The sequence below is a fragment of the Carcharhinus amblyrhynchos genome, chromosome 10, assembly GCF_965287045.1.
Source record: "Carcharhinus amblyrhynchos chromosome 10, sCarAmb.v2.hapA, whole genome shotgun sequence".
NCBI classification, from domain to species: Eukaryota; Metazoa; Chordata; class Chondrichthyes; order Carcharhiniformes; family Carcharhinidae; genus Carcharhinus; species Carcharhinus amblyrhynchos.
The window spans coordinates 54,375,867-54,447,955 of NC_137333.1; the positions used below are offsets into that span (position 1 = coordinate 54,375,867).

General features: G+C 42.7%; 2 protein-coding genes across 2 annotated transcripts in view; one reads left to right on the top strand and one right to left on the bottom strand.

The window, feature by feature from the left end:
• The window catches only part of ddias (DNA damage-induced apoptosis suppressor), a 19,493-nt gene extending 12,603 nt beyond the window's left edge, over positions 1-6,890 (bottom strand). The window contains exons 1-2 of the mRNA XM_080197084.1: positions 6,809-6,890; positions 2,925-3,045 (exon numbers count right to left, since the gene is read on the bottom strand). Coding sequence (XP_080053210.1) covers positions 2,925-3,037 — 113 coding nt within the window. The 5' untranslated portion in view covers positions 3,038-3,045; positions 6,809-6,890. The remainder of the gene's footprint in view (positions 1-2,924; positions 3,046-6,808) is intronic.
• Positions 6,891-22,033: 15,143 nt separating this feature from the next.
• On the top strand, positions 22,034-55,598 carry prcp (prolylcarboxypeptidase (angiotensinase C)). Its single transcript, XM_080197085.1, has 9 exons — positions 22,034-22,204; positions 30,335-30,475; positions 33,826-33,927; positions 37,825-38,006; positions 39,771-39,928; positions 48,969-49,138; positions 50,163-50,327; positions 52,977-53,164; positions 54,733-55,598. The coding sequence occupies exons 1-9, from the start codon at positions 22,058-22,060 to the stop codon at positions 54,944-54,946; spliced, it is 1,467 nt and encodes a 488-aa protein (XP_080053211.1). The 5' UTR covers positions 22,034-22,057; the 3' UTR covers positions 54,947-55,598.
• The last annotated feature ends 16,491 nt before the right edge of the window (positions 55,599-72,089 follow it).

Sequence of the window (72,089 nt, forward strand, 5' to 3'; positions counted from 1 at the left end):
AACCCTTGACATTCAATGGCATTACCATCACTGAAAATCCCTCATCAATATCCTGGGGGTTACCATTGACCAGAAATTGAACTGGACTAGCTATGTGTTAGTGCGAGTGGGCGAAACGACCACTACGGACTCAGGGTGTAGTTCAATAACGGCACAGCTTTATTTTCTTTTACGTCGACGGAGGTGCAGTCAGGACATACAATCGGACTGTCCCGAAAGCACTCTAAAGGTCCGTCATAACGGGCTATAGTTATACCTGATGTAGCATGCGATTCAAATGCTAATACTGTATTTGCAGTATTCGACTTTAGCCATCCTGTTTCGATGTTTTCGAGTGTTAGGATGATTGTTTTAAGTGTGTGTTAATTGTTTTTGTCTGATTGGTTATTAATGGTCTAGAATCTCTGGGGTTTGAACAATGGGTGTGTGATTGATCTCAAAGATTGGGGGGGCCAGGGACGTTTCCTTAGCTATGCTAATTTTTAGGTGTCTCCATAGGTTGTTTGACTGGTTTAGAAGTGCTGATTTAGTGGGCTGGGGATGTGTTTTTTAATTTAGTTCTTGTAGGTGCCATCCTGTCCAGCTTCCCTTGTGTGCTAGCCCTCATTTGCATTCTAAAAGCATGCTCTTGCCTGCTAATCTGTGTCTGTTACTTTGTGATTTTTAGTGGAGAGGCTGAGTGTAATTTTAGCCTGCTTCCATGTGCCCAATTTCATAAAATTTGTTGTCCGATAACACACGCAAATGCTGTGGCTACAAGAGCAGGTCAAAGGCTAGGAATCCTGTGGTGAGTAACTCACAACCTGACTCCCCAAAGCACAAGTCAGGAGTATAATGGAATACTTTCCGCTCGCCTGAACAAGTGCAGCTCCAACAACACTCAAGAAGCTCAATGCCATCCGACACAAAAGCAGCTTGCTTAATTGCTACCCCTTCCACAAGCATTCAACCTCCCCACCGCCGATGTCATGGCAGCCATGTGTATCATCCATAGGATGCACAGCAGGAACTCACCAAGGTTCTTTAGGCAGTGGGGAAACCCACACCTCAAGGACTGCTGTGGTTCAAGAAGGCAGCTATCCTTCACTTGAAGAGCAACTAGAAATGGGCAATAAATGCTGAACTAGCCAGTGACATCCAGTAAAATTAATAAGAATATATATAGCTGGGCCAGTTCCGTTCTGATCAATGGTAACCCCCAGGATGTTTATGTTGGGAGATTTAGCAATGGTAATATTATTGAATGTCATGAGGAGGTGGTTAGATTCTACCTAGTTGGAGACGATCAATGTCTTGCACTTGTGTGGCATTGATGCCATTTGTCATTTATTATTCCAAGCCCAAATTGTGTCTATGTCTTGCTGAGGTGGGCATGGACTGATTTAGTATCTGAACACATGTAATCATTAGTGAACATTCCCACTTCTGAACATACGTTCGAAGCAAGGTCATCAATAAAGCAGCAGAAGATGGTTGGGCTTAGGGCACCAAACTAGAAACTCCTACCAGTGATATCTTTCAGCTGACACGATTGGCCTAAAACAATCACAACCATTTTCCTTTTTGCTAGGTATGACTCCAACCAATGGAGAATTTTTCCTTCTTCAGAATCAATTATTTCAATGTCTCTCGGTCAGCATTTCTTCCTCCACATCTGTAAACTTAAGCTCAACCAAAATTCTATTGCAATTATCCTAGTTCATACGAAGTCACGTTCACCCATCACCCAAGGTGACTGCCACCCTCCACTGACTCTGGGGTTCTGCAGAACCTTGAATTTGACATTCTCATTCTAGTGTTCAAATGCCTCCATGGCCTTGCCCATCCCTAGCTCTGTAATCTTCTCCAGCCCCGCAGCTCTCTGTACACTCTGTTTCTCCAGTTCCCTTTGTCCCTTATTGGTGGCCATGCCTTTAGTTGTCCTGGTCCCAAGTTCTGAATTTCTTCATTATCTTCTCTGCTCCTGCCTCGTTCTCCTCCTTAAATCCCATCTCCTTGCAAGATTCTGTCGTACGTCTTAATATCACCTCTTTGTGACTTGATGGCCAATTTTCCTGCACTACAACAGTGTTGGCTATAAAATGTTTTGGGGCACTATATAAATGCAAGCCTTTCTTTTTTTTGGCTAATAACACTTCTGTGAAAATCATTAGAGTGTTTTACTATATTACTATTTTAAAGTTTTGTCTTTAAATGTTGTTGATTGTTGATTGATAATAGAGGGTTCAGACACCAAAATAAATTTATTTTTTTGAATTATGTCCTTCGATCTTTCACATTCACTTGAACAGGCATTTTTGTTGGCATAATATCTCATCAAAAGGGTGCCATTAAAACAAACAGCATTCCCTTAGTACCACACTGGAATACTGGCCTATATTGCGTGCTGGTCATTGATGGGGACTTGAACCAACTGGACATGATTTATATCCCCCATTGTTTCTAGTGATTTATTGGGTTAGTTTATGAAATATAAATTCTATTCCTAGGTCATTATAGATTCTCTGGGATGCTACATAAAATGGAAAGTAACAACTATGTATTGTGCTGATGTGTCAATTTTTCACAATTATAAACATGGGGTTAATCCTAGGATTTTTCATTCAGTAAACTCCCAATCTTAATCTGATTGCCAAAATGAGAAATTTCTTACAGGGAAGAATTTCCCCAGAGTTGTCAGGGCGATTCTTTCAATATTTCCAAATGTAATTTTCAAATATATTTTAGTCGGGTATAACAGAGGACCATAAACCAAATTGTGTCAATCATCAAAGCTTCAAAATACTGTTAGGTGTCAAAATTGTAATTTAAAATGCATCGACAGAGATTTAAATAGAGAAAGACAAATATGAAAAAATACATAAAATTCAACAATGAAATGTAATATTTTCATCTGAAAACACTTTGTCACCTTAACTTCATACCTGCCAACATTTATAAGTAACCGAGATCCACATTTGTGACAAGCTGGATATAGAAAACAAGTGTCATGAAGACATAATATTGAGGCAAGTACAAAGGATCTCTTCTCATTCATGAGGTTTCCTAGGAAGAAGATACAACAGACAAACAAATAGTTAATAATGCATTTATAATTAGTAATGTGTTTTTATTAGATTAAGTCAAAATAGCAAAATGCTTCAGTCAATACGCTCAGATAAGGAATGGACAATAATTAATGGAGTGGGGCAATTGATAATAGACTGATAACTATTTGAACTTGTCTTCTGTACAAAACTGTTTGAGCCACAAAGCCTTGGCCACGGATTTCAGTTTCAAACACCACGTGATCAACGCTGTTTTCCTGCAATGATGAATGAAACTGCAGAAGGAACCACAATATGATTACCTCAGCTACTATCCATTTGAAATAAAACTGCTTTTCCTTAAATAAATAATAGGAAATTAAAATGTGGCATAAAGGAACAAAGCACAAGTAAAACAGAGTTTCACTTACAAGTACCTTACATTGGGTGACTCAAAGCATTTCGCAATCTACAATGTATTTCAGAAATATACACATTGTTACCTTGAGGTTAATTTGCATACTTCAAAGTCCCACAAACAGGAATAAGATAAATGGCCAGTTAAATACTCTTTGGTTGTTTGAAACTCTGAAAATTCCACTCAGCCTAAACCAGTGTTCAAAACTGACAGGAAGTTCTGGAATCTACACAAGCACACTTAAATTTGGAATTTCAAAAGTTGGTTTTACTGATTTTATGCTTCTTCATTCTGATGAACTCCCCACGCTGTAATTAATTAGAAATCACTGAACTGATAAGAACTTTCCCTTTTATGCTATCAAGTATTGGAAAGACTGAAGCCATTGCTTTCAGTCCCTGCAACAGACTCTGTTCTGTAGCTACTGACCCCACCCCTCTCCCTGACAACATTCTGAGATTAAGCCAGTCTGTTTGCGACCTTGGCATTATTTTGATCCCAAAATAAGCTTCTGACCTCATGTTCGTCTATCACTATTTCCACGCCTGTATTATCACTTGACTTTGTCCCCATCTCAGATAATCTGTTTAAAGTTTTTAAAGTTTATCTATTAGTGTCATAAGTAGACTTACAACAACACTGCAATGAGGTTACTGTGAAAATCCCCTAGTTGCCATGCTTCGGCGCCTGTTCAGGTACACGGAGGGAGAATTTAGTATGGCCATTGCACCTTTCAGACTGTGGGAGAAAACTGGAGCACCTGGAGGAAACCCACGTAGACATAGGGAGAACATCCAGGCTCTGTGTAGACAATGACCTAAACTGGGAATTTAATCCAGGTCCCTGGCACTGAGGCAGCAGTATAGTGTGCCACACGCTACCCCAATCTACTGCATGCATGTTACCTCTCCACTTGACTATTCCAACAGACTTCTGGCGGGCTTCCAACATTCCAACCTCTGTAAACGTGAGGTCATCTAAAACTCTGGAGTAAACATTAAGTTGAACAATTTCAGACCAAAATTTCAGCACTAATTTTATTTCCTTTTCTTCTTCTGGGTTTTTTCTTTTTCTGTTAACACCACACCATCTCAAGGCACATCTTTTGTTTCCTTTCTTGCCCCAAATCCATTCCCTTTTCCCCTGGAAGACTAATTATTCTGTAATTCCATCTGTCCTGTCTTCCATCCAAATCACAGGCCTTCCCTGTCCCACTCACTCCTTGTTGAAAAATCTATTAGATTTCTAACTATTCCCCATTCAGATGAAAGCTCACTGACCTGAGACGTTCGTACTTTTTCTGAACAGTCACGGAAACAACAATATGATGACATCAACAAGTTCCATCCCACCATCATGAACTACTCACCGGAATTGGTTGCATTCGGCTGCAGGAAAGAATGTCCTGAGGTATGGTATACTGGGGAGACTATGCAGATGCTATACATCTCCATCAAGGACGGTCACCTCAACACTTCACTGTACTGTAAGCCCACAGATAGCCTCACGATGCACCACTTCTCCAGCTTCCACCCAAAACACGTTAAAGAAGCCATCCCCAATGGACAAGCCCTCTACATACGCTCAGATGAAGAAGATCACAACAGACACTGAAAGATGCCGTCATAAAAACAGGATATGGCGCTCGACTCATCGATCGACAGTCCCGATGCACCACAGCGAAAACTGCACCTCCTCAGAAGACAAACAAGGGGCACAGTGGACAGAGTACCCTTTGTCATCCAGTACCTCTCTGGAGTGGAGAAGCCACAACATCTTCTCCAGGGTCTTCAACATGTCACTGATGAAGGCAAACATCTCGCCAAGGCCATCCCCACACCCTCACTTCTTGCCTTCAAACAACCGCACAACACAAACAGACCACTGTCTGCAGCAAACTACCCAGCCTTCAGGAGAACAGCGATCACAACACCACACAACCCTGCTACAACAACCTCTGCAAGACGTGCCAGATCATCGACACGGATGCCATCATCTCACATGAGAACACCATCCACCAGGTACACGGTACATACTCTTGCAATTCAGCCAATGTTGTTCACCTGATTCACTGCAGGAAAGGATGTCCTGAGGTATGATACACTGGGGAGACCATGCAGACGCTACAACAAAGGATGAATGGACACTGCTCAACAATCACCAGGCAAGAGTGTTCTCTTCCTGTTGCGAACACTTCAGCAGTCACAGGCATTCATAGAACATTACCGCGCAGTACAGGCCCTCCGGCCCTCGATGTTGCGCCGACCAGTGGAACCAATCTAATGACCCTCTAACCTAAACTATTCCAATATTATCCATATGCCTATCCAATGACCATTTGAATGCCCTTAAAGTTGACCAGTCCACTACTGCTGCAGGTAGGGCATTCCACACCCTTACTACCCTGAGTGAAGAACTTACCTCTGACATCCATCCTATATTTATCACCTCTCAATTTAAAGCTTTGACCCCTCGTGTTAACCATCACCATCCAAGGAAAAAGGCTCTCACTGTCCACCCTATCTAATCCTCTGACCATCTTGTATGCCTCAATTAGGTCAACTCTTAACCTTCTTCTAACAAAAACAACCTCAAGTCCCTCAGCCTTTCCTCACAAGACCTTCCCACCATACCAGGCAACATCCTGGTAAATCTCCTCTGCACCCTTTCCAATGCTTCCACATCTTTCTCATAATGCGGCGACCAGAACTGCACGCAATACTCCAAGTGTGGCTGCTCCAGAGTTTTGTACAGTTGCAACATTCAGCCTCTGAGCTTTGGGTAAGCGTTTACCAAGGTGGCCTTCGCAACATATGACAACGCAGAGTTGCTGAGCAGAGACTGATACCCAAGTTTCACACATATGAGAACGGCCTCAACTGGGATCCTGGGTTCATGTCACACTATCTGTAACCCCCACGAATTGCCTGGACTTGAAAAATCTCACCAACTGTGCTGGCTGGAGATAATACACATCTTTTTAACCTGTGCTTAACACTCTCTCCATTTACATTGTCTGTATCTTTAAGACTTGATTACCTGTCAAGACTCACATTCCAACCATTATTTTGTAAATTAAGTTTGTATCTTTATATGCCCTGTTTGTGAACAGTACTGCTACCCAACTGATGAAGGATGAGTGCTCTGAAAGCTTGTGCTACCAAATAAACCTGTTGGACTTTAACCTGGTGTTGTGAGACTTCTTACTGAAATGTTAACGCAATTTCTGTCTCTAACACAGATCCTGCCATAACCTGCTGAGTATTTTCTTTTTTTTATTTCAGTATGTTCTGGTAAAATTATAGTTGCTGATGTACAACCACCATGAGAGCGAGAATGTGGTTGAACACCAATTGGCACTCACTTTTATATCGCTTTGGCCGCCAGCTTTTAATGACTTTAATTCCTGAAAGTCCCGCCGGAAGTGGTCCACCCAATGGGATTGTCCTCGTGTCCGCCGCCTTTTAGGTTCCCGGAAGCTAACAGTCCGGGCGCATTCCGTTCCAGCCACACTCCCCCCTTTCACTTTACCGGAGAGTGGACAGAAATGGCGAACTGGGGGCTGAAGAAATCTCTCTGGCGGACCGGGTGATCGGTCAGTGCCCACATCGTCAGAGCTGGTCCCAGAGGATGTTGGCGGGATGTTTTGGGGAGTGGTCTTGGGGCCGATCGAGGGGGAGGCTATGAAGTGGGAGTGAGTGTCCCAGGCCTTCGTTGGAGATGCAGAGTTTGTCTCTGGGCACTCACTCTGACTGACACTGGTGTGGGCAATGAGCTGGCACTCCGGATTAGCACACTCTAATTTAATGTGAGTGATTTAACAGTGGGGCGCAGTAGACATTAATTAATGAGGTGATCAGGGATACACAGGACTAGTCATGTAAAATATCCAGATGGTTGTAACTCTGGGAGGTGAGACTTCATTTGAATAAATGGCACAGAAGAGAAAAAGATGGGGACATGTCTCAACGGAGGAATAAGATCCTGTCACATTCTTGCACTCACTACTTAGCGTTCACTTATTGAGGAGCACCATCCAACAGAGGAAGTTGATTAGTTAACCGTGTAACTAAATAGCAGAAGTTGCACTTAGTTGTGCATGAACAGCTCAGAACTCAACACAAAATTTATCCCTATTGTTAAAGGTAAATTATTGAAGAAAGACCGGAGAAGATGGGGCTTTTCAGTCAACCAGAGAGCATTTCTTTTCATTTGATCATGAGATGTGGCAACGTTGGCAAGGCTTTCATTTGCCTTTCCCTAGTTTTGCTTGAGAAAGGAGGGGGGGTGCGGTGTGTGAAGAGGGTACTGGATTTGTGTAGTGTAACTACACCCACAGTGTTGTTTGGTAGTGAGTTCCAGGATTTTGACCCAGCAACGGTGAAGAAACAATGATATATTTTCAATTCAGGATGGCGTGTGAATTGGAGAGGAACTTGCAGATGGTAGTTTTTGTGTGCATCGGCTGCTGTTGTCCTGGGTGATAGATTTGGAATGGGCTGCTGAAGAAGGCCTGACAAATTGCAGATTGTACACGCTGCATTGAGTGTATTGGTGGAGGAAGATGTGATTGTTTGAGGTGGTGGATGGGTGCTCATCAAGTGGGGAGCAGTGTCTTGGATGGTATTGAACTTGAGTATTGTTGATGGTGGAAAAGCTTTGAGGATTCAAGAAGTGCATTAGTTATTGCAGAATCCCCAGCGCCTGACTTGCTCTTGTAGCCAAAGTGTTTCAAGTCCCTCATCTGCTTTAGTTTCTGGTGACCCCCAGTATATTGATAGTAAGTGATCAAGCTTGGTAATTCCATAGAAAGCCAAAAGGACAGTGGTTAGATCCTCATTTAGTAAAGATGGCATGAATATTAGTTGCTACTTATCAACCACACCTGAATGTTGTCTGGGTCTTTCTGCATGTGGGCACAGATTACTCCATTATCTGAGGAATAGTAAGTGGAACTAAACACTGTGCAGTCACCAATGTGCATCACCACTTCTGACCTTAAGATGGAAGGGAGGTCATTGATGAAGCAGCTGAAGATGGTCAGGCCTCGAACACCACCAGACGTTAATTGTATATTCATTTGGTTTAATTGTAGGCAGATTGTGAGCATTGAGTCTCGGCTTTTTTGGCTAAGATGGGGTGCAAAGCTTTATCTTGTCAGCTTGGGTCTTGTTTGTTTCTCTTGTGGGGATCTTGAATTGGGTTCAGTTGAATTTTGAATTTGGTTTTTGGAGCAAGCAAGGAATGGATTTGAGTTTGCCTGGTCCACTCTGAGCATTGGCTTTGTAATTTTAAGAATGGAGTAAAATTTAAAAAATGACTGGATCCTTTTGGCTAAGATCATGCATTGGATCTAGTCCAAGATCAGGTGCAATGCCTTTTCTTGTCAGCTTGGATCTTACATCGGTTGACGATGGGAGAGCCGTTAATGTCATCTGTATGGATTTCAGTAAGGCGTTTGACAAAGTCCCTCATGGTAGGCTGGTAGAAAAGGTTAAGGCGCATGGGATATGAGGTCAGGTAGCTAGGTGGATTGAGAACTGGCTGGGTAATAGGAGACAGAGGGTAGTTGTGGAGGGGACCTTGTCGGGCTGGAGGCCAGTGACCAGTGGTGTGCTGCAGGGCTCAGTACTGGGACCTCTCCTCTTTGTAGTATACATAAATGACTTGGAAGAGAGCGTAGGTGGTGTGATCAGCAAGTTTGCTGATGACACCAAGATGGCAGGGTTGGCGGGTACTGAAGTGGATTGTCAGGTGATACAACAGGATATAGATAGGTTGGTGCATTGGGCAGATAGGTGGCAGATGGAATTTAATCCTGACAAATGCGAGGTGATGCATTTTGGAAGGAATAATGCAGAGAGGAGCTATGTGATTAAAGGTAGACAGATTAGGAGTATAGAAATACAGAGGGACCTGGGAGTGCAGGTTCACAAACCCATGAAGGTTGCGACACAAGTGGAGAAGGTTGTTAGGAAGGCTTATGGAACGCTAGCCTTTATAGGAAGGGGTATAGAGTATAAAAGCTGCCGTCTAATGCTTCAGTTGTATAGAACGTTGGTTAGACCGCATTTGGAGTACTGCGTCCAGTTCAGGTCACCTTACTACCGGAAGGACGTGGAGTCTCTGGAAAGGGTGCAGAGGAGGTTTACCAGGATGTTGCCTGGCATGGAGGGGCTGGGTTACGAGGAAAGGTTGGAGAAACTGGGACTATTCTCCTTGGAAAGACGGAGATTGAGGGGGGACATGATAGAGGTATATAAGATACTGAAGGGAATAGACAGAGTCAATAGTGAGAGACTGCTCCCTAGACTGGGTACAAATACGAGAGGACATGATTTAAGGGTGAGGGGGGAGAGGTATAATTTGGATGTGAGAGGAAGGTTCTTTACGCAGAGAGTTGTGGGGGTATGGAACGCGCTACCGAGTAAGGTGGTGGAGGCAGGAACGCTGGACTCGTTTAAGGTTCAGTTAGATAGACACATGAGTGAAACGAGGATGGAGGGTTATGGTAGGGGCTATTAAATAAGGGTTAGAACCTCGGGAGACACCGGAAAAGCAGACTTGTGAGATTAACGTTTTTGTCTTTTTATTCCGCAGGTGGAGGTCCACCTCGTTGTCAAACGAGGGGCATGCACACGGTGGGTCGTGCGTGGGCTGCTCTTGGAGGTTCCGGGAGTGGCCTAGTACTTTGTGTCGGTGTGTGTGCTTGATCCTGGACCGGTAGACGGGCGCCGCAACAGCTTGGTGACTAGCACTGCTAGCTGTGCAGATACATGGATTTGGGCCTGTGTCTGTGGGAGTTTGTGCATTCTCCCTGTGGTTGCGTGGGTTTCCTCCGGGCGCTCCGGTTTCCTCCCACACCCCAAAGATGTGCTCTTAGGCTGATTGGTTTTACCAAATTGACACTATTCTCCCCTGAATCTGGCTAAGTAGGGGTTCCATTTGTAGACACGCAGGGTAGAATAGGTGTAGGGTGATGCGGCGGCGTGGGCTCGTTGGGCTGAAGGGCCTGTTTTCCATGCTGGGTTGTTCTTTGTTCTTCTTTGTAACTCTCTCATGGGGAGCATGAATTGGATTCAATTTGAATTTTGAATTGGTTTTTGGAGCAAGCAGGGAGCCGGATTAAGGGCTTGCCACGTCCAGTCTGTGCATTGACTTTGTAATTTTAAGAATGGAGTAAAAATTTTAAAAAGATTGGATCTGTGGCAGGTGGTGAGGGACCCAACAAGACGGAAAAACCTGTCTGACCTTGTTCTCACCAATCTACCTGTTGCAGGTGCATCTGTCCAAGACTAAGTTGGTAAGAGTATCCATTGCACAGTCCTTGTGGAGACGAAGTCTCATCTTCACAATGAAGATACTTTCCATTGCCTTGTGTAGTACTACCACCATGCTAAATGGATAGATTTTGAACAGATGGAGCAACTCAAAACTGGGCTTCCATGAGACACTTTGGGCCATCAGCAGCAACAGATTGTACACGCCCACAATCTGTAACCTCAAGGTCTGCCATATCCCCCTGCTTTACCATTACCATGAAGCTGGGGGATCAACTCTGCTTCAATGAAGAGTGTAGCATGAGGCATAGCTGCAAATAAGATCTCATCCTGTTGAAGCCTCAGCACAGGAGTACTTGCATGCCAGCCATGGAAGGAGCATGTGATAAAGCTAACCAATTGTAAAACCAACGGAGCAAATCTAAGCTCTGCAGTCCTGCCACATCCAGTTGCGAATGATGGTGGCCAATTAAACAACTAACTGGAGGAGGAGGGTCAACAGATGTCCCCATTCTCAATGGTGGGGAACCCAGCGCATTAGTGAAAAAGACACAACTAAAACATTTGCAACCATATTCAACCTCCTCTAAAGATTCCCAGCATCTCAGATGTCAGTCTTGAGCCAATTCAATTCACTCCACATGATACCCAGAAATGACTAAAAGCACTGAATACTGTAAAGGCTGTGGGTCCTGACAATATTCCAGCAATAGAATTGAAGACTTGTGCCCTACGGCTTGCTATAACCCTACCCAAGTTCTTTCATCATAGTTAGAATACTGGCATCTACCTGGCAATGTGGACAATTACCTAGACATGTCTTGCCCACAAAAAAGTAGGACAAATACAAACCAGACAATTACTACCCCAACAAGTGATAACCTGCTCATTGACATGTGTGTTTGTGCACACTGTGTCTGTGTGTTTGTGGAACAGAGGAGACGGAGACTGCAAGATTATGAAGACCATGTGTTGTGCTCTGGAAAATTGTTTAGGTCATGCACACTAATAAGCCCCCTTCCTCATTGCCTAGCCCAGGACAATGATGAGGTTTTCTGTAATACCATCCTTTTGCTGTCTCTTTCCTTAAGAGACAATTGACTTGACCTTTGGTTTCTTTGAATAACAGAAGTGGGAGGAAGTCACTCCCCCTCCCTCCCTAATTTGTGGGGTTTGGGGGGGTCTTTATGCATATGAAGGATGAAGGCTGTTATCAGGCCTCAGACTTGGGGAAAGTGTAGTTCACAAAGCTTCAGTGGCAATGCCATCTTTGCTGATGGCTGGGGCCTGTGTGGAGCTATGTAGGAGTGGCTGGCTCTGCTTCAGACAATGTTCCTGCAGCCCCATCAATATTCACTTTAATCACTAAAAAGCACAGGCTGAAGAGCTACACAAATCCCACTATGATAATCAAGGCAAGCCTTGAAGTTATGGCCATGGTTGTCAGCCCTGTGGCCATTGCCGTGGACTTGATGTATGGGAACAGCATGTTCTTTTTGAAGATAGAGCAGGCAATGCACCTGGCCCTTGAGGGGGTTATAGTAGATGGAACCTTCCTGCTAGTGGACCCCCAATGTGATTAGTCACTTCAGCATTCCACCCTTTTATTCTGCGTAATTTCCTCCTTGCCCACCTAAGCCAGCTGCAGGAGGGAAGTCAGGGATAATGCTGATCCTCCTTGGCCTCAGGGAGATCAATCTCCTTCTCCTTGCAATCTATGTGGAGGAGGACTTAGAGAGTGTGTTCATTGTTCAGCACCAGGGATCCATCCTCTGGATGTTGGGTAGTCTGCAGCCCCTCACTTGTTAGGAGGTGGGGACACAAGAAAACTGATTCCCTCCTGGACCACCAGAACATCTCAGGCAGCTGAAGCTGCTACTCCTTCCCGATTCTCATTTCGGAACCCTTGGGCATGCAATCAACAGCGGCAGCCAATGTCACTGTGCCTGCCAGTGTGGATGGAGAAGAATTGCCATGGTGGAAGAAAGGCATGGTTAGTGCCTCGAGTGCATGAATTACCCCAAAGCCAGCCCCCTGAATAGCGTGGGGATAGACCACAAGTAACCCTGCAAGCATCCTTGTTCCTGCAAGTGATCCACTTGCAATAGTGTGACTGTATTTGAGTCTGAAACCATGCCCGCTTGGGTGGAACTTATATACTCCATGGCTGGGCTTGGCTGAGGGAGCAAGAGAAAAAAATGTATGGGACCTGAGGCCTTGTCAAACATGGATGTCATCTGTCCACTTCTCTCTAAGAAAGAGAAGTCAGAAGCAAGGGAGAACCCCAAAAATGATTGTCCATCCATGGAAGAGGTGATGCAGCCCCACCCCATCTTCCCTCCCCTTATGTCCCATCACGATAGGCTGTCAGTTTGAGTCCTTTATCCCTTGAGAGAGGGTCCCATCGGTACCTCCTGGGGATGGAAATCCTCAGCCTCATGAAAGGCCAGAGGATTCACTCAGTTTGACCCAGTGACTTTTCATCATGTAATCTGGAGGCTGAGGTAGGTGAGGTTGATGAAGCTGAGCCTGCCTGTGCACTTGGTATCATCCAATATCTGCTCGAGCTGGTGGAGAATTTGAATAGGAAGGCTCCACAGTGGGTCACTGTGTGGGATGTGGGTCAGTTATTGATGGTGATAATCAGGAGGAGAATGCGACTTTATGGAGGATGCCAGCCCATCATCAGTGAGGAGGTGATATCCCTCATGTCCCCTACCAACTCTCCCTCAGCACCTTTGTGGAACTCTGGGCATTTGTCACTGCTCAGGTCTCCATGGCAAATTCTAGCTAACCCTCAACTGATTGTTGGAGCTGGTGCGGCTTGTCTGATCCATCTCCTGTGCTGCCAAGACTGGGAGCATGAGGAAGGACATGAACTGACTTGAGCTTTTCCTGTTCAAGATGCAGTGCTGAGGAACTGGAGGATCACAAGCAGCTCCACCTGCAGTAGGACATCAGTTAGTCGCGTTATACTCTTGTCATGGTGACAGCCGTAACATAGAGCCACACCTTAGATTTCTCAACTTCTTGCTCCTTAATGATGTATGTGGTGCTTCCCACAGGAAACTCACATTATTCTGGGAGAAAAGGCTATGTGGCTTCTGGAATGGCAAGAAGGGGTCTGCATGAGCCACTTTGCCTCCAATTCAGGCAAGTTTCCGCTATCTTGCTGGGCTCCCATTTTTAGCTGTAGATAATGGGGGTCAAGATTATTTGCTCAGATACTTGCATCATATCACCAAAATACTACAGATGTTGGAAATCTGAGATAAAACAGAAAATGATGGAAAAACTCAGCAAGTTGGCAATATCTGTGGAGAGAGAAGCAGTTAAAAATTGGAATCTGTATGATTCTCTGAAGGAGAGCTGTGATCAACTTGAAACATTTTGTTTCTGTCTCCACATATACTGTCAGACCTGAGTTTTTCCAGCATTTCTGTTTTTATTCCACCATCTCTTGTTTGGCTGGGGGAAGTGCTGGCTTGCCAAGTGAATGTGTACAGTTTCCAGCTCAGCATGCAACAAGTACGTTTGATAAATTGTCAGCTCACCTTGGCTATTGATGCTGGTGCCCACACACCCTCAGTTTGGTGGGGGAGGCGGATTTCACCTGTAGCTCTGAGGTGAGGATGCAGTCTGGTGAAATTTACACCAGCCTTTTCACTATTCAGAGGTCTGGAAGGGAGGAGTTTAGAATTGACTGTCTTTATATTTCTTGGGCATACATATGCATTCTGCTGAAGCTGGTGTTGTATTCAGACCACTGCCCGGTATTGGGGGTGTGGGTTCAGCTCCATGCACAGCCTGGGTACGCATACTGGCATTTTAAGAACTTGCTGCTGCATGATGACCAGTTCCGGGGCTCATTCTGTTTGTTCTGGGCTGATTGGAGAGGGCTTCTCTTTTCTGAACCAAAGGCAGGATGTGGGTAAGGCTTATGTCTTCTGTCAGAAGTACATGACCACCCTCACCTCAGTTCTAAAAGGTTTACCCCTTATCCTCAAACTATGACCCCCTAGTTCTGGCCTCCCCACCATTGGGAAAATTCTTTCTGAATCTACTCTGCTAGAATTTTTTAAGTTTCTATGAGATTCCCTCTCTTCTAAACTCCAGTGACTGTAACCCTAACTGACTTAGTCTCTCCTCATGTGGCAGACCTGCCATCCCAGGAATCAGCCTGGTAAATCTTCGCTGTACTCCTCTATAGCAAGAATATCTTTCATCATGTAAGTGTCAGGCCTCCTCCTGCTGCATTGCCGCAATTATGACATGTGGCTCCAGTTCATGAATCTGAGATGTTTCTATGCATTCTTCTGGGAACAGCCTGCCCTTTACCAGGAAATAATCAGCGTCTGGAACATGATCAGTTCCAGCACAGTTCTCTCCTGTCAGGAGAGACAGCTATCATCCAGGAGCCTCTGCTCAGGAATCCACATCTTCATCAGTATGGTTTAATGTGGCTGAAGGAGGACACGTGTCCATTGCTAAGGTGACTAGAGTTGGGGATGTTCTGGTTGGAAGGGAACCAGGCTGGATGTTGCCAGAAGAGCTGGCATGATGCACTTCCTTAGTTGGCATCAAGTCATAAGAACATAAGAAATAGGAGCAGGAGTAGGCCATCTAGCCCTTTGAGCCTGCCCCCTCCATTCAATAAGATCATGGCTGATCTGAAGTGGCTCAGTTCCACTTTCCCGCTTTCTCCCCATAACCCTTAATTCCCTTGTCTGCCAAAAACCTATCTACCTGTGTCTTAAATATATTTAGCGAGGTAGCCTCCACCACTTCAACGGGCAGAGAATTCCAGAGATTCACCACCCTTTGAGTGAAGAAGTTCCTCCTCAACTCCAATCTAAACTGCTCCCCCCCCTTATCTTGAGGCTGTGTCCTCTAGTACTGCTGTCCTTTCTGAGCGGGAAGAATCTCTCTACCTCTACCCTATCTATCCCTTTCATTATCTTATACGTCTCCATAAGATCCCCCTTCATCCTTCTAAACTCCAACGAGTACAGACCCAGTCTATTTAGTCTCTCTTCATAGTCTAACCCCCTCATCTCCAGTATCAGCCTAGTGAACCTCCTCTGCACTCCCTCCAAGGCCAAAATATCCTTGTGCAAATGCGGCGACCAAAACTGCACACAGTACTCCAGCTACGGCCTCACCAATGCCCTGTACAGTTGCAGCAAGACCTCCCTGCTTTTATATTCTATCCCCCTCGCTATAAAGGCCAGCATTCCATTCGCCTTCTTGATCACCTGCTGCACCTGCAGACTGGATTTTTGCGACTCATGCACAAGGATCCCCAGGTCCCTCTGCACTGTAGCATGCTGCAGCTTTTCGCCCTTTAAATAGTAATCCCTCCTACTATTATTCCTGCCAAAAGTGGATAACCTCACACTTGCTAACATTGTACTCCATCTGCCAGGTCCTCGCCCACTCGCTCAGCCTATCTAGATCCCTCTGCAGACTTTCCACACCCTCTGCACAATTTGCTTTTCCACTCATCTTTGTGTCATCAGCAAATTTTGTCACCCTACACTCAGCCCCCTCCTCCAGATCATCTATATAAATGGTAAATAGCTGAGGCCCCAGCACCGATCCCTGGGGCACTCCGCTCCAGTTACCAACCGCCAATCAGAATAGCACCCATTGATACCAACTCTCTGCCTCCTATTAGATAACCAATCCTCTATCCACACTAACACCTTACCCCCAACTCCATGCCCCCTAACCTTCTGAAGCAACCTTTTGTGCGGCACCTTATCAAACACCTTTTGAAAATCGAGAAACACTGCATCCACCGGTTCCCCTCTGTCTACCACACTAGTCACATCCTCATAGAATTCCAATAAATTCGTCAAACACGACTTCCCCTTAACAAATCCGTGCTGCGTCTGCTCTATCAAACAATTCTTCTCTAGGTGCCTCGCTATTTCTTCTTTGATGATGGATTCAAGCATTTTTCCAACAACAGACGTTAAACCAACCGGCCTATAATTCCCTGCCTTTTGCCTGCTACCTTTTTTAAACAGCAGCGTAACATTAGCCATTTTCCAATCTTCCGGCACTTCCCCGGAATCCAGCGAAGTTTGGTAAATAATCACTAAGGCATCCACTATCACCTCTGCCATTTCCTTCAGAACCCTGGGATGCATTCCATCCGGTCCTGGGGACTTATAGTCATAGAAGCATAGGTTCCCCACAGTGCAGAAGAAAGCCATTTTGCCCATCGAGTCTGCACTGACTCTCTGGTGGAGTATCGTACATAGACCCACTTATTTACCCTGCTAATCCCCTAACCTACATATCTTGGGACATTAAAAAGCAATTTATCATGTCCAGTCCACCTAGCTTGCACATTTTTGGACTGTGGGAGGAAACTAGAGCGCCCAGAGAAAACGCAAATAGACATGCCTTGGTGTTCCATCCTACCATCTGGAGAAGACATTGTTCCCTTTTGGGAGACCTTTTGTGCAACAACATCTCATCGAGTTATACAGCTAAATCCCTTTGGTCATCAGGGATTTAGTATGGAGGATGTTCCCATTTAATATTTGATTATAACATTGATTTCTGGACTCCCAGCCCATCTGTAATTGTGTGCCAGAGAAGTTCTATGTTTCCCATCTATGTGAGATGTATGTATTTGCAGATCAGAGAACTGCTTTGTGAGTCTGCCTTTGGGCCTGGTCAACATGGCTAACATCAGACCCAGGCAGTGGGCAGTTGAAGAGGTTGTTTTGCCTGTTGGCCTATCCCTATTTTGGGCTACATGTAGCCATCACTGAGCAAGAACAGCATATTTTCGTACCAAAAGGATGTTTGTGACTTAACTGGTAGTTTCATTCTCACCTTTACTGATGCTATCTTTTTATTGTAGATTTATTTATGTCGTAGAACTTAAATTTCCCAGCTGCCTTGCTTGAATTTGAACTCACGTCTCTGAATCTGTAGGTGAAGCCTCTGGATTATCAGCCCAGTAACAAAAATAATATACTATTGGATCTTGGGCATTTGACTCATGAAGTGTGTGTCTGATTTTAGAAAGTGTAATCCAAAATCTAATCCTGCTGCAGCTGCACTCTCCTGTTACTCTGTGTTTTCCCATGCTTCAGATAGTCATTGAAACGTTCCTTTAAAACCATTATTGCCTCTTCCTTCGACCTCTCATTGAACTGACAAAAGCCTGTTGCTGACTGAGGTGGCGATCACATCCTATAGTAACTACATGTAATATAAGTCGGGTTCATAGAGATCTGAAATGGTTTCAGTTGTCTGAACGAAAGTGCTTTCCAGGTTGCTTCTCTTAATTAAAATTAGTTTTAATCTGATTTTTCATCTCTCCCAAGAGATTAAACGACCTTTGTGGGTTAGAAAGTACCTGCATCACTTTATGGGACAAGTTAGATGGATCAAATCAAATCTAATTCCGTTGTATAAAAAAAGTACTGCAGGTGCTGGAAATATGAAAGGAAAATGCTGGTGATATTCTGACCCAACAGCATCTCAGAGTTATAGAGGTTTACAGCGTGGAAACAGGCCCTTTGGCCCAACTTGTCCATGCTATCCTTTTTTAAAACCCCTAAGCTAGTCCCAATTGCCCATATTCCTCTATACCCATCTTACCCATGTAACTGTCTAAATGCTTTTTAAAAGATAAAATTGTACCCACCTCTACTACTACTTCTAGCAGCTTGTTCCAGACACTCACCACACTGGACATTTTTGTATTTCTTCCCTCTCACTTTAAACCTATACCCTCTAGTTTTAGACTCCCCTACATCTGTGGTGAGAGAAGCCAAGATAATGTTTCAGCTTTTGTTAGAAGAGAAGTTTGGGCTGTAACAGAGGCAGGGAAAAGGGGAGGGGGAAAGAACAACAAAAAAAGTCTGTGATAGATGGAGGGCAGCAGAGATTAAATGTGCACCATTTTCTGTATGTTGGGGGATGAAGGCAAATATAGACAATTAAATTCTTCATCATCTCCAATGTGCCAGCTTAGCCTTTGGTTGACTAAGGAAAAAAGGGCATTCGAGGACCAAGATCTCAAAACCTGCGTCTAACATCATTGTTTACCAGGCAACAATGATCCTCCCTATCCTATATGCTTTGGCATCAGGCACCTTAAAGCACTGGAAAAGTACCACCATGGTGTCTTTGCAGGATCCTGCAAAGCTCATGGCAAGAAATGAGGCCCAACAGCAGCATATCTCCCAAGGTAATAAGTTCAACTTTAGGATGCTAATCATACAAAACCAACTCCATTGAACCAGACATATTATCTATGTGCTTGATACTAGGCTCCCAAACCAACTATTCTCAGTTGTGGCAGTCCTCAAAGCATCCCTGAGGAGATCAAACATGTCCACTGACTCATGGGAGTCCCAGGTTTGTGACCAGCCAATATGGAGACATTTATTCAGAAAGGCACCAACTATATCCAGCAGCATCGTCATGTGCATGGAGCTGTGAAGTCGAGTCATCAGAGCACACAACTTCCAAATATTTACCCGACCCTACAAGCAGCACCTGGCAAGCATGTGATAAGAGTTTGCAGATCATGTATTGGACCGATCAGCTACTTCAGAAACCATCAAACCTGACTGGAAGCAAGCTGACCTTGATCCCGAGACACTGCCTAAAAAAGAGGACACAGTAGGAAGTCTCATAACACCAGGTTAAACGTTCAACAGGTTTATTTGGAATCACAAGCTTTGGGACTGCTGTTCCTTCATCAGGTGATTCCTGGAAACATTGCAATAATTTGAGATCCCAGAGTTTTAAATGCACTCATTAGTGCTGAATGGCATGTGAACCTAGAACATAATTATGACATCCAAATTTATAAACCCCCCTTTATAAAAATTTATGGTTACTTGGGCATATAATGTTTCTTACTCTCTCTTTTTGTTTTGAATGCTTTTTGCTTTAACTTAGATGTGACTCATTGCTGACTCCTATGGTTTTTTTTGTATTGAAAGGAAGCAGCTAAGAGAAATTTTGTATCTGTGAAGATGCTTCATGGATGGAAAAGCTCATTCAGCTGAATGCCTGATTGTGATTCTTTAGGCACTTCAGTACATACACTTTCCTCCCACACCATCTGCCACCTGAAAAAGCTGAAAATGCGTGACATTTTGGGGGTGGGGGACTGAAATCTGGACAATACATAAAGCAAGAATGGGCTTGTATTTACATAGCACTTTTCTTCCTTTCAGGATGTTTCAAAATGCTTCATAGGTAAAGATTTTTTAAAAATTGTCATCAACATTGTGGTACAGACAAATGCAGAAATAATTTATGTACAACACTGTTTCATAAACAGACCAGATATTTCTTTATAAGTGATATTGGTTGACAGATAATATTACCCAGGACAGCAAGGATAATTCACAGTTCCTCTTCAAAAATAAGTTGAGAATCTGTTATGGCAGTGCTGCACAATAGAAATCATCTGCAATCTTCCTGTTAACTACTATCCTCTGACTGGTTTGTCTTCTTCCTGTTGCATTCTTTTTCCTGTCTGTTACACACATACAAACCAATCACATTTTGCTATTTACACACCATCTGCTTCCTATCACAGTCCTACTCCACCTCAATTAAGTTGCAATTCTGCTCCTGGTGTCAGCTGTACTCATTTCTCATTTTTCTATCAGTTGCATGCGCCTGATGTTTAGACAATGCTTCCTTCATCTTTGATGACTCACTCCACTGGCTACTGTCACTTACACTTCATTTCATTTTACATTTACATTTCATTTCACACTTACATTTCTCTTTCAAATAACTACCCCCCCCCGACCTAAACCCCATCACTTAGATTCTGTCCCCCCAGTGAGACTCACCACCACCTCATCAGTCAAACTTCACCCCCCCAAAAAAGAAAGTCAGACTCCTCTTCCCTCCCAGCAGATTCTGACCCCACTCAGAACCATCTCCTCCATCAGTCAGATTCCTCCTCCTGTATATCAGACACCTCCCCACCCCCTATCAGATTTCTCCCCCATCAGTCAGGCTCCTTTCCCTCCTCCCCTCATCAGTCAGGCTCCCTACCTCCATCAATCAGGCTCCACTCTACCAGGTCATCAGCCAGGGAAGCAATGGCCTAGTGGTATTATCAGTAGACAATTAATCCAGAAACTCAGCAAATGTCTGGGGGCCCAGGTTCCAATCGTACCATGGCAGCTGGTGGAATTTGAATTCAGTGAAAAATATCTGGAATTAAGAATCTACTGATGATAATGAAACCATTGCCAATTGTTGGAAAAACCCACCTGGTTAATTATTGTTCTTTAGTAAAGGAAATCTAGCCTGCGTGTGATCATGATGTGGAAATGGCAGCACTGAATTAGGGTAAGCACTGTAAGGAGTCTCACAACACCATTAAAGTCCAACAGGTTTATTTGGTAGCTCAAGCCGCAAGCTTTTGGAACACTGCCCCTTCATCAGGTGAGTGACTGTAGAGCAACAGCAATGAGATTGACACTCAACTACCTCATACTCCACTCCTAACAGTGTGGCCCTGTTTTTCATCAGGCTCCTCCCCTGTTAGGCAGGGGGTTGAGCTATGAGGAGAGGCTGAATAAACTGGGCTTGTACTCGTTAGAGTTTAGAAGAATGAGGGGAGATCTCATTGAGACGTATAAGATGATGAATGGGATGGATAGGATAGAGGTGGAGAGACTCTTCCCGCTCAAAAAAGACAGTAGGACTAGGGGGCACAGCCTCAAGATAAAGGGGAGGCGGTTTAGAACGGAGTTGAGGAGGAACTTCTTCACTCAAAGGGTGGTGAATCTCTGGAATTCTCTGCCCGTTGAAGTGGTGGAGGCTGCCTCGCTAAATATTTTTAAGAAGCGGGTTGATGGGTTCTTGATAAGAGAGGGGATTAAGGGTTATGGGGAGAGGGCGGGAAAGTGGAACTGAGCCACAACAGATCAGCCATGATCTTATTGAATGGCGGGGCAGGCTCGAAGGGCTAGATGGCCTACTCCTGCTCCTATTTCTTATGTTCTTATGTTCTATGCAAGGCTCCTCCCCTTTTCAGACAGGTCCTGCCCCTCTAGCAGACTCCTCACCTTTCAGCCAGCCCCTGCCCCTGTGCTATGCCCCTCCCTTTTTCATCAGCCCTGCCCCTGTACCAGGCTCCTCCCTTTTTCATCAGCCCTGCCCCTGTACCAGGCTCCTCCCTTTTCGGTCGGACCTCACCTAACCCTGTACTAGGCTCCTCCCCTTTCAGTCAGGCACCGCCCTGTACTAGGCTCCTCCCCTTTCAGTCAGGCCCCGCCCCTGTGCCAGGCTCCTCCCTTCTCGGTCACCACTTTTATTAGCTGATGGCGGTCGGGATGGGGTTACCGTTAACAGCGGTCACCATAGCGACTGTGGTCTTGGCCCTGCTCACCGGGACCTCGGCGTTGCCCGGTGCTGTGGCTGGTCAGACGGAGCAATTTGATTATCAGACTCGGTATTTCCAGCAGAAGGTGAGTGTATGATGCCGAGTGTCTCTGAGTTGACTGAGAGTGAATGTGCAACAGGAACAGAGCAAGCGGGGAAACCCAGCGTTTATTCCGGTTCTCTGTCCAAGCAGAAGCTGCTAGAACTGCTGGGATGTTCCAGCTTTCTGTTCTTGTTTCAGACTCCAGTAGCCGCAGCATATCGCTGATACAGCGAAAATGTAGATGGCCAGAGCCAGCCAGTCAAGTTTGAAATCTCATCAAATTGATATGGGAGGAATATCTCAAATTGGGTCATCCTCGTTTCTGAAAGTTGCGCAACCTACTGGTTTCACATGACCGACTTCATCTGGGGAGAGAGACTAACCAGGATTCAGGAAGCTGTCTTCTAATTTCAAATTAATAAGTGCTGCTTTTAGTCTTGTCACCGAGTCTGTTTCTCTTTGTGCAATGCCCTCCTTTTATATTTAAACTACGAATGAGGAATAACCTATTAACCGTTTAAAATTTAGCAGTGGGAATTTGCTGCAATCAAGTTGTTTATAAAGGTTGCATCGACAAATTGTAAATTCGGCAATTGTGAAAACTGCAGGGGAAAAGCCAGTATTTAGTATTAAAATGTTTATCCGATCATGGACTTCCCGTAGTCACAAGGAAACAACACAGTGAGGATGATTTTTTTTCCTCCTTATCTCCTAATCAGGGTTTGCTGCTTCGTCACAGTAGCCAAATTTAGATTTGTAATCTCAGGAAAGTTCAACCGGATTATAAATTTGGGCGGCACGGTAGTACAGTGGTTAGCACTGCTGCTTCACACTTCCAGGGTTCGATTCCTGGCTCGAGTCACTGTCTATGTGGAGTTTGCACATTCTCCTTGTGTCTGTGTGGGTTTCCTCCGGGTGCTCCGGTTTCCTCCCACACTCCAAAGATGTGCAGGTTAGGTTGATTGGCCATGTTAAGTAGTTGCCCCTTAGTGTCCTGGGATGCATAGGTTAGAGGGATTAGTGGATATAAAATGTAGGGATATGGGGGTAGGGCCTGGATGGGATTGTGTTTGGTGCAGACTTGATGCGCCGAAGGGCCTCTTTCTGCACTGTAGGGTTCTATGATAAAGTTTATTTGTTAGTCACAAGTAGGTTTATGTTCACACTGCATCCAAGTTACTGTGAAAATCACCTAGATCATCCCCTGGATTATTTTTGTCCAGTGACATTTTATATTAAATTGAAATTAACCCACTCCAGTGTTCTCTATTGTAATGAGAGCTATGTAGGTAACACGTTTAGGGAGCTGGTTACATCGCAGGTTTGGAGCGGGCAGGTAGAGAGGGTGCCTGCCAAGTGTTCCAAGAAAAATTGAGAAGTAAATTGGTTGAGGTGAACTAGGAAAATGTATTAAAAGGTGTGACGGTGTATTACAATGGATAGTCTTTAAAGTATTATATAATTAACAGCAATTAAACATTTCTTCGAGGAATAAAAACTCAAAGTCAGCCAATTGTGGTTAACAGATGAAGTTAAGAATTCTGTAGGAATAAAAATGATCCATAGAGTTGCCAGAACTAGTAGTAAATCTGATGTTTAGGAGAATTTTAGAATACAACAAAGAAAGATCAAGAAATTGATAAAGGGAGAATAGAATGTGAATGTAAACTAGTGTCAAACGCAAAAATAGACTGTAGGAGTTTCTATATGTATCTAAAAAGGAAACGTGTGGCTAAGACAAATAAGAACATAAGACATAGGAGCAGGAGTAGGCCATCTAGCCCTTCGAGCCTGCCCTGCCATTCAATAAGATCATGGCTGATCTGAAGTGGATCAGTTCCACTTTCCCGCTTTCTCCCCATAACCCTTAATTTCCCTGTCTATCAGAAACCTATCTACCCGTGACTTAAATATATTTAGTGAGGTAGCCTCCACTACTTCAACGGGCAGAGAATTCCAGAGATTCACCACCCTTTGAGTGAAGAAGTTCCTCCTCAACTCTGATCTAAACTGCCCCCTCCTTGAGGCTATGTCCTCTAGTCCTGCTATCCTTTCTAAGCAGGAAGAATCTCTCTACCTCTACCCTATCCATCCCCGTCATTATCTCTTATGTCTCTATAAGACCCCCCCCCCCCGCCCCCCCCAAATCCTTCTAAACTCTGAGTACAGACCCAGTCTATTTAGTCTCTCTTCATAGGCCAACCCCCTCATCTCCGGTATCAGCCTAGTGAACCTCCTCTGCACTCCCTCCGAGGCCAATATATCCTTCCGCAAGTGCAGCAACCAAAACTGCACACAGTACTCCAACTGTGGGCTCACCAGTACCCTGTACAGTTGCAGCAAGATCTCCTACTTTTATATTCTATCCCCCTCGCTGTAATGTGGATCCGTTACAGGCAGAGTTAAGAAAATTCATAATGGGGAATAAAGAAATGGCAGAGAAGCTAAATGATTACTTTGTGTGTGTCCTCACCTGAGGAAAATACAAGACATCTCCCAGAATTAGGGATCTGAAGGACTATGGAGAATGTGGATTTGAAGGAAATTATTATTAGTGAGAAAGTTTATTGGAGAAATCAATGGGACTGAAGAATTACAAGCCCCGGGACCTGATATTCTATAAACCAGAGTGTTAAAATAAGTAGGCAACAAATTAGTGGATGAATGGTGATTATCTGCCAAAATCTTGATGATTCTGGATAGATTCTTGCAGATTGGAATGCAGAAAATGTCACCCAACTATTTAAGAAGGGCAGGAAACAGAAAACTGGGAGCTACGGATCTATTAGCTTTAGATAAGTTATAGGGAAAATACTAGAATATATTCCAAATGATGTGATGAATGGATATTTGGATAACAGTGATCTTTTTGGGCATAATCAACATGGATTTATGAATGGGAAATCGTAGTTGACAAACTTGTTGATGTTTTTGAAGATGTTTGATAGATGCAGCAGACTTGGATTTTCAGAAGGCCCCCACTGGAGATTAATTAGCAAAATAAAATCACTTGGGGTAGGTGTACCATGCTGACATAGATTAAGGATTGGTTAATGAGTAGAAAAACAAGAATAGGACTGAACAGGTCATTTCCATGTTGGCAGGCTGTGACTAGTGGGTTTTGGCAAGAATCACTAAAGGCAGGGGCTTTAGCTGTTCACGATATATATCAATGATGAAACAGTGCCTGGTGACACAGTGGGTTAGCACTGCTACTTCACAGTGCCAGAGACATGGGCTTGATTCTGGCCTTGGGTGATGGTCTGTGTGCAATTTGCACCTTCTTCCTTTGTCTGTGTGGGTTTCCTCCGGGTGCTCTGGTTTCCTCCCACAGTCCAAAGATGTTCAGGCTAAGTGGATTGGCTATGCTAAATTCCCCTTAGTGTCAGGAGGATGAGTAGGATAAACATGTGGGATTATGGAGATGAGGCTTGGGTGGGATTATTATCAGTGCAGGCTTGATAGACTGAAGGCCTCCTGCACTGTAGGGATTCTATGATTCTACATTGCCCCTTAGTGTCAAAAGATATAGGTTAGGGAAGTAGCAGGATAAATGAGGGGTTACGTGGATAGGTCAGGGGTGAGCCTGGGTGAGATGCTCTGTCGGAGAGTCTGTGCAGACTGAATGGGTTGAATGGCCTCCTTCTGCACTGTAGGATTCTATGATTTGGATATGGGGGCCAAACAATATTTCCAAGTTTGGGTCGCAAAGATAGGTGCAAATGATTTTGTGAGGAAGATGCAAAGCAGCTTAAATAAGATTTGGGCAGTCTTATGAAAGTGGCAAGGAACTTGGGAGACAGACTGTTGAAAAATGTGAGGTTATCCATTTTAGTGGGGCAACAGATACAAAGAGTATTTCTTAAATATCAAGAGATTAGAATATGTGGAGTATAAACTTGCTATCCTCATCAGTAACTTGATGTTTACAGCATCTGATGTAAGCTTTCAATCAGGATGCTAATGGTTTGTTACCCTTCATTGCAATAGGATTTGAGTACAAGATAGCAACATTTTGCTCCAAATGTATGGACTGCACCTTAAGTATTGTGTGTTGTTTTGACCCCTTACCTCATGAAGGATATTGTTACAGAGGGAGTGCAACAAGGGTTCACCAGACTTGTTTTTGGGATGGCAGGTCTACCATATGAAGAGAGATTGCAGAAACCGGGCCTGTATTCGCTAGACTTGTTTTGAAGAATGAGAAATTGAAACCTATCAAATAATTAAAGAAATAGACAGGTTAGATGCAGGTAAGATGTTTCCCTTGATTAAGAATCTAGAACCAGTGGAGTCAAGAAGAGGAGGAAACCGTTTGGGACCAGGATGAGGAGAAATATTTTTACTCAGAAGGTTGTGAATCTTTGGAATTTTCTATCCTGGGGACTGTGGAAGTTCAGTCAATGACTACGTTTAATCAGAGATTGACAGATTTCTAAACACTAAGAAAGTTATGAGATATGCGTATAGTGTGGCGAAAAAAAATATTGAAGTGGATGATCAGCTATGATTGAATGGCAGAGCAGGCTCGATGGGCTAAGTGGCCTACTCCTGCTCCTATCTTCCTAAGTCTGTTAATGAACCTAAAATTTTTGACAGTACATTAGCCTCTGGCTGACTTTGTAATAAGTAGGATGTGGATTTCATCCTTAAACTTCTCCATCTAATGAGTTCCAGATGTAAGTTGTATTCCTAGCATGTGACTTCATTTTCCAAGTTGTGGTTTTAGATTTTTTAAAAAAAATTATTATGCTACTGCAGCATTTGCTCATCAGTATCTGAGCTAATACACTTCAAGTTTGATATAAGCTTTGGCTGTGCGTTAATAGTTAATTTATTCTGTAAAGCCCTGAAAGGGTCTGTGGGGAAGACGAATGACAAACTAATTAGTTGATTCTCCCAGCTTGAGCAGTGCACCGGGCTGGGAGAATTAACCCTGTTATCTTTTGCTGGCCATATATTCACAATCTGCTTCAATTTCTGCTGCAGTCTTTCTCACCATGACATTGGAATAGTGTAGGTTAGATGGGCTTTAGATTGGTTTCACAAGTTGGCGCAACATTGCGGGCTGAAGGGCCTGCACTGCGCTGTAATATTCTATGTTCTGTTTGGGGGTCAACATCACAGATGACAGTCTCTCACCATGACACGTCTTAACCACTTTAACCAGAATATCACAAGTAGGGATAAAATATTATCATGTGAATATTTGTGAAAAAAATCTAATTTACAATCCATCAGACATAGTATCCTTGTTAGACCTTGTTAAATAGCAAGAAAATCTGAACTATGGATTTCTTGGATTTCATAGAAAAATACCACATTAATAATCTGGTACCAAGCAATTAAATTCCTGAATTCTTTTCTAAGATGCCATCCGTTAATCTGAAAGAACACCAACAAACCAGTCAAGTCAGTGAAAGACGTTTTCCTTTGCTCAGTCAGAAGCATTTACAAGGTAAAACACATGCACGCACTACACAATCTGAAAAAGGAAGCTCACTACAATATCATTATAAAATTGGTATGTATTTGTAAGGTTTTTGGGTAGTTTCCCTGACAAGGCCTGTGTTACTTTCTGGATCCTAGGCTTGACATAATTTCACTTGGGGATATTCAGTTGCTGTGAACTAATTCTATATGTGAGAATAATTACGACTTTGGCTGACTTAACCTGATTTTAAAGCAAAGGAGTATTGGGTGTGAAGTACAATGAGAGGTAATCTGGTTTAGAATGGTGATTAAAATTTTGCCCTCAAGGAGGGACCATGTAATGTGGGAGTTCTTGTTTTGCAAGGATCTAGAATGACCATAATAGATTGTGTTGTGTAATCATGTAGTTATACTGGAAATTCAAGTAGAAAATGTATGTATGAACCAAACAATAAGGGGATAGAATTTTCTTCAGAGAATTTTAAGTGTTGAATTTGCATGAATGACTCCAGTTTTCATGCAAATTCACACTGTTTACTTTTCGTGGGTGTTCTGAGAAGAATCTCCCTTATTCTGTGCACTACCAGCACGAATATCGTTAAATTTCAGGGGCTGGGACTGATCCCCAATGTAGATGCCAGCAGCATAGCGCTAAGCTGGCTACTGCATGTACGACTATCTGTATGTGCCAAGATTGGTGCATGCGCGGTGACCCCACACTGGCCTCCTGATTGCTGGCCGACGGACCTCTCCCTCTCCTGCCCTGATTACTGGCCTACCTGCTTTCCCCACCGATCTCTATACTGCACAATGGGCAGTGCCAAGGTGCATACTGGACATTGGCACTTTGCCCCTTGGGCAGTGCTGGGGCACAGGTTGGCACTGCCCAACCCTCAAAGTCCCATTTGTCTCTCCCCCCCCCCCCCCCCCAATTCACGTCAATGAGGTCGGGCCACTAGCTCCCCGGAAGTGGGGAGTGACTGCAATCCCCACTGGAGTGAAATACTCTGACCAAGTGGGAGATGCTAGCAGACCTGGAGACTTCAGTTCTGGGCCATTTAATCGTATTTATGACAATGACAAGAGGCCATTTGACCCACAAAGCTATGGAGATTCCAGTTTTTCAACTGAAATAACTTAGCTGTGGAGGGGTGATATGTTGAATTCGCATGAAAATTGGAGTAAATCCTGCTGGTTTTTTTTCAGCAGGTGTTTCAAAAAAGAATCTCCAACACTAAGCACTGCAGAATACACTAACGTGATTTATGTTAAAGAGCTGTGGGCAGGCCCTATCCCTGCTGGAGAGGCTGGCAGCGGTCCATTGTGCATGCGCTAATATGTCTTAGAGGAGATTGGAGCAAGTACAATGACCCACGACCCCCACAACACCGGCCCCCTCATCCCCCTGCTCCCAATCGCTGGCCTCCCGGACATGTCTGGGCAGCCTCAACCAGCAGACTACCCCCACCTCGAAGACCAGCCACCTTCCCCACTGCCACTGATTGCCCCATCCTGGATGGGCAGGGCCAAGATGCCTGCTGGGCATTGCCACTTTGCCCCTTGGATTGTGCAGGGGTGCCAGTTTGGCACTGCCAAGGTGCCCTCTTGGCTTTGGCAGTTTGCCCCTTGGACAGTGCCAGGAGGCAGGCTGGCACTGCCAAGGTGCCAGTGTCTAGAGGCATCCCCTGGCAGCTGATCCTTTGGGGGGGGGGCCTCAGTTGCCCTGGCCTTCACTCCAGTGGAATTGGGCCAAAGTTTGGAGCTGGTGAAATACTCCTGTGTGGGGGGGTGGGTGGGAAGTGTGGAGATTTCAGTCCTTGATCTGCTAATTACATTTAAATTATATTAGATTAAGGACTGCATTCGTTAGGCAGCTCTGCGCTAATTTCCGATGCAAAGCTGACCGCTGGGAAATGTGTTCAGGTCTGGATGCAGATCGAGCGAATGTGGTGCCGCTTGAATCTCTCGGCCTGCTGCACTAAAAAAACCAGTGCAGCAAGATGGCAGAATTGTCCCCTTAATCTTTACCTCTGTATCATTTATTCTTTTCATTAGTTGTACGCTTTCCTACGGAGTGCCTTTGCCTTGCTTACCTCAACAATTACTTCCAATAAAGGGTTCAGTGTTCAATTTAGAGAAAAATTCTGATAACTTCTCATCACACTTGTGATAATGCTGAGTTTGTGTTATCACAGATGTTCTGTATGTATTTTTTTTACTTTGGGATATATGTGATATATTTCTTTCATTAATTGGCAGTATTATAAAGGTGGGTGACTTAATGGAACTGTCAGAAACTGCACTCTGAATCTATTATTTATTTATTATTAGTGTCACAAGAAGACTTGCATTTAGCATTGCAATGAAGCTATTGTGAAAATCCCCTAGTCCCCACGTTCCGGCACCTATTAGGGTACACTGAGGGAAAATTTAGCATGGCCAATGTATCTAATCAATATGTCGTTCGGACTGTCAGAAGAACCCAGAGCACATGGAGGAAACCCACGCAGGTGTGGGGAGAACATGCAGACTCCGTGCAGACAGCGACTCAAACTGGGAATTGAACCTGGGTCTCTGGTGCAGTGAGGCAGCAATGCTAACTACTGCACCACATTCCTGCCCATACAAGTGTTTAATACCCTTTGTGCGCTTTTTGATTTACATTTGCATACAAACAAAGAGATACATAAGTTATCTAAATTATAGCTTTAACAAAATATGAAAGTTATATTTTTCACAGATTGATCATTTTGGATTTGCTGAAAATACTACATTCAACCAAAGGTACTTGATAGCAGACAAATATTGGAACCACAATGGAGGCCCCATTCTTTTTTATACAGGAAATGAGGGAGATATCACATGGTTCTGTAATAATACGGTAAGACCAATTTACTTCAAGTTTTCTTTCTCATCTGTTTCTCTTTTGAAGTCATTGACTTTTGTTGCCATGGTTGTGTTCCCCTTCCTCTGCTTGCCCACCCCTCAGTACGACCATCTTAAGTTGTGAGTTGGAAGTGTACAAATCTGGGGAAGGGGTCGTGGGCAGGGGTAAGATGAGGCAGAATCTTAGCTGTATCCAATTCTGTCCTCACCAGAAATTAATTTTCATACTATCCAGGAGAGATTACAAGATAGCAATCAGGAAGACGACTACTTTTCGTCTTACTATAGATTTGACAATATTATGTAATGTAATTGGAACATTAAAATGTTAAGGTATTGCTGCATTGGCAGTGCTGAGATATTACTTAATTTTCCCAACCTAAAATAACTAGGGTGACACAGTGGTTAAGCACTGCTGCCTTACAGTGCCAGGAAACTAGGTTCGATTCCCGGCTTAGGTCACTGTCGGTGCAGAGTCTGCACGTTCTCCCAGTGTCTGAGTGGGTTTCCTCCAGGTGCTCCGATTTCTTCCAAAGACAAGCTGGTTGAGTGCATTCGCCATGTTAAGCTCTTAGTGTACCTGAACAAGGTGTTGGAGTGTGGCAACTATGGGATTTTCATTTCATTTTCATTTCATTGCAAATAACTTCATTGCCGTATTCATGTAAGTCTACTTGGGACACAAATAAATAAAGTTTAAAACTGACAATTTTACACATTGGATTCTCATGTAATGAACTTGGAGGGGTGATATGTTGGCACGCTGTAAATATTGAAAAATTGGATGGGTTCATTGATAGGAATGCACACCGATTATCTGATACTGACTGAGCTCAGGTGATGCAGTGGTCCAGACTCAGTACTTTGTGCTTTTGTGTATGCAAAATGATGCTGTGAATAGATTTTATCACTCTGAAAGAATTTGCAGATCATAGAATGTTAATCATTTGAATATAATAACACACTGGGAAGGTGACAGTAGCTTCCAAAGTATTTTAATATAGAATTCAGAGCTAATTTACTATTAAGCTGTGTTAACAAAAACACTCAACTTTATACTGTTGAGCATTCTAAACTTTTATTTTTAAAAAGGTTAAAATGTTTTTTTTAAAAAAAAACCATTGACACAATAATTGAATTGTTTGTGTGAAGGAACCTTCTTAGAATATTAAATTATCCATGTTTGCTTGTGAAATTGCTGAACTAAGCTGTGATTTCTCTTTTTTTTCCTGCTTTCAGTTTTTAGTTTCCTGCAATTGTTCTCCTCTGCTTCCTCCTAGGCTTTTACTTCCTCATCTGGATTTTAACCTTCCTTTCTTATGTTATCCATCTGGTTTTCTAGTTGCTCTACTTTGTGTTTTCGCTGTTGCTTTTGTTATATTTGATCAGTTTTTTTTGCTTTCCTTGTTAATTTCTCAATGGCCAGAAAGATCGCAGATGTGTAATGGCATAGTGCAAAGTTAAGGGTGAGCAGAAAAAGGATTAAGCTTTGCTTAAAAGTTTTCCATATTGCCCCTGATCCCAGTTGGCAATCAATTCCAGCAGCAACATTAAGAATCTGTGCTGTGTTTCTAAATTGCAAATTTTCAACTCTAATTAGAAATCCAAAGCAATCTTTTCCTGCTTTTTGTCTGTTGCATATTCCTGTCACTTTTCTGTCTTCTAAATCTAACCAATATGACTTATGAGATGTAATGCAATATTAATTTTCAGTTTCATGTTAGCACTCCTGTCAAGTATTGCCATTCGCTTTCCTTTCTCCTTCTCCAGATAAGCTTTGTAAGTTTATTTTCCACTCCTCTCATGTCATTAGCCAAACTTCTGGTTATTCCTTTGAAGTTTATTTTCTCCCTACTTCTCAGCACTTCCAATTCACCCATTCTGTTCCTTGTATTCATATAATCCTTATTTCATCCTAATTAACTTTTCTTTAGCTAGTGGTCATTTGCATGCTCCTTTCCCACCTTAAATTTAGTGTCAACCTGATTTCTGCATAGTTTCTTCATTCTCTGCACAATTAGGATTTACAATGAAATCCAAAAGTTACTGTTTCTTAAAGATTTTTGTGACTGTTTGGTGCCATTTTAGTTGGATGAGCTATCCCATTTCATTTTATACAGTGCCTTTTTTTTTTTGAACAGTTTTCCTCCTGCTATTGCTGCATGTCTTAGTTGATGGGTGTTAGGTTTTTTATGGTTTTGAGTGTATGCTTTATACTGAAAATTACCATAGTGATAAGCAGCTTTCTTAAAGACCCTGCCTGTAAAAATGTTGGTTTTTGAAACATGTATGTAGTTTTCAGCTTAGTTAGTTTTAAATGTTGCAACACCACATTTTTGGACAATAAGCATATCTTCAGGTTTCTGTATTGATCCATTAAGTCAGTTATTCATTTTCAGGGAGAAGTGGGGATTAACCTTGTGTTTCTATTCCTCCATGACCTTGTTCTTTATTCTTTCTAGTCTGATTCAGTTTTGTGATCAGCCCTCGTGTTGTCTCTTTTTCTCAGATTCCAGTCTTATACACTTAGACCTATTCCCCTCACCATCTTCCACCCATATTGATTGATAGCTATGCCTTCACTAGATCCCACACTCTGGAATTCTTTCCCACCCTTCAACTTCTCTCTCTCTTCCTTTAAGTCTCCATAAACCCACTCATTTGGCTAAGATTTTGGTAATGCCTCTTAACCTCTCCTCCTTTGGCTGGTGTCTGTTTTCCTTGAGCCTTGGTGAATAACTGTGGGATGTTTCTCTGTGTTAACTGTCCATTATAATGCATTTTGTTGTTCTTCTATTGAAATGGGAGTATCCCCTCATAGATGTGTGTGGAGCTTTAACCTATTTGTACGGAACTAATATTTACCAAGTCAGACAGCTAGGGGAACAAAGCCTTGGCAAACCCATTGCTGAAATTGGGTATTGGAATCTTGTTCTGGGTTTTCCTTGTCATGAGTATAAATATCAGAGGAAGCTAAAAATAAAGTTGGATGATGTTGGAAATACACAACTTTTTATTTATCTATTATTTTTATTTTTGCCCATTTTCCTTCTTACTTTCCTTTATTTATTCTTGTTGCTTGACATAATTTTAATGCATTCTCTTGTCTTGCTTTTCCTTTCATGTTTCTAATTTATTTGTGTTATTCATTTGACCAGCATTTTCAGTTAAATGTGTTTTTGTTGTCTTTGCTGCCTTCCGTGGCTAAAGATCTCAACCCACCTCACCCCCTTCTAACCCCCACAAACCCAAACCTTCTGAAAACTAAAGTGAATGGCATATCTTAGCGCTGTCTTTTTCTTATCAGTGTAAAATCATAGGTTTTTAATGTATAATTTTTTTCAGGGCTTTATGTGGGATGTAGCTAAGGAACTGGAAGCCATGTTGGTGTTTGCTGAACACCGTTATTATGGAGAGTCTATGCCTTTTGGGAAAAAATCATTCGGAGTAAGTTTGGAAACATATTACAAAATTTTTTGTCTGATCTATTTCGGAGACAAATGTTTTGCTATCTCCAATACTGTGCTAGATGTCTTCTGTTCTTGTTACAAACCTAACTACAATAAATCATCCTAGAATACAAAAGCAGGAATGTACTTCTGAGGCTATATAAAGCTCTGGTCTGACCCTATTTGGAATATTGTGAACTGTTTGGGGCCCCATTTCAAAGGAAGGATGTGCTGACCTTGGAAAGGGTGCAGAGGAGTTCACAAGAATGATCCCTGGAATTAAGGGCTTGTCGTATGAGGAACGGTTGAGGACTCTGGGTCTGTACTCGTTGGGATTTAAAGGATGAGGGGGAATCTTACTGAAACTTGCAGGATACTGCAAGGCCTGGATAGAGTGGACATGGAGAGGATGTTTCCACTCTAGTAGAAAAACTAGAACCAGAGGGCACAACCTTAGGCTAAAGAGATGAATCTTTAAAATAGAGATGAGGAATTTCTTCAGCCAGAGAGTGGTGAATCTGTGGAACTCTTTGCCACAGAAGGCTGTGGAGGCCAGGTCATCTATTGTCTTTAAAATAGAGATAGGTAGGATTCTTGATTAATAAGGGGATAATGGATTATGGGGAAAAGGCAGGAGAATGGGGGTGAGAATGATATCAGCCATGATTGAATGGCGGAGCAGACTCAATGGATCAAGTAGCTTAATTCTGCTCCTATAGTCTTATTCTGTGTCATGGCAGTAGAGATTTAGTGTTGCCCTCTATAGCAGTACTATTGTAACACACAATTTATTCCATTAAATTAATAGTGTAGTGAAATTTTTTGATAAGGAAATTCAAGCCTAGTATTTCAATTAGTCTTATTTTGATATGAACTGGAGTAATGCATTTAAAATAAATTAGGAATACTACTGGTTTCCATTAGCTTTATTTTTCTCATCCACAGCTCTTAGCAAATTCTTTTCTGCTGCTTTTAAATTTTGGGCTTACACAAAAACCTTGTTGCTTCCAGTTACAAGTCCAAAGTCTTTCCGCTTCTCCAAGTGGAATTGCTTGGCTCTGTGAGTAAGACACATAGGTAAACTACAGACAAAAGGATAGGTTATGGAGAACTATCTCTATGACAACAGAGCATATCTAGGATGTTCCAAACAGAAATTTACATTAATTAGTTGTTAGCTTTCAAAACTAAATCTTGATTATGAGGCCCACATAAATGTGGGAGTTAAGGACCCTCTTTTCCAGATTTGCAGGTTTCACCAAGAAACTCTCTTATTTGCAAACTGCTTTTAGCTTCTTTTCATCTGGCAACTATGTTCAGAATTTAATTTTTTTGAGTTAGGTGTAGATCCCCTGGCTCTACCACAAGCTCAGAGATGGGTCATCCATCATTTTAAATTTTCTTCCTTCTACCTCATTAATTGAACCATATGTATGGTGTTCTGGCAACCTATGAATTTCAGCATTTTAATTAACTTACCTGTTCAAATTTAATCTTTCCAAAGCCAAAAATGACCTTTGAAATATTAATATGAACTAGATTGTTATGCCAATTCTTTAGTTATAATTCACTTGGATCTCTGCCAAGTACATTAAGTCCAAGTTAGTTATTTGATCAGCACCTGTTTTTCTTTTGCTTTAACATTTTTAAAAAGTCAACAAGATAATGGACGATGGAATAAAAAGATATTTAAAGATATCCAGATAGGAAAGGGAGAGATGTTGGCATTGATGCCTAGCAATATAAAAAAAAGTGCATAAAATATGGGAAAATGTTTGTTCTGTTTCTAATTCTGGTTTATAATGTAAATTTTAGCCATGCTGTATGCCTTTTATATTTGGCTCAGCAATCAGTCTTTGTGCTTGTAAGGAAGGATACAGCAACTCCAAAATAGTTTGTCAGGAAGCACTGAAAGCTAAACTAGGCGTATGAAAAGGAACAAGGAAGGTAATTCTGTGGGTGATGGCCTGTTTATGCTGACAAATGTGAGTTGTATGTGCAGAAAGTGCAACTGCTCCTACAACTATAAACCTGAATTAACTATGTTTGAATTGATTCAATGAAACCCACCAGAAGAGATATGTAGAGTGGGACAGGTTTCACTGCCAAATTCCCACAGCCTTAAAAAGAGTTTCTTACTACTTCTGCTCTAAAGGCAGTAAATTTTAAAATAACATAGAAGTGAATGAAATGAGAGGGGAACGTGAAAGAGAGCAGCAAATATGGGAGATAGGAATCCAGAAATGCAGTCAAACAAATGTTTGTGATTTTAGTTTTGATTTTGAAACTTCATGTGCTGCAGTGAGGTAGTAGATTAAGTGGTGAAAAACATGATGCAAGAGCACTGTGGAGATGAGCAGCCATGGATGTGTTTCTTATCCTTTTTAACTCATCTTCAAGTACAATTTAATGAAACAATTGGTGGTAATTGATGAGCTTGGGTTAGAGCTCTTTGGTCCTATATAAGAAGTACATGACTAAGGAAGTGAATCCATAAATCACAGGCCATGACAACAACTTGCAGAGTAGTCTGGAAGCAGCAGAAAATGATCGTCAGAATTAGCATGCAAAAGTACTTTTTCACCCCGGTTTATTTAATCAGACAAATGCTGTTTTTACCACACTTGTTAACTTTCTGACCTTAAGCAGTAAGTATTGGGTTGTATTTCTTGTTTTCAAAGAACAAACCTTTTGTTCAAAGCAATTTTCAGAGGATGACAGTAAAATAGTTGCACCGATAGAACCAGTATTTTAATTCTTTCACCAGTTAATGGCTTTGACATATTTAATGTTTATTGTCACATGTATTTTGAAATGGCTATCGGTAACATTAGAACTACACCGTGATCCCCATCCTACTTACAAAGTTGTGCTTTGTTCTTATGCTAAAACCCGGTCTGCAGGTGCAGCAGGTGATCAAGAAGGCGAATGGAATGTTGGCTTTTATAGCGAGGGGGATAGAATATAAAAGCAGGGAGGTCTTGCTGCAACTGTACAGAGTACTGTGAGGCCGCAGCTGGAGTACTGTGTGCAGTTTTGGTCGCCGCACTTGCGGAAGGATATATTGGCCTTGGAGGGAGTGCAGAGAAGGTTCACTAGGCTGATACCGGAGATGAGGGGATTAGCCTATGAAGAGAGATTGAATAGACTGGGTCTGTACTCGTTGGAGTTTAGAAGGATGAGGGGGGGATCTTATAGAGACATATAAGATAATGAAGGGGATAGATAGGGTAGAGGTAGAGAAATTCTTTCCGCTTAGAAAGGATAGCAGGACTAGAGGGCACAGCCTCAAGATAAGGGGGGTGCAGTTTAGGTCAGAGTTGAGGAGGAACTTCTTCGCTCAAAGGGTGGTAAATCTCTGGAATTCTCTGCCCGTTGAAGTGGTGGAGGCTACCTCGCTGAATATATTTAAGTCACGGGTAAATAGGTTCCTGATGGACAGGGGAATTAAGGGTTATGGGGAGAAAGCAAGAAAGTGGAGTTGATCCACTTCAGATCAGCCGTGATCTTATTGAATGGCAGGGCAGGCTCGAGGGGCTAGGTGGCCTACTCCTATTTCTTATGTTCTTATGCTAATTCTTGCGCTGTCTTGTCCCTGGGATCCATACCATTTGTATAGCATGAACAGCACAAAATCACAATGATTTTCCAAGTCACTGGCAAGCGATTGTTGCATTTCAGCTATCTTCCCAAATTAGTTGCTGTGTGCATGATGCTAATTCTGAGCTCATTTTGTGTTGATTCCATAACAGTTCTCTTCTTTATCTTGTTTAACAATTTTTAAAAATGACTTGTTCACATGGTCATATCTTGAAATATGTGCAGGTTATTAATCAATATTATATTACTTTCACTTATTACTTGGAATTACATTTTAGGAATGTTTCTCTTTTAGAATCTTAAGAACTTGAATTACTTCACGTCTGAGCAGGCTATGGCTGATTTTGCAGTTCTTATTAGTAGCCTCAAACAGACCATCCCTGGAGCAAAGACTAGTCCTGTTATTGCTATTGGTGGCTCCTATGGAGGAATGTTAGCAGCCTGGTTTAGGATGAAGTATCCAAACATTGTTGTTGGGTGAGTGTTAGTTTGGGAGATAAGGAAAAATATCTTTTTTTTGAACAATTGAGTACAATTTAAAATGCTGTGGAATTATGAACTGTTTTTGAATATACCATTTTAGAAGTAAAATAAATGACTTTGACTTTGTATTCAGTTTGGTTTTTAAATAATTTTCTTTTAATGCATATATTCCATTTTAAAGCAATGAATCTGTTTAATAAGATATAATTCTATGATAGGTCACTGTGGTAAAAATATTAGAAATTGTGTTTATACACAGACACAAGGAAAGTAACAGCTATGCTCTGCCACTTCGTTTGGCTCGCATCTAACCATTGCTGCCCCTTGTAATGCCTTTGCCCTTATATTGTGGCCTGTTGTCCTCCTGTCTTCTGGGCCTTTTCCTTTTTTAAATTATTACTCTCAGGTTAGTTTCTTCTTGTGTGAGGTGGTGGTTGGGGGAAGTATATTTGTCGGGTGGGGGGTGGTGTGTGAAGAGAGGTGTTAACTGGGACCCCAGGAGGAAGAGGGTATTGGGTGCATGGATTCTGCTGTATTTTTGAGTGGGAGGGGAGGCAGTTGCTGAGATGGTGTGGGTCAGGATAAAGGAACTATTAGGTTGGGACTTTTGTTGTGTTTCCGGGGCTGGGGTGAATGTCAGTGGTAGATCTGTACAGCTCCTTCTCAAATATTTGTCTAATTCTCTTTCTTACAATTGTTATTCTACAAATAAAACTTTGAATCGCAATGGTTATTTATATAAATGTTGTGCAGTGTGTAACCTAACTCAAATTTTAATTGAAAATGTTGTGACCATCTAGATGGGTGCTTGCATATGTAATCTGATTTTTAAAAAAATATGAAATTGTTTATTGACTCTACAGAAATCTGTGCGATCTAGATGCTTTACATTAGCAAATTTTAAGTCTGGCTGAAAATACAGTTTCCGTAATTTTGTGCTTGCGTTCACCGTGAGTGCAAACGACAACGTCTGTGGAAATATTGCCAGACTTGGGAAAACAAAAATCTCACTGGCAAGATCTCGTTTTCCTATTCTCCTCACCCTCCCACTGGTGACCTAAAGAGGTTCCTGCCCAGGAAGTTGGAACCTTATTTCAGTAAATGTAAATATAATTAGCTGGCTTCCCTGCCATATTGTGCCATCACATTTGGAATTCCTTCTAGTTGGCAAGATTTACACTGCCTTCCAAAAGCAGGAACCAGCTGAAGGGAATCCCCTGGGGGCAGTAGATTCCCATTTTGTGTGTGTCTGGGTGGGGGGGGCAGGTGTCTTTTTTTTCTCTTGGAGATCGGAAGGGTGACCCAATCTTAAGATTCCCAACTGCTGGTTTTCTCTGGCCCCACCTCACCAGTGTGATGGCATACACCATGCCTCAGTTTTTCTCTGGACAGGGTGCTGGATTATCTGGAGAGAAAACCCAGTTGTGCAGCCTGTGAGTTACCATACCAGTTGTCTTGTCTAAAATCAGCACTCAGTGCACAGAATGGAAAATTCCACCTAGTCTATTTGTGGACCTTTTTTGTAATTCTTTTCAACATTTTTTCTAATATTGAAATCTAGGCAAAGAACAAGTGTTTTTTCTCTGTAATTAGTTTGGCCTGAAAATTGTGCTGTATGATTATTGCTGTAAACATGATGATATAAAATTGTTCCTACTATTTTAATGCTGGTATTAAAATAAATTCATTGTCAAAATAATGGACAATTTGTACCCAATCATTTAAAGTATTATTAAGCTCTTTGTGTTTGTGTTGTAGCGCTCTTGCTGCTTCTGCTCCCATCTGGCTGTTTGGAAATTTGACCGCATGTGGAGACTTCTACGCTGTTGTAACCAATGACTTCTTGAAGAGTGGGCAAGGCTGTGCTGACAGCATCAGGAATTCATGGGATGCAATAAATAAGCTGTCATCCACAGGTGCCAAAGTCTGGGATTTGATGATTGTTGCAGTTTTTATTTATTATTAGTTTGAAAATTTCACGTTAGATTAAAATAACTTGGGGAGCCGAAGAATTTCTGCATTATATGTGTTGGTGTATATAATGGCTCTGCATATCCATTTAACTTGCTGAAAAAAGGTGGAAAAGAAGAATTCTATAGATGTTGCGCAATGTATGCTCCTGGAATTAGAGAAAATATCCTTTATTCACATACATGTTCCCCTGCAAAAATACACCAATTAGTAGCCATAAATTTTGATTATAAATGTACTATTGTTTCTTGGCATGGCATTATGTTTTTGCACATTCCTTTTAGGAATTTGAATTAGCCTAATTCCTGCCTAATGTAGTCTTACAAATGTAGACATTATGGGTGGAATTTTTTCAAAAAAATCTAAGTGACGAACGGGTGAGAACCTTTTCAGCAAGGTAGGTAATGGTATTTTATGGCACTCTGCACTACAGAGGCTAGAATGTGAATCTTGCCAGTAAGGAAGTGGGCAGACTCTCAGCTCACCGGTGAAGCCAGCTGCTGAGCGCTAGGTGTGCCATTGCATAGGTGTCCTGATTCCCAAGTATATTTTGCACACAGTATACTGTGATCTGTCACTCTTTCCACTGTGGCCAATTGAACCCTCAACCTCGATTGCTAGCTGCTGCAGTGACTTCCAGCCTGCTGCTCCACCATCCAATATAGTCACTTAAATATCTGTGTTCCCTTCACTATCCATGTGAACCCCTACTGATGGAAATGTGGATTCCTGAGCAGTGACTCCAAAGGACAGGAGCCTTTTCTGATGTGAGAGATCTTCTGCTATCCCCCTCGCCTTTATCGCGAGGGGGATAGAATATAAAAGCAGGGAGGTATTGCTGCAACTGTACAAGGCACTGGTGAGGCTGCAACTGGAGTACTGTGTGCAGTTTTGGTCCCCTTATTTGTGGAAGGATATATTGGCCTTGAAGGGAGTACAGAGAAGGTTCACCAGGCTGATACCAGAGATGAGGGGGTTAGCTTATGAGGGGAGATTAAATAGATTGGGCCTGTACTTGTTGGCGTTTAGAAGGCTGAGGGGGGGATCTTAGAGACTTACAAGATAATAAAGGGGCCAGATAGGATAGAGGTAGAGAGATTCTTTCTGCTTAGAAAGGAAAACTGAACTAGAGGGCACAGCCTCAATAAGGGAGGAGGGCAGTTTAGAACGGAGTTGAGGAAGAACTTTCACTCAAAGGGTGGTGAATCTCTGGAATTCTCTGCCCATTGAAGTGGTGGAGGCTACCTCCTTGAACATATTTAAGTCATGGGTCGATAGATTTCTGATAGACAAGGGAACTAAGGGTTATGGGGAGAAAATGGAACTGATCCACTTCAGGTCAGCCATGATCTCATTGAATGGTGGGGCAGGCTGGAAGGGCTAGATGGCCTACTCCTGCTCCTATTTCTTATGTTCTTATGAAGGGTGCCATGTTTCAGACTCTAGTGTTAAAAAAAAACCAGGCAGCTCCCATATGAAGGCAGGGAGATTCCCAGATGGACATTTCTTCAAAGAAATATGTTTGTTGCTTGATGACCTGTAGAGCATACATATTTGCTCCATGAAGCAGCATATTCCTTTTGTGAACAGTGATGAAGCAAGCTACCTGAAAGTCTGCTCAATGCCCAAGAACTCCAAATTAAAATGTGGGCCCAGCAATATAACCACCTCACCTGGTAGTTCTTAGATATCTTTTCTTGCCACTCCAGGAGCCTTTTGGCCTTTTAGCACCAGGGTCAGAGACCGTGAAAGGGGGCTTTCCTCTCCCCCACCACTGTCCAGTGATCCAGCATGTGGGCTCTTTCTAACTGAATCCCCAACAGGTTAAGCATGCCCTGGAGATATCAGCAGGTGGCTGGGTAGGCTCAGCCTTAGAACATAGAACATAACAGCACAGTACAGGCCCTTTGGCCCTCAATGTGCTGAGCTATGTTCAATCCCAAGATCAGTCTATCCCCACCCTATAATTCTGGGGTGCTCCATGTGCCTGTCCAATAACCGCTTGAAAGTTCCTAAAGTGTCTGACTCCACTATCACAGCAGGCAGTCTATTTCCACACCCCAACCGCTCTCTGGGTGAAGAATCTACCTTGGACATCCCTCCTATACCTCCCACCATGAACCTTATAGTTATGCCCCCTAGTAATGGCTACATCCACCTGAGGAAATAGTCTCTGCACGTCCGCTCTATCAATCCCTCTCATCATCTTATAAACCTGTAAGTCGCCTCTCATCCTCCTCCGCTCCAAAGAGAAAAGCCAGAGCTCCCTCAACCTTTCCTTGTAAGACCTACACTCCAAATCAGGCAGCACCCTGGTAAATCTCCTCTGCGCTCTCTCCAATGCTTCCACCAGAACTGAACACAATATTCCAAATGTGGTCTCACCAACGTCTGGTATAGTTGTGGCATAACCACACGGCTCTTAAACTCAAACCCCTTGTTAATAAATGTTAACATACTATAAACCTTATTCACAGCTCTATCCACTTGAGTGGCAACCTTTAGAGATCTGTGGATGTGAACCCCAAGATCTCTTTGTTCTTCCACATTCCTTAGAACCCTGCCGTTGACCCTGTAATCCGCATTCAAGTTTGTCCTACCAAAATGAATCACCTCACACTTATCAGGGTTAAATTCCATCTGCCACTTTTTGGCCCAGCTCTACATCCTATCAATGTCTTTTTTGCAGCCTGCAAGAGCCCGCCACCTCATCCACTACTCCACCAATCTTGGTGTCTTCAGCAAATTTACTAACCCACCCTTCAGCCCCTTCTTCCAAGTCATTGATTAAAAAATCACAAAAAGCAGAGGACCCAGCACTGATCCCTGTGGTACACTGCTAGTAACTGGCCTCCAGTCTGAAAATTTTCCCTCCACCACCCTCCATCTTCTATGATACAGCCAGTTACTTATCCAATTGGCCAAATTTCCTTCTATCCCACACCTCCTTATCTTCATGACCCTACCATGGGGAACCTTATTAAATGCCTTACTAAAATCCATGTATACGACATCTACTGCTCGTCCACACACTTACTTACCTCCTCAAAGAATTCAATCAAATTTGTGAGGCAGGACTTACCCCTCACGAAACTGTGCTGACTATCCTGGATTAAACTGAATCTTTTCAAATGGTCACAAATCCTATCTCTCAGGACCCTTTCCATTAACTTACCAACCACCAAAGTAAGACTAACTGGCCTATAATTACCAGGGTCATTCCTATTTCCTTTCTTGAAAAGAGGAACAACATTTGCCACTCTCCAGTCCTCTGGCACTATCCCTGTGGACAGTGAGGACCCAAAGGTCAAAGCTAAAGGCTCCGCAATCTCATCACTTGCCTCCCAAAGTATCCTCGGATGTATCCCATCTGGCCCAGGGGACTTATCCACCCTTAGGTTTTTCAAAATTGCTAATACATCTTCCCTCAGAACAATTACCTCCTCCATCCTATCAGCCTGTATCATGCACTCCTCCTCAAAAACTTGGCCCTTCTCTTTAGTGAACACTGAAGAAAAGTATTCATTCAACGCCTCACCTATTTCTTCTGACTCCATACACAAGTTCCCACTGCTATCCTTGACTGGCCCTAATCTCACCCTGGTCATTCTTTTATTTCTCACATAAGAGTAAAAAGCCTTGGGGGTTTGGCCTTCATAGCGAGGGGGATTGAATATAAAAGTAGGGAGGTCTTGCTGCAGCTGTATAGGGCATTGGTGAGGCCGCAGCTGGAGTACTGTGTGCAGTTTTGGGCGCCGCACCTGCGCAAGGATATTTTGGCCTTGGAGGGAGTGCAGAGGAGGTTTACTAGGCTGATACCGGAGTTGAGGGGGTTGAGCTATGAGGAGAGGCTGAATAAACTAGGCTTGTACTCGTTAGAGTTTAGAAGAATGAGGGGAGATCTCATTGAGACGTATAAGATGATGAATGGGATGGATAGGATAGAGGTGGAAAGACTCTTCCCGCTCAAAAAAGACAGTAGGACTAGGGGGCACAGCCTCAAGATAAAGGGGGGGCGGTTTAGAACGGAGTTGAGGAGGAACTTCTTCACTCAAAGGGTGGTGAATATCTGGAATTCTCTGCCCGTTGAAGTGGTGGCGGCTGCCTCGCTAAATATTTTTAAGACGCGGGTTGATGGGTTTTTGATAAGAGAGGGGATTAAGGGTTATGGGGAGAGGGCGGGAAAGTGGAACTGAGCCACGACAGATCAGCCATGATCTTATTGAATGGCGGGGCAGGCTCGAAGGGCCAGATGGCCTACTCCTGCTCCTATTTCTTATGTTCTTATGTTTTCTTTTATCCGACCCGCCGAGGACTTCTCATGCCCCCTCCTAGCTCTCCTAAGCCCTTTCTTTAACTTATTCCTAGCTACCTTGTAACACTCAAGTGACCCAACTGAACCTTGTTTTTTCATCCTTACATACGCTTCCTTTTTCCTCTTGACAAGACATTCGACCTCCTTTGTGAACCATGGTTCCCTCACTTGGCCACTTCCTCTGTCTGCTAGGGACATATCTATCAAGGACACGTCGTATTTGTTCCTTGAAAAAGCTCCACTTTTTGTTTGTGCTCATACCTGCCAGTTTCTGCTCCCATCTTATGCTCCCTAATTCTTGCCTAATCGCATCATAATTACCCCTGCCCCAATTATAAACCTTGCCCTGTCGTGTGACCCTATCCCTCTCCATTGCAATAATGAATGACACCGAATTGTAGTCACTATCTCCAAAGTGCTCTCCTACAAACAAATCTAACACTTGGCCCGGTTCATTACCCAGTACCAAGTCCCATGTGGCCCCACCTCTTGTTGGCTTATCCACACATTGTGTCAGGAAACTCTCCTACAAAAAGTGTCCCATCTGAACTATTCAATCTATAAAGGTTCCAATCAATATTTGAAAAATTAAAGTCACCCATGATAACAACCGTGTGACCTCCACACCTATCCATAATCTGCTTTGCCATTTCCTCCTCTACATTTTCTATTACCATTTGGGGGCCTATAGAAAACTCCTAACAACATGACCGATCCTTTCCTATTTCTAACTTCAGCTCATATTACCTCAGTAGGCAGATCGCCCTCAATGCCTTTCAGCAGCCGTTAAACTACCCTTGATTAACAATGCTACTCCTCCACCTCTTTTACTGCCTTCCCTCTCTTACTGAAACACCTATACCCCAGAACTGCCAACAACCATTCTTGTCCCTGTTCTAACCATTGTCTCTGTAATGGCCACAACATCATAGTCCCAAGTACCAATCCATGCTCCAAGTTCACCTACCTTATTCCTGATGCTCCTTGCATTGAAGTAGATTTGCTTCAATCCACCATCCTGCCTGCCTGCAAACTCCTGCGACTTTGGTCCCTTCCTCAGTACCTCGCGATCCTCAACACCTGGCTTTTGGACTACACCTCATTTTCCCAACCCCCTGACAAATTAGTTTACACCTCCCGAAAAGCAGATGCAAATTTCCCTCTCAGGATATTAGTGCCCCTCTGGTTCAGGTGCAAACTGTCCTGTTTGTACAGGTCCCACCTTCCCCAGAATGTGCTCCAATTATCCAAGTAAATGAAACCCCCTCTCCTACACCATCCCTGCAGCCACATGTTAATCTGCGCACTCTCCCTGTTCCTCGACTCACTAGCACGTGGCACCAGCGACAAACCAGAGATGACAACATGCTTTGTCCTAGCTTTCAGCTTCCAGCCTAGCTCTCTAAATTCCAGTTTTAACTGACCATCCCTCTTTCTACTTACATCGTTGGTATCAATGTGCACCATGACCTGCAACTGATCCTCCTCTCCCTTAAGGATCTTGAAAACACGGTCTGAGACATCACAGACTCTTGCACCCAGGAGGCAGCATACCATCCTTGAGTCTCTTTTGCTGCTGCAGAACCTCCTATCTGTCCCTCTAACCATTGCATCCCCAATTACTATTGCTCTCCTGTTCTCCTCCCTTGCCTTCTGAGGCACAGGGACAGACTCAGTGCTCAAAGTCTGGTCACTCTGGCTTACCACTTGATAGGTCACCCCCTCAACAGAATCTAACACAGAATACTTGTTGCTGAGGGGAACAACTACAGGGGGTTCCCAGCACTGGCTGCTTCCTCTCAGCCGCTCACACTGTCACCCATCTATTATCATTTTTTTGGAGTCTCCAAATCCCAGAAGTTCTTATCTATGATCACCTCTGCCTCCCAAATGATGCAAAGTTCATCCAACTCCAGCTTCAGTTCCCTCACACAGTTTTTAAGGAGCTGGAGGTGGGTGCACTTCCCACAGGTGAATTCAGCAGGGACACTAACAGCATCCCTCCCCTCAAACACCCTGTAGGAGGAACGTTGCACTGCTTTCACTGCCATTCCCTCTAGATAAAAAAGAAAGATCTTGCCTGATTTTCCTCACCCCCTTAGCTTAGAGGAATAAATGAAAAAAAGCTTACCTGCTCTCACTCCGAGCCTTTTTTTAGGTTAGAGGAGAGGGGAGTGAGGGAGACTGTAGAAGTCTAGAGTCTCAGGTTTCCTCTCCATTCAAATTTATTGGGGGGGAAAAAACCCTTCCCTGGGGTCACTGGGGCCCACTTCTGGTTGTACACTCCCAGCTTAGGAAAAAAAACCCTCTGAAAAAAGTAAGGTACAAATCTCCCTTACCTTCAAGCTCTCTGCACTGAGTCTCCACTCCAACTGCCCCTCTGGAAACGATAAGCCTTATCTGCCTTCCCTATCTCAGCCTTCAGGACAGCTGACACAGTGATGAATGACTGAATTATAACAATGGGAACCCCTGTCCCTCCCTTCGGCAAGGCTTCCCTCTCACCCTTGGGAGATGCAAGCTGGACCATAGAATCAACTCATCCTCCTGTTGGTGGTGTTGGGAGGAGGGAAGCAACAGGAGCGAAGGAAAGCAGCCCTTCTCTAGACTTTCCTCTTTTTTTTTTGTGATGTTGTGCTGCCTCCTTTTACAAGAGCAATGTGGAGGGAAGGCGATCTTTGTGTCTATCAAGAATACGTGCTGTACCCCCCCCAGCCTGACCGTGAGATGTGAAAGTTCAACAAAGTGGACATAACAGTCACACGTATGGCCATATGTAGTTAGCGGATCACACGGGCCTGGGATCAAACACACAGGATTATTGATTCCTGAGCCAGAATAGCTGGGAAGAATGTGTAAGCAGCGGAAGCTGAATATGTGGCTGGGATCATTAAACTGAGTGTGACAGTCAGATGGAGCATTTGGATAACATGAATGACAGTAGCTGCAATGTGTAGATGGTAAGGTGTACTATATTGAGTGAATTAAGAGGTTTATGATATGCTGGGTTGGAGATGACCTGTAAAGTTCCATTCAGAGAACTTGAACATAAGCACAAGATCATTGGACTTGTTGCGCTGTTGCCAGGTCCTTTAGGAATTAACCTTCTGGCTATCTACTTCCAATTTTTCTGAGGTTTTCCTGGCTACCTCAGAACCATGGCTTCACTCTATGACTAAGATCTCCCGTCTAGGAATCCTTTCTTCACCCTGATGTTCCATTTTCCTTTTTCAAATTGCAGCAACAAAATTCAGGAAGTCTCCTGTGATTCAGTGAAGTTTTTCTTAAAAAGGGAAAGAAATTTAAGAACAAAAAGGCTGATTGCACCATGTGCAATTAGTACATGTTGCCTGACCCCATTCTAAATGCTCAGGCATCTAACAGCTTGGCCCTCAGGACAGTGTGGTACTCTGGTAAATAAGGAGACAGTACCAAATTTGCATACAATCTACCTAATGGCAATTGACATGGATGTTTGAGATTTGCAAACCCTATGCTCTTAATGGTAGGGACAAATTTCTGGCCCCATATTCCACTGTAATTTTAGAAACCTCTTAAGGTTTCTGTCCAAACTGGCCCTTGGACCTTATTTTTAAAAATTACGATAATCAACACTGAAATCACAAAATACTCTTCAGTTTCTATTCTCCCTAGTTTTAAGTAACGGACTCAGGTCTGGTGTCACAAAATCCAGATGGACCCAACAACTGGCTGCACTCTAAGCTGGCACCCTGGGTAGCAATTTGAATAAATCCCTTTTTATTTTAGATACTATATGCTAGGCATAGGACCCAAAATCCATAAAATCCCCAAATCTGGCACAAATAAGACACCACTGTAGTTGTATTTAAATCATACAAATGTTTTCTTTCCACCTGAAGCTAATTTACAATTGTTTTTGAATTTCCTGTCAAACTTTTCAGAGTGGACTGCAGAATTTAAGTCGCACTGCTTCATGGGTCAGATATTCAGAGTGCTCAGTTGCACATGCAGCAGTTTGGATAGCTCTGCCTAGAATTCTGTTTAATTAACCATTATTACTACTTGTTTTTAAGTTTGCATGTCAAGCATTAAAATTTATAAGATCTTCAGCATTATTTATTGGTCATGGGCTTTGGTTTTAATCCATTTTATCCATAACTTTGTACATGTGACATGGTATGTACTTCCTTCCAATGTGAAGATATTGTAGTAGGTAAAATGACAGTATGACATTCAGCTGTTGCGTTATGACAAGAGATAAAGTCAGATTTAAGGCACAACACAGATGGTTTCCAAATTAAAATATAATTCCCTAGAGAACCTACACATAAAGTTGCAGATTCTCTAGGGAATTATATTTTAATTTGGAAACCATCTGTTTTATGCCTTAAATCTGACTTTCTGCTGTTGCATTATGATGAGAGATAATGTAATTTATGCTGCCAATCATTGTCAGCACCAAGTAAACATATTTACCCAGCTGTTGACTTTTTTTTGCTGTCTAATCTTGCTCTACTGTTACTGCCAATTTTCATCTGTAATAATTGCTAAACTATTGTCAGGTTGGCTAAAACCAACTCTGTTTATCTTACTTTATGATTTCTCAGTGTAGCTATTGATATCTCTACATTAATGTAATATTTAAATACTTTTTGACATCTTGATTCCTTTTTTATTCCCATTTTTAGCGGAAGGTTTAACCTTTCTTTCCCATGCGTTCCATCTCTGCTCACCATTACAAGCATCCAATGTGGCATCCTTCAAATCATGGCTGAGTGACACTTGGGTTAATTTGGCTATGGTGGACTACCCCTATGAGGCTGATTTTTTACAACCTCTTCCTGCCTGGCCTGTTAAGGTAATTAACATATACAACTATTTTAAACTGACTATTTTGCAAATATGCAAGAGAGGACATGGAAACAGAAGAAAGATTCCAGTATAGTAAGGGAATGTTTAATTCTGAAATCTGAGCATTTTGTTTATACCTTGCTCTGACTGGTGAAGCGCTATCATAAGCAGATTTAGATTGCAGAAATCATTCTGGCCAAACGTGAACCTGATCTGATGACTTCTGAGAACAGATGAGATCAGGAATATCCAGTATTCTAACTCTAGCTGACTAGGATTTCCAACCAAGGTCTGTTGGTAAAGAGCAGAGAAATGGAAGTGGGAATAAATAACACTTATGGCACAATGAACTGAATCCCATTCTAAGCTGAAATGGTTTTGATTCTTCAACTATTGGATATCTTTTTTTGACTTTATATTCCTGAAGCTTGTATAAACTCATAGTATTATCTTTAAGATTAATAGTGTGTTCCTTGAGCTTATTGAGAGCATGCTGTAAACTATTTTTATACTACTAACTTGTATAAGAATAGACAATGGAATGCATTTGGTGTAATTGTATTTGCTAAAACTCAGTTTTAACACTAATATTGGCTTAATACAAAAAATTATAATTTCTAAATATTTTGTCATCCTAAAATTAGTTGCATACATATAAGGCTAGCAGTGGACAAAAAGTGTATTTCTTTGTGGTTAATAAAGTTATTAACAGAGTTGTTTAAGTACATTCTTGGAGCAGTTGGGATTGCTGTGACCTGCCAAGGTGTCTCAAAGTGTTATGTGCAAACTACAGAAGAGAGAATAAAATCCTACATATTAGAGAACTAATGTAAAATAATCCATCAACTTGCAACTCAGTGGAGATGCATGCGAGGGTGAGGAGAAGTTAAAGTGGACGCATTTTAAAGTTTTTCTGTGCAGATAACTGTACTTCATGAACCTTATCCATCTAATCGACTTGCAGGTTTTATTAAAATCTGATCAATCTATCTTCGACATGTTAATCTATTTTAAAAATGATTTATTTTCAGGCTGTTTGCACCTTTCTTAAGGATCCTTTACTACCCGCAGAGTCCCTACTGAAAAACATCTTTCAGGCTGTGAATGTATATTTTAACTACACAGGCAATGCAGAATGTCTGAATATATCGCAGACTGCAACTTCCAGTCTTGATGATCAAGGCTGGTATTACCAGGTGAATGCTGTTACATGTGGAACACTTGTGTGTTGGTGATGTATGTGTACTTCAATAAGGTCAATTTTTTTGGGCAGTGACAGCAGATCATAGCATATAGTGCTAGGAGCTTAGTGTAATATTGGTTTTGCACTTCCTTACATGACCTTTCTGTTAAGCATTTAGTTTTGAGTCCCCCTACACAAGACATACAAGCAAGACTGAATTATTCTTCCAATTTGAATCAAATGGGAAAAATAAGTGGTTGGAGAAAATTCATTAACCTAAAAAGATACCTAGGTTTACCTTGCTTTATATCCCTTCCTCCTCATCCCACCACGTTTGTAGCATGCAGATATGTGCTCAGTATTACATTCATCACAGTGCACTTTTTGATGTCCTTTTGAGGTAGTTTGGTCAGGCAAAGCTGAAGATGCAATATGCTCAGAGTGAGAGAGAATTTAGAGTTAAATGCCCTTTGTATGTATTTGAATATTCAGCAGTTTTAGGCCAATGACAAATGAAGGCTGGTTAGTGAATGAACCCTTACCAATGTCACTCCCATCTTGAAACAAATATCAAATAAACCTGCAATGTCTAAGACAATTTTTTTTCATGAGAATTGCCTCTTTGAAATTAACTTATTTTATAAAACAGTTCATAAATTTATTCCATGGGCTAGAATATACAGCGTAGGAGCAGGGATAGATCATATACTTTACTTGTGTTGGATTGCTCTTTATGCCCAAAGTATGATGTTCCTGAATGAATGTGGATGTTTCTACTATTTTTAGATTTGCTCTACTTTCTGACGAGTTTTATTAAGTTTTTAAACAGAAGTTAATTTTATAATCTAACAACTGAATTAACACAAAAGTTATTATAGTTTTGACGCAATCTTGAAGAACTGCTTGTGGAGTTTGCATGTTCTTCCTGTGGATTTTTTCCAGTTGTTCTGGTTTCAAATCACACTCCAAAGATGTGTAGGTTAGGTGGATTGGCAATGCTAAATTGGCCCCTAGTGTCCCAAGATATATAGGTTAGGGGGATTAGTGGGTAAAATATATGGGGTTATGGGAGTTGGTGCAGACTCAATGGACTGAATGGAGGCCTTCTGCACAGTAGGAATTCTAAGCTTGTGAGGATCAGAATTGGATATAAGTAAGTATATTCAGGGAAGTAAGGATGGAAATCGGAGGCACTGACTGTAATCTTTCAATTTTCCTTAAATGCAAGGATGGTGCCAAACACTGGATAGTTGCAATTATTACACCCCTGTTCAAAAACAGGGGCATAATTGTAATCCAAAAACTACAGGACAGTCAGCCAGAAAATGTTAAACAATGATCCTGGATGAAGTTAACAGTCACTTGAACAAGTGTGGAGTAATGAAAGAAAACCTGCATGTAGTTGTTAAAGACACATTGTTTTTAACTAACATTGAATTTTTTGTTCAAATAACAGAAGTGAAGGTAATTCGGTTGATCTGGTAAAGTCCCACATAATAGACTCACCAACAAAGCCCACAAAATAAAAAAGATAATGACTGCATGGATACAAAATTGATTGAGTGAAGGAAAACAAAATGTAGCAGTGAATGTTTGGTTTTTTTTTTAGAGAAAGTTATGTCATGGGGTTCCTCAGGGATCAGTATTCACTTGGATCGCTGCTTTCCTTGATATATATTAATGATATAGACTTGGGTGTATAGCGTACAGCATCAACATTTTAATGTGATATAAAAGTTGGAAGTCTTGTGAACTGTGGGGAGGATGGTGATAGTATTCAAGAAGACATGGATAAATTGGTGGAATGGGCTGATTTATGGCAGATTAAATTTAATGCAGAGAAGTGAAAAGTAATGCATTTTCATAGGAAGAACCAGGAGAGGTAACATAAAGTAAATGATATAATTCTAAAAGGAGCCTAGCAATGGAGAGACGGGTTGGGTTGGGGGATTAGTAAACGTGCACAAATGTATGAAGGTGGCAGGGTAGGTTGAGAAAGTAGTTAAAAAGGTATGTGTACTCCTGAGCTTGTAAACAGGCGCACATTACAAAAAGAGCAAAGTTATCATGAATCCTTGTAAAACAGTAGTTTGATTTCAACTGGAGAATTGTGTTCATTTCTGGGCATCTTTTCATAAGGGTGTGAAGGCTTTAGAAATGGCGAAGAAGAGATTTGAGAATTGTCTGGATGTAATGAACTTCAGTTATGTGGGTAGATTGAAGAATCTGGAGGAGTTCTCCTTGGCGAAATGATTGAAAAGAGGTTTGATAGAGATGCTCGAAGTCATGAGTAGATAGAGAAACTGTTCCCATTGTAATAAAAATTTAACTTAATAAAATCCTCCAACTGTCAGGTATTAATTTTCTTCCAGTATACCATGTAAGCATATATTTATGACTGAGTAAAAGATCTGAGTTTGCCATATTCTTAAGTTCGTAGCAGCACATGATACCTACAGGGTTTTGTTTTTCATTTTAACAGGTTAACTTGCTTACAATGCGTGGGTGGGAGGGGGAGCATTTTTGAAAAAAGCTCTTTTCCCAAAAGGATTTCACCATTCTCCACCTCTTGGATGTCTGATTTTTAATGTAAGTGTAATTTAAGCAAGGCTGTTTAAATACATTGGTCACAGTTATATTTTCACCAATTTTTTGTTCTCAGACTTGTACAGAAATGGTGATGCCTATATGTTCAGATGGTGTCAAAGACATGTTTGAACCGATGCCGTGGGACTTGCAGTTATTTTCTGATAATTGCAAGAAAGACTGGGGTTTACGTCCCAGACCTGATTGGATCACTACGGTCTATGGTGGGAAAAGTATCAGTTCACACAGCAATATTATCTTCAGGTATGTTTTTAATTTCAAGTGTCACCTCAGTCAGATTGTATATTTTTAAATAAAAAAGTTGCAGGTTTACAGGAAAGAAATGCATCTTATTACAGTTATGTTGATGCTGCTGATGCTTGGAGAAAATCTCTAGGTAGAGAGAACGTGCAGTGGTTTAGCAGGGGACATTGGACACTATCCTTTCTTAATGGCAACCAGAGATTTGGATGAATAAGTAGTGAAAAGATCTTTGTTTAATTTGATCTTCTATCCTGATTACTGATCAGCTATTTTATGATTAATTGGAATATTTTAATTGAATATTCACAATTGAATTAAAAGCAGATGTTCGAAGAAGTAAATTATTAGGTATTCATGTTGGAAGCTTTACTAGAGTGTTCATCTTTCTCACCCTGTCTCAGTATTAAGCATTATAAATGAATAATGGATTTCCAAAGAGTTTGGAAGACCAGTTTGTGGATTTGATGAGCTTAAAGATTAATTTTCCTGTAGACTTCTTGAGCTTTGTGAAACAGCTAAGCTGTTGAGACCTTTATCTCTGTCTCCTAGTAATGGCAACATATATTATGATCCCTCACATCGGAAAACAGACTACTTTTATTTGTGGTCAAATTGAATAAGCGAAGATGTTCAGTGTAATGATAAATTTCATTTTTAAGAACAGAAGAAGTAGGTGTAGACCATTCAGCCCCTCCAGGCCTGCTCTGCCTGAATTTCACTCTCCTGTTTGTACCCCCATAACTGTTGACTGTGTCTAACTCATTTAATCCCTGCAGCGCAGAAGAGGTCATTCGGTCTATCGAGTCTGCACCAATTCTGACAGAGCATCTTACCCAGGCCCTTACCCTGACGTATCCCTACGATATATTTAACATGGTTAATCCTTTCTGCCTATACTTCTTGGGACACTGAAGGGCAATTCACCATGTCCAATCCATCTAAGCTGTACGTCTATATAAATGACATATGCAACACTTTTGGGTCAATAATTCTATGCATCACCTGTCATTAGTATTTGAATGTGTTTTTCCATGTTTACTGGGTCGATAAATCACTTGATGCATGGGTTATTGTTTCCGTCTTTCAATTTATGAAGTACTTTTTGGATAGTTTCCTCCAGCAAACAGCAAAAGTTATGCATCCACAGGGAAATTAAGTAAAGAATTTGTTAACAGTAGCAGTTTTCAGTCTAGAGTTTTGGTGTCTAAGCTTTAGCATACAAGTAACTAAGAGAGTCTGTGTCACAGATCCCTTGGTATCTGCCTTTAATTGCAGCAAATTTATGGCAGTGAGTAGGAGGGTCAGGTAGGGAATCATTGAAGCAGGAAGGTTAGTGAGTGGGAGGGTAGGCAGGGAGGCAGCAAGTGTTGGTTTGTTTTTAGAAAAAGGCTCAGTAACCGTGCTAGAACAGAAATGGCAATGTTGATATTGGGGAATGCTCCTAATTAAACAGTGGTGTTAAAATGGCAGCCCACTATTATAACACACTAGTGGGGCTGCCAGTGCTTTATTCTATATAATGACATTTAAGCTTTATTTTAACTGCATGTACTGTTTGATTTTCATAGCAATGGTGGTCTGGATCCCTGGGCAAGTGGAGGGGTGACTAAATCGATCTCTGACACATTGATTGCCATAATTATTCCTGAAGGAGCTCATCATTTAGATCTGCGCTCTAGAAATGATAAGGACCCTATCTCTGTACAAAAAGCACGAGCTCTGGAAGTTGAATACATCAAAAAGTGGATTCAAGAGGCGAAAAATGAATCAATGCCATTTTAAGATGAAGTGTGTAATTCTTTTAATCATTTAAGCTATATTCTATTTGGGATGTAGTTCCTGAATGTGCTTTTTTTTAACTTGCTTTGCTGGGTATTCCTTTCACAGTATAACTTGCTTTGTCTAACTTGCAACATCTGATGTCTTAATGTTACCCAGAAGAGAAATTTTGCATTTAAGGAAGTCTATAATTGGTGATGTGGGTCAGGCTATTTAATTACCAACAGAAGATTTTTTTAACGTATTGAATCTTATAATCCAAATCACACATTGTTAATTTGATCTCTGTGTACTAATTTGTTCCATAACTTTGATTAGGTTATTAACTTGTGATATTGTATGTTAAGTCACATCTCTGAATTGTGGTTTGCTGGTCAGACCATTAGATTCCAATATTAGTTATGTTTACTAGATTTGTGAATAATTTCAGACCTTTGTAACAGAAAGCGATGATGAGTTCACTCACTCCATGTTTGCACATTTTAAAAATGCGCTGGACTTATAGACAAAAACCCACTTGCTTTTCTTTATTCCCTTTCTCTTCCGTTCTACATCTTGCTGTTACATTTATCCACTGCTTAAAAGATCTTAAAGGTTATATTTCTGCTGTTCTTTCTGTATTTTCTTTAAATAAACCACGTGCATAAAGCATGAAGGTCAGTTTATCTTGTATTTAAAGGAAATTTTAGAAAACTTATTATACTCATTCTTTCATGATATGTGGAGGTCGTTGACAAGACCAGCATTTATTGAAGACCAAGGGGTTTGCTTTCAGAGGGCAGTTAAGATTCAACCATGTTGCTTTGGATCTGGAGTCATGTGAGCCAGACCCGGTGAAGATCTCCTTCCCTAAAGGACACTAGTGACATTAGGGTTCTTATGGCAATCATTGATAGTATCATGGTCATCATCATTGATGCTAACCTTCAATTCCAAATTTTATGAATTGGATTTAAGTTCCACCAGTTACCTTGGTGGGATTTGAACCCATGACCCAAAATTATTAGCCTGGGCCTCTGGATTACAAGTCCACTGGCATCATGTGCTGTTACTCCTGTCTCCCTCCTGATAGAACAGTTGGATTTTGACACCTCCAGTTTTATTTTCCTTTCTTTGCTGATGGTACTGACTATTCTAGAAGATGGTTTAATTTGTGCCCAAGTGGTCATTCTTCATGCCTTTGCTTAGACGGTGAATGCTAACGGACTGTTCAACCACAATTATGCTTTCTCTTTTTTTTTAAATTCCGCTCGAGAGTCGGTGAAAATACTCTTGAGTTTGGCTGAATGGACTCATCCCGCACTGAAGCAAGTCTATGATTCAAACAATCTTTGTGCACTATTATAGCTTCCTTTCCTCTAGCTGAAGTCACCTCTTTTTACTAAATATTTTAATGCATTTTATTCTGTTCAATGTTTCCTAAAATGTTATGGCTAATTATGATTTAATCCTTGTTTTTATTGGTTGAAGTCAATTTTCTGTCATATTTACAATATCATGTTTTATTCCAACTGGTACCATTGATTTCCTGACTTGTAATCACTGCAAATCCAAGCCACTTATTTTTCAGTACCTTTTTTTCCATTTTTTTTTCTTGTCCTCTCACCTTACCTATAGTCTGTTCTTTAGTGTCTTCTCCCTCACCCAAACTCTCAATCTAGACAGCTTTGGCAATAAATGTGTATATTTAGCTCCTCCCATATACTGCAAGATTTATTTGCCTTGCCTGACTTAATATTCTAAATGTTCCCCCACAGCTTGATTTACCAGTGCCAATGCTTTTGCAAGAAGGGTGTGTTTTAGGTAAATTCCAAATCCGATCATTCACTAGAAACTTCCTGATGCACCAAAATTCATCTAATGGCAGTTTCTCTAGCCCTTCCCTTCGGTGGGATTTTCTGGTTGCATTGAAGGCGATGCCCTGTGGTGGGGTGGGCAAATCATGCAAAACAACATAGAATTCAACAGGACCAGAAAATCTTGCTGGGGGCCAATGGTGAGCTGCCTCCACTGCAGGCAAACGTGCCATAGCATGCAGAAAATCTCGATCAATGTCCTAAAAATCTGAAACACTTTTTATCCTTTGTTTTTGATGCATGCTTTTTGGTGGAGTGCATTGAGAGCTCAGGGAGGTCGAAAATCATAGTTATCATGGATATCATAGAATGTATAGTGTAAAGGAGCCATTTGGCCCATCAAGCCTGCACTGATGACAATCCCATCTAGGTCTTGTCCTTTCCGCATAACACCATGTATTTACCCTCCTAATCCCCCTGCCATTAAGGGGTAATTTGTCATGATCAATCAACCTAACCCGCACGTCTTTGGACTGTGGGAGGAAACCGTAGCACCCAGAGGAAACCCACACTGACACAGGGCGAATGTGCAAACTCCACACAGTCAGTCACCTGAGGCCCTAATTGAACTGGTACCTGGTTCTGTAAGGCAGCAGTGCTAGCCAATGTGCTGCCCATTACTGTACCACATGCACCAAAATGAGTGGCACTCCCTACAAACTCAATCTGAGAGCCATAAAGAAATTATTCCTGATTATCATTGGGGAAACTTGCTCCAAGGCTTCCAGCTCCTCAGGAGACATTTAATTGATGCACTCAATGCAGCAAGGTGGAAACCCTGTCTCAAAGAGCTGTCGGCTAATCAGAATGCTATTACCAGCAACTTCTCCAGGAACAATGGCTACTGCCCGTAAACTACTTTGGGTCTTCACCAGGGTTCAGCGTGGAGAAAGGTAAGTGACGATGAGGTGGGGGTTGCAATCAGGATCACCAGCAAGAGGGAGGGAAGGGACCTGCAAGGGTGGTGGGTGTGGATGCACACAGCTGGCTAAGGGAAATCCACTCCAGATGCCATGTTCCTCAATCAAGCACTGAGTGCCTTTGAATGATGTACCCCTCCCCTCACTATACCATAAGCAAATTAGGTTAAGGATCTTAAGTGGCTATTGCCCATTCAGCAGTTGCAGTCAGCATCCTAGTGAGAAGGCCATTCTCCAGCCTGCCTGCCCTGGACTTAAATTGGGGAAGCAGCACAATCTCCATCGCACATCCTTCCTCCAGTCCCACTGTCTTGGAACTTTCCTCTAGGTGCATTAAATACCACCTGCAGCTTAATTTGCTTGTTTCTAACTAATCAGGCTGTGCCACAGGAATGAGATTATTACCCACTATTCAAATTTCTTCTGCCCATCCAATGTCACCAGTTCCAAAATGAGCTGCAACTTACAAACTGTTCATAATACTTTCTGAATTTTCTCCTGTTCCATTATTTCCTTTAGTGCACAAGACCTGGAAAGAAACTGACCATTTCAAACTTATAGAGAAGGAGTGGGTCCATGGGCAGAAGTAGGTGCAATGTTCACCCCATCTGCCCTGCCTCCCACTCATTCACTAACATATAAAAGCTATTTTAGTGTGTTAGTGAATGGAGATCTAGAAAGGGTTTGTGACTTGGCATTCTCCATTCATCCTATGCTACTAGGAAGGATTTGGAACAGGAATATTCTGTGTTTCTGATTAGGTTCGAAAGTTTGGCCAGGAATGCAGAACTCTGACACTGAGTAAGGAATTTGATGGCGCTCCCAGCACCAGCGAGTGGCACACCATCTCCCGCTTCACAGCACTAGGGACTCTTGTTCAATTCTGGCCTTGGGCGACTACGGAGTTTTCATGCTGTCCCATCTTTGCATGGGTTTCCTCCAGGTGCTCCAGTTTCCTCCCACACTCAAGGTGTGCAGGTTAGTTGGACTGGCCATGCTAAATTGTGCCTTTGTGTCCCAAGATGTGTAGGTTAGGGGGATTAGCGGGGCAAATATGTCAGGTATGGGATAGGGCCTGGGTGGCGTGATCTGTCAAAGTTGCTGCAGAATTAATGGGCCAAACTGTCCATTGTAGGGAGTCAATGAACTTTGAAGTACTGGTTCAAAACTAAAACATTGTCTCAAAAATAAACCTGTGTTTATAAGCTTAAAGCAGATTGCACCAGTATAGTGCTAATTTTAAAGATAAGACTACATACACATTACGATGGCAGACTTCAGGCAAAGAAACACACTAACTTTGAGTCATATTTTTCATGTCTGAGATATATCCACCTTTTCTCAGTGGGTCATCCCATTCTTTCATCTTACTAGTTCAGCAGGTCATTCAGCAGCTCAAAGGGTCTGGAGTTAATCTGAGTTAGAGGAGGGGAACTCGAACAGCATGTCATCTTTATTGTTGCTCAGTAGCTGGCACCAGCTGTGATGCTGGCACCTCTGTGGGTTTGTTTGCAACACATTGGTTGAAGCAGTTCCAGCTTCTGATTTAAGGACTACACAATCACCAGCCCAGCTGTTGGAGGCTTTTAATGGTAATGGTGCTTGAGGTTTTCCTTTCTGTTGTCACCTTCAGCCAAGTCATAAATAATCATTCCTGTAACCCCAATGAAAACCTCAAAGCCCCTGGAGTTTCCTGCACTCCCTTCCCATTTCTTGTCCTCCTCCCCCTCATCCTTAGTGGATGGCTATTTACTTGCTTTCTCTTGTGTCACTATCTCTACCTCCAAGATGTCCGTCTCCTACAAATTAACATGCTCTGGGTCATCTTCCCCATCTGGTAGAATGTAGGGTGTCCTCATCAGTTTCTCAAACTTAAATAATGCTGAGTTTAAGTAAGTCTGCCAGTTTGGATTCCTATTGCTAACTGTTCTTTAGGACACTCGTACACCGGAACTTTCAGCTTCATCAAAGGAGCATGCCAGACAGTGGCAGATTGGCCATCAGCAATATGTTCCATTCGACTGCCTTCCATTAAAGTTAATGGTTAAGGAAATTGGCTGGGGTAGATCAAAGCAGTCTATTTGTTTTATGCCTCCGCCATAGTTGAAAGATTCAAATTTGGGCCCTGGTTTCTGCTCTCTTGTCATGGTGAGACTGAGACTTAGTTCCTCTAGTCCAGTGAGGGTCAATGCGCTGCAAGATTCTGCCACCAGCCCCTGTCCATTGCAATCTCCAGCCCAGGTGCTATCCTGCTCTTGGAGGTGCTCCTTAAATGGCATGCTAAACTGCAGAAGCAGCAAGCTATTGACAGGGCACAGTGATTCTACATCCAAACCAGGTTCACATCTCATTTTGTAGAACTCCTAACTTAGGAGTGCATACTCCTAAGAGTATGCACTCTTAAACTTGTCATTGAATCAGGATTGATTCCCCAGCTTGATGGTAATGTTGATTGAAGGATATGCTGGGCCGTAAGGTCAATATTGTGATGGAATATAATGCTGCTTCTGCTTTGGACCACAGCCCTTCATGAATGTCCAATTTTGAGCTGCTAGATCTGAGCCTAACCTGTTTAACACAGTGGTAGTGTCCATAGCACGATGGAAGATGTGATCATTGCAAAGACAGGACTCTGTCTCCACAAGCACTGTGCGACAGTAACTCCTACAAATTCAGTCATGGATGGATGCATTTGTGACAGATAAAATGGTGAAAATAAAACGAAATAGGTTATTCCTTGGTGTTGACTCTCTCACCACAAGTCCAATACGTCCTTCAGAACTTGACTAGCTTGGTCAATACCTGTGCTACTGTGACACTAGTGTACCTTTAAGAGTTTTTTTTTAAGAAATTCAAGATCTCTGCAGGTCTCATAGGCTGAGGCTATCTCATTGTTGCCGGGCTGTCTGTAGAAGCACTTTTATTGCTCCTTCAGAGGTTTAAATGGGGTTAGCTGAAAGTAAGGCTTCTTGCCTTCCAGAGTAGAGAATCTGCTGTTGGTGGCTTGTCCAGGGTCTTTCCCCCGTTTTTTGGGAAGCTGTTCTGAATCCAAGTGTGCCTCAAGAAAACTGGAGCATTCAACAAAGGACTCAGTTCCAGTATCACATTAGTCTTTGCTCTGTTAAACCTGTGGCTTTTATCTATGGGAATTTTTGGTTTGATTGGAACATTTTAGATGCATTATCATGGTTGTTTTATTTTTGCTTGTAATTACTGAAAGTTATTGCTAATTTTCTTTCTATTCATGTTAAGTATATTCTTAAATAAACTTTTTGATAAAAGCACTCTAGTGGGTCATTTGAATCATACCTGAAGTGAAACACATCATGCTTACATGTGCCAGATTCAAAGTGCAAAACTTGTGATCCAGGTAGACTTCATAAAACACTTTGGAGTTTCTGACCTTGAACTATAACATTTACTAAGCCACTCTTGGTGATAGGCATTGAAGTCCACTACCCAGAGTGTCTGCTCTGAGCCCTTGCTACCTTCAATGCCTCTTCCAAGTTATGATCAATATGCAGGAACCCTTGCTCATCAGCTGAGGGAAGGTGGTAGGTGTTAAGCAGGAGGAGATTTGCTTGACAACGTCTGTCTTCATGAGATTCACATGGAGTCCATAATGTTGAAGGCTTCAAGCACACTTCTTCCTAACCATTGTGCTGAAACATGGAGGGTTTGTTTTCCTGGTGGTGGGACAGGATGTACAGCAGAACGTTGATGCAGGAGTCTGGAATGTTGGGTGAAAGGTCTGATTTTGGTGAGTAGGAATATGTTAGATTGTTGTTCATCACAACTGTGAGTCAGTGAATTATAGAATTGTAGAATTCCTACAGTGCAGAAGGAGGCCATTTGGCCCATTGAGTCTGCACTGACTACAATTCCACCCAGGTCCTATCCCCCATAACCCCATGCATTTACCTTGTTAGTCTCCCTGATACTAAGTGGCAATTCAGCATGGCCAGTCAATTTAACCCGCACATCTTTGGACTGTGGGAGGAAACTGGAGCACCTGGAGGAAACCCACGTAGACATGGGGAGAACGTGCAGACTCCACACAGACAGTGACTCAAGGCCGGAATTGAACCCGGGTCCCTGGTGCTGTGAGGTAGCAGTGCTAACCACTGTGCCGCCACGCTGGCCCAACTTTGGCAAGAATTCCAAGATTTTAGAAAAGAACTTTGTAATATTAACTGAACCACTTGTGACTTTGTGTCCAGTGCTGGTCTGCCTGATTTTATTCTTATTTGACTTGTGCATAAAGCTGAGGCTTGCTGGGTCAATTCAGAGGGCAGTTAGGAGTCAAGCACATTGTGGGTCTGGAGTCACAAGTAGGCCAGACCAGGTAATGTAAGTAGATTTCCTTCTCTTAAGGACATTAGTGAACCAAAAGGATTTTTATGACAATTTGCTTGTTTCATGATCATTACTGATTACACATTACTGATAACAGCTTTTTATTCCCAGATTTATCAAGTTCATTTGTTTGTTAATTGAATGCTGAATGAAGCAATTGAATATGAGTGAAAACAATGAAGTTGAAGAAGCCAAGGCTGACAGGGAAGAGGCCCTGGCATAGGCCAGGCGAGGTAAGCACGTACATGATGCCCTGATAGCCATCAGCGTCCAGGACGAGGATGACGAGTTGTCCTGAGTATCCACTTTATTATCAAGTTTGCTTACTTTGAGGGCTTCATTTGCCTGAGATTGCTGTAATTTGCCAGGACCAATAATGAAGGCATACTCTGTGTTTTACAAAGGGAATTGTAACATACGGCAGGCTAGTGTTAAAACATCACCATCCTCATGCAGTCCAGGATAATAAGGATAAACACAAGCCAGCATCCCTAACTGAGAGTGCCTGATGTCAATGTGACTGAGAAGAAGGTGACACAGAGGATGGAGTTATCCCTAGACGGATCTCTGAATACCTGTGGTATGTCCTCAGCAACATTCACCCAAGTGTGACCCCTCAGGGTGATCCTTGGGGTGAGACAGGAAGTATTATGCTGTTGCTAATGGATCTCCTGGAATAGCTTTGTTACATTGCAGGCTTGTCATTACATATCCCATCAGGATAGTAGAGCTGCTCCTGCCCAGCTGTCATTGCAACTGGGATGCTGGACAGAAAGAAAAGAGAGGTTTTTAGCAGTGACAAAGGCAGCAAAGCAATGGTGGACATTGTGGAATGTAGAAAGTGTAGGGGGGCGGGGGGGACTTAAGAAAGCAATTAGGAGAGCAAAGAAGGGGGAATGACAGAGCTCTGGTGAATAAGATTTGGGAGAATCCCAAGATATTCTATAAGTATATTAAGGGGAAAATGATAACCACGGAAAGAGTGGGGCCCATTAGGGACCATGGGGGTAATCTGTGTAGGGAGCTGCAGGTGTTATGAGTACTTCACATCTGTTTTCACCCAGGAGAAGGAGGAAGTAGGTACAGAATTCGGGATAGGGCCTTTGAGCATAGGTTCTTGAATGGTTTGACATTGGGAGTGAGGAGATATTGGACGTTTGGACAGGCTTAAAATTGGACAAATCCCCAGATCTGGAGGCCAGTGTCCATTGGTATACCACAGAGATTCCACAGTCTCAACATTCTTTAAAGAATCAATATAATGTGAGCTTGATGTGTAGGTGTTTACAGTCAGAGTGAAGTGGGTGATTGAACTGAGAGGATAGTAACACTAGTGTTCATGTTGGCTCATGATGGAGAGCACTTGTTCAAGTGGGTACTCACGACGGCTCATCATCCTCATCATGGAGGCTGATGGCTATCAGGGCATCATGTGCATGCTTGCCTCGCCTGACCCATGCTCCGGCCTCTTCCCCTGCAGCCTTGGCTTCTTCAATGTCATTGCTCTCAACCCCTTCGGTGTCCTTATCATAGGAGGAGATGTGTGCAGCTCCTCCATGTCATCACCTGGCAGCTCTTCTGTCTTTTGCATCATCAGGTTGTGCGGTGCACAGCATGCCGTGATGATCCCTGACAACCTCTGGGAAGTATAGTGCCTTGCTCTTCCTGATCTGTCCAGACACTGAAATTATATCTTTAAATGCCCATGCTGCGCTCCATCAATATTCAGGCTGTGCTATAAGCATTGTTGTAGCTTATCAGTTTCAGTCTGTGGCTACAGCACACCATGTCCTTCATGGGTACCCTTTAAGAACATAAGAACATAAGAAATAGGAGCAGGAGTAGGCCATCTGGCCCTTCGAGCCTGCCCCGCCATTCAATAAGATCATGGCTGATCTGTCGTGGCTCAGTTCCACTTTCCCGCTCTCTCCCCATAACCCTTAATCCCCTCTCTTATCAAAAACCCATCAACCCGCTTCTTAAAAATATTTAGCGAGGCAGCCTCCACCACTTCAACGGGCAGAGAATTCCAGAGATTCACCACCCTTTGAGTGAAGAAGTTCCTCCTCAACTCCGTTCTGAACCGCCCCCCCTTTATCTTGAGGCTGTGCCCCCTAGTCCTACTGTCTTTTTTGAGCGGGAAGAGTCTTTCCACCTCTATCCTATCCATCCCATTCATCATCTTATACGTCTCAATGAGATCTCCCCTCATTCTTCTAAACTCTAACGAGTACAAGCCTAGTTTATTCAGCCTCTCCTCATAGCTCAACCCCCTCAACTCCGGTATCAGCCTAGTAAACCTCCTCTGCACTCCCTCCAGGGCCAAAATATCCTTGCGCAGGTGCGGCGCCCAAAACTGCACACAGTACTCCAGCTGCGGCCTCACCAATGCCCTATACAGCTGCAGCAAGACCTCCCTACTTTTATATTCAATCCCCCTCGCTATGAAGGCCAGCATCCCATTCGCCTTCCTGACCACCTGCTGCACCTGCAGGCTGGGTTTTTGCGACTCATGCACAAGGACCCCGAGGTCCCTCTGCACCGTCGCCTGCTGCAGTTTTTCGCCACGTAAGTAATAGTCCTTCCTACCATTCTTCCTACCAAAGTAGGAAGAATGGTAGGAAGGACTATTTTGTCACTAAGGAGTCAGTCCTGTTGTCCTTCAATGTGTTCAGGATCTGCAATCTACTCAGAATGTATGAGTTGTGGATGCTTCCAGGATATCTCATGCAAACGTGCAAGATTTGGTTGTTGTGATCGCAGGCCAGCTGCATATTCAATGGGGAAGCCTTTCCTATCGATATGTTGGAGTTCCTTCTGCCAGGGAGATCTTATAGCCACATGAGTGCAGTTGCTGGCACTCTGCACCTATGGAATTTGCTACGAAGCCAAATGCTCTGGAGCCCTGGCTTGCTTGAACTCTTGCAAAGTGCATGTAATTATGGGCCCTAACCAAAAAGCCACCTGTTACCTTCTGTATGCACTGGGACGTGGATATTTCGGAGATCCTGCTGAGCTCCTCAGTTAAGCCTAGAAAGAGACTCTGTCAAATAAGTTAAAAGTGGCTGTGACTTTCACAACCACTGGCAATGGGTGATCTACCACATCCCATGGTGTCAACTGCTGCAGCATCTGGAAGATATAAATCACTAGATCCCTGGACATGCAGAGGTCAGTCACATTGTCTCTCACTCATCTACAGAAAAGACATGCATTTGCTCAATCTTCTGAGCTGCCAGTGCAGAATTTTCCGTGAGTCTCATCCTCTGCAAGCTAAAAGACCCTGCTGTCCTTTGCTCATGAGGCTGAAACTCTTCCCTCAGGCCAACCTGTCATTGCCTTTATAGTTTCATCCCCCTTCTGTCCTGCCTGTTTGCAATTATGCCGACAACAACACATCCAGCCTTCTCCTTCCCGATGATCTCCTCTCTGCAGCGTCATTGAGGGAGAGACATGAATCAGCATGAGCCTGCAAAAGCCCCATTTCTTTTAACGGCTAACATGTGACTGCTGGTTCAAGGGTTTGATTATAGTGCAGCCAACTATTCTCCTCTGAAATCCTGCCCACCCCTCTTCTATCCCCACCATTAGATGAGGAAATTTAAACTCTTTGAAATTACATTTGGGGTGGTGGAGTGGGGACTGGGGGGGAGGGTGGTATGGGGTGTTGGTGGGGGCTGAGGGATGGGGGTGCGGTGTGCAGGTAGGGACTGAGGCTTCTTATCTGTGAACCTGCCAGAGAAAGGTTCTAACCAGTCCTGTCCAATCACCCATGCTCTTCAAATTTGGGAATGAATCTAGTGAATAAAGGGTTTCAGAAATTGGGGAATAAGAGGCTGTTACCGGGTAGAGAGAGAAGTTTTTCCTCACAGCTTCGAGCTCTCTCTCTCTCTCTGTCTTTAAGATGCTAAACACATTACCACTTTTCCGAGCTGGAATTCTTCTCTCCCTTTCTCTTCCTCTTTTCTTTTCTGAAGCTTCTCTTTCTCTCTCTCGCTTTCCTTTTGCTGAACTGCTCTTTCTCCCTGCTGAAACTCTAGCTGCATTCTAAGCTTTTTACAGCTTGAACTTAATAGGTGAAGGGATTCAGAGTCAGAGCTGAACTCCTCATCCACCTGCTCTGCTTGATATGAGAGGTCCAAATACTTGATTAGCAACTGGATCAGTTCACTTCTTTTTACCTGACTGTAAATTGTACCTCCCTATATACAGCTTCCAATTATTTTGTGTAAAGGGTTGCTAGTGTTTTGGTATTTCATCGCTTTACTCACATCTATGCATCAAAATTTGCCAATTCCTTAGTGTTAGAGGAAAGGAATTTGTTGAGCTGATTTTCTTGTTTCAGCCATTGAGATTTGCCTTTTGACCTCCAATATATTTCTTTTGTATCGGATTCAACTCATGTCTTAGACTGAGAGCCTGGTCAAATGATTGGGACATATTTTCTTGTTTGATCAACTTCTGGTCCTTTTGTAATGGGTCTATTCCAGACCTGAGCTCCAAATTTCTATTAGGGAAAGGTGAGAGAGAGAGAGAGACTGGCGAATAGTTCCTTTCACTGTCTATCCATAAGTAGAAGATAATTTGAATTGTTTTTTAAATATGGGATGGCATGTTTTCACAAAACATTCAGTTTGTGTGATCCAATTTACGAGTAACTCACAGCAAATTCACTTTATGATTAACTTAGGTTAGCTTATCTCACGTTCAAAACATGGGGGAGGAGTGTTTGTGACTTGACATTACACACAGATACACACACAAACGCACACACTAGAACATGATATATAAAGGAGTTTTACAGCTATGTGTAGTAAGAGTACAAGAACCACAGAAATGTATATTATTTCACAAGATGTCCAGAGTCTAGAACCAGAGTCCAATGAAGAATTCTTCCATGTAGGAGTTTGAATTCGGCTGGCTAAAGACTGGAGTTGTACAATTTACTTTGCAGTTGATGCTGATATTGCAAAGTGAAGTAGGTACACAGAGACTGGGTCAGTTCTGCAGGTGATGGTAGGAGATTTTCCAGCAAAAACAGGCTTCAGGAGCAAGCATTTGCTCTGCTTTAGAGAGCTGATTCATGGTGGTTCACTAGCTGGATGTTAAACAGCAGATCATTTCTGATGCTAAAGATGTGGGGGCAAATTTTTCGGAAGTGTCTGCCACGGGAATCAGGGCAGGCGAAAGGCAGACCACAGGAAGGTCTGTTGACCTTGGGTGGGATTTTCTGGTTTTGAAGTGAGCATGCCAGAAAATCCCACCTGTAATATTAAACCTCATCACAAAGGTAAAAAGTTTGGGTGATGAGACATGTAACAATGATGGTTCATTGTATTTTAACAGTCGGTTCTTGTGCTTTTGACTAGAATGCCATTGTTACTACTTAGTGTAATGAGTTCAGATCTCTCTCTTTTATGATGGATCTGGTTTGGGAAACCAGTTCATCGGTACTTCCTTTGTCTTTGTTGGTTGCAAGGGGTATGTACAATGAGGTGTGGGATTCCACATACTGAGTGAAGAATTTTGTTGTTTTTATAATTCCTGGTGGGAGCTCCCAGAACAAAAGCCCAACTCTGTGGGCATGTGGCTTGTAGCAGCCATCCTTTTCAGCAGAAAAGCATTTAGAAAAAAAAGAATAAAATTATGAACACGCAATGTTAGGTTTATTTTCATGTCATAGGAGCCCAACGCAATGTCATAATCAACAGTACACTCCTCAACACAGTTCAGAAGTTCTGCTATCTGGGGCGTAATGTCTCCTAACAAGACCAGGTTGGATGATGAAACTGTCCATCACCTGGCAAAAGGAAGCTCAGCATTCAGCAGGCTCACCCATAAAGTTTGGAGAGAATATGGAGTTTGTCTTAAAACAAAGCTGTAAGTCTACCAGGCAGTGTTTCGCACACCACTTCTCTGTGGCTCTCAGGCAACCTGCCAAAGTCACATAAAGCAACTAATTGTATATTCGCTGCTTAAAGTCTATCTGCAACATCAAGTGTCAGGTTCAAATCTGTAACAGTGAAGATGCTGCATATCTGGTATCAAGGATATGCTCAGCTTAGCTGGGTTGACCATGAATGACTATCTATCCATCAAAGATGGAAGAATCTATCATAACCAACATAACCACAATACTGCTCATACCCACAGTCCTTCTGTTTTTGTTTGTTCAATTTTCTATCTACAATCATTATTAATAAAAGTTTAAATGACCTATTTTTCTTAATTGTCTCAAATATCATAGAATCATGGAATCCCTACTGTGCCATTTGGCCTATCGAGTCTGCACTGACCCTCTGACAAAGAGTCGGGACCACCCCCAACCTATCCCTATAACCTCACACATCTATCCCTCTAATCCATCTAATCTACATATCTTGGGACACTAAGGGACAATTTAGCATGGCCAATCAACCTAACGCGCACATATTTGCACTGTGGGAGGAAACCACAGCACCCAGAGGAAACCCACGCAGATACAGGGAGAATGTGCAAACTCCACACAGACAGTCACCCAAGGCTGGAATCGAACTCAGGTCCCTGGTGCTGTAAGGCAATAGTGCTAACCACTGTGCCAGCTTATAGATCATCACTCCTTGCTCGGGAATTGAACCCAAACTTCACTGTGGGGACTTCTGAACCCTAACCACTGGGTTTCCAGGCAAACTAAATCTTTTTGATTTGATTTGATTTGATTTGACTTATCATTGTCACATGTATCAATATACAGTGAAAAGTATTGTTTCTTGTGTGCTATACAGACAAAACATATCATTTATAGAGAAGGAAATGGAAGAGTGAACATAAGAACATAAGGACATGAGAAATGTGCAGAATGTAGTGTTACAGTCATATCTAGGGCGTAGAGAAAGACCAACTTGATGCAAGATAACTCCACTCAAAAGTCTGACAGCAGCAGGGAAGAAGCTATTCTTGAGTCGATTGTTATGTGACCTCAGAATTTTGTATCTTTTTCCTGACAGAAGAAGGTGGAAGAGAAAATGTCCAGGGTGTGTGAGGTCCTTAATTATGTTGGCTACTTTGATGAGGCAGCGGGAAGTATAGACAGAATCAATAGATGGGAGGCTGGTTTGCGTGATGGATTGGGCTACATTCATGACCTTTTGTAGTTCCTTGTGGTCTTGGGCAGAGCAGGAGCCACACCAAGCTGTGATACAACCAAAAAGAATGCTTCTATGCATCTGTAAAAGCTGGTGAGAGTCATAGCTGGCATGCTAAATTTCCTTAGTCTTCTGAGAAAGTAGAGGTGTTGATGGGCTTTGACTAAAGTGTTGGCATGGGGGTAATCAGGACAGATTGTTGGTGATCTGGACACCTAAAAACTTGAAGCGCTCGAGCCTTCCTACTTTGTCCCCATTGATATAGACAGGGGCATGTTGTCCTTTATGCTTCCTGAAGCCAATGACAATTTCTTTCATTTTGTTGACATTGAGGAAGAGATTATTGTTGCCGCACCAGTTCACCAGCTTCTCTATCTCATTCCTGTACACAATAAAAAACTGTACACATCTGAGATTTATTTTAAGCAGAAGAATTACCTCAAGAATTCTGGTGCTCTTATGCTGTGGGTCGATGAGAATATCAATTTTTTCCGAATTTAACCAAATCTATTGACCATCTGTGATTTCCAAAATGATTCATAGTGGGACCTGGAAATCCACATATGGTGAAGTGGTTCTTAGTTAATCCACTAGGTGGCAGTTTACACCTCAGTGTTAAGAAGGCAGATGTGAATGAATGACTTGAAACAGTTCAAGATATTTTTGTTCAACTTTGCAAAACTAAAATACCACATTGAAAAAGTTGTTATAAACCTGGTTTCCTGAAAATCAGATTTCAGCCCCTAGTTGTGAGTTAGAAGTCAGTAGATAAAGTGAAAATTATTAATTGCACTTTTATTCTTTACAGTTGAGCCTTTCACATTTTGCTGGATGCCCTCCTTTGTCTTTGTTTCTTTATTCTAAACATTGAAAAGAATAAGGGAAAATTCCACCACAAAGTGTGAAGTTCTGACTGAAATCCGGACTCTATTCCAGCTCTCCAGCCTTGTTTTTAGTACTGATCTGGAGCCGCTTTGCAGAGGAAAGTGAGTGGGTGGGCTCTGACAGAGCCAGAAAGTAACAAGTCTCACAAAACCAGGTTAAAGTCTAACAGGTTTATTTGGTAGCAAAAGCCACTAGCTTTCGGGCCTCTAACCCTTCGTCAGGTGAGTGGAAAGTTCTGATCACAAACAGGGGATGTAAAGACACACATTCAGTTTACAGAATACTGATTAGAATGCATGTTTTTACAGCTAATCAAGTCTTAAAGGTGCAAACAATGTGAGTGGAGAGAGCATTAAGCACAGGTTAAAGAGATGTGTATTGTCTCCAGTGAGATTTTGCAAGCCCAGGCAAGTCATGGGGGTTACAGTACTGTGACATGAATCCAAGATCCCGGTTGAGGCCGTCCTCATGTGTGCGGAACTTGGCTATCAGTTTCTGCTCAGCAACCCAGGACTGAATTCTCCGAGCCCACCAGCATCTCCCATCCCATCAGAGTATTTCACTCCCGCGGGGATTACGAGAGCTCCCCACTTTCGGGGAACTAGTGGCAAGACCCTGCTGGAGTGAAAGGCGGGGAGCAACAAGGCTCTCCATGTGGTTGGGTGGTGGGGGCTGCCCCCGGGCATGGGCATCCTGGCAGTGCCAGCCTGTGCCTTTTGGCACTGCTCAAGGGGCAAAATGCCCATGCTGCAAAATGCCTATGCCCAGTGGGAACCATGGCACTCCCCAGTCGGGTAGGAGATGCTATTGGGGTGGCATGGCCTGGGGTGGGGCCGAGGGGGAAAGTGGTGGGGCTGGGAATCTCGCTGCCACTCTGTGTGGGGATAAATGGGGGCTGAAGTAAGACCAGCAATCAGAGTGGGCTTGGGGAGGGAGTTCTGCCAGGGAGAAGGTGAGGGGGGGGGGTGGTGCTGCTGGAGATTGGGGTGGTGGGGGCGGAGTTGATGCTGGCCCATGAATGTTTGTGGGTGACCCCGATCAGGCCATGGGGGGGTTGGGGGGCAGTACTGGGGGGATCCTGGGCTGGCCAGTGATTGAGCTGGCCAGCAAACCAGAAGCTGACCCTTTGGAGGCCACTGCGCATGTGCAGTGGCTGCTGATTTTAGCCTCTCAGGTGGGAATATGCTCCACCCCTGAAACCAAATAATATTCACACTGGTGACCTCAGCATTGCAAAGAGTGTGGGAGATTCTGAACAAAGAACAAAGAACAAAGAACAACCCAGCACGGGAACCAGGCCCTTCGGCCCATCGAGCCCATGCCGCCGCATCACCCTACACCTATTCTACCCTGCATGTCTACGAATGGAACCCCTACTTAGCCAGATTCAGGGGAGAATAGTGTCAATTTGGTAAAACCAATCAGCCTAAGAGCACATCTTTGGGGTGTGGGAGGAAACCGGAGCGTCCGGAGGAAACCCACGCAACCACAGGGAGAATGCGCAAACTCCCACAGACACAGGCCCAAATCCATGTATCTGCACAGCCAGCAGTGCTAGTCACCGAGCTGTTGCGGCGCCCGTCTATCGGTCCAGGATCAAGCACACACACCGACACGAAGTACTAGGCCACTCCCGGAACCTCCAAGAGCAGCCCACGCACAACCCGCCGTGTGCATGCCCCTCGTTTGACACGAGGTGGACCTCCACCTGCGGAATAAAAAGACAAAAATGTTAATCTTACAAGCCTGCTTTTCCGGTGTCTCCCGAGGTTCTAACCTTATTTAATAGCCCCTACCATAACCCTCCATCCTCGTTTCACTCGTGTCTATCTAACTGAACCTTAAACGAGTCCAACGTTCCTGCCTCCACCACCCTACTCGGTAGCGCATTCCATACCCCCACAACTCTCTGCGTAAAGAACCTTCCTCTCACATCCAAATTATACCTCTCCCCCCTCACCCTCACCTTCTGGTGTGAACTCCCACTGAAAAAAACAATGTGAAT

Coding starts and splice junctions, on each gene's coding strand:
- prcp (XM_080197085.1), top strand. CDS start 22,058: ATGGCGGTCGGGATGGGGTTACCGTTAACAGCGGTCACCATAGCGACT. Junction 39,929..48,968: donor AAATAAGCTGTCATCCACAG/GTGCCAAAGTCT, acceptor TCCCATTTTTAG/CGGAAGGTTTAACCTTTCTT. Junction 50,328..52,976: donor ATCAAGGCTGGTATTACCAG/GTGAATGCTGTT, acceptor TTTTGTTCTCAG/ACTTGTACAGAAATGGTGAT.